Raw genomic sequence first — 72,089 nt, 5'->3', positions numbered from 1 at the left:
CAATACATCTTCCTCCAGACGACATGTCTCCAAGGGAATATTGCTGCCTCGGGAACCATATGGTCCGTCTCCTGTGAAACTTGATTTTCGAATCCGACGCAAAACAGATGGTTAATTGTAAAGCTCATGGCCTCCTAATGACGATGGAACACTCAAATTGCGTCGAGATTCAATACATCGTCCTCCAGCAGACTTGTCTCCAAGGGGATATTGCTGCCTCGGGCACCTTATGGTCGTTCTCCTGTGACTCTAGAAATTCGAATCCGACGCAAAACTGATAGATAATTGTAAAGTTCATGGCCTCCTAATGACGATGGAACACTCAAATTGCGTCGAGATTCAATACATCGTCCTCCAGCCGACTTGTCTCCAAGGGGATATTGCTGCCACGGGCACTCCTGTGAGTCTAGATTTTCGTATCCGACACGAAACTGATAGTTAATTGTAACGTTCAGGACCTCCTAATGACGATGGAACACTCAAATTGCTTCGAGATTCAATACATCGTCGTCCAGCCGACATGTCTCCAACCTTCTATTGCTGACTCGGGCACGTCATGGTCGTTCTCCTGTGAGTCTGGATTATCGAATCCGACGCATAACTGATATTTAATTGTAACGTTTAGGGCCTACGAATGTCGATGGAACATTCAAATTGCGTCGCGATTCAATACATCGTCCTCCAGCCGACTTGTCTCCGAGGGCCTATTGCTGCCTCGGGCACCTATTGTCGTTCTCCTGTGAGTCTAGATTTTCGAGTCCGACGCAAAACTGATAGTTTATTGTAACGTTCAGGGCCTCCTAATGACGATGGATCACTCAAATTGCGTCGAGATTCAATACATCGTCCTTCAGCCGACTCGTCTCCAAGGGTCTATTGCTGCCTCGAGCACCTTATGGTCGTTCTCCTGTGACTCTAGATTCTCGAGTCCGACGCAAAACAGTTAGTTAATTAAAACGTCAGGTCCTCCTAATGACGATGGAACTCTCAAATTGCGTCGAGATTCAATACATCGTCCTCCAGCCGACTTGTCTCCAAGGGGATATTGCTGCCTCGGGCACCATATGGTCCGTCTCCTGTGAGTCTAGATTATCGAATCCGACGCAAAATTGATAGTTAATTGTAACGTTCAGGGCCTCCTAATGACGATGGAACACTCAAATTGCGTCGAGATTCAATACATCGTCCTCCAGCCGACTTGTCTCCAAGGGGATATTGCTGCCACGGGCACAATATGGTCCGTCTCCTGTGAGTCTAGATTTTCGTATCCGACGCGAAACTGATAGTTAATTGTAACGTTCAGGACCTCCTCATGACGATGGAACACTCAAATTGCGTCGAGATTCAATACATCGTCGTCCAGCCGACTTGTCTCCAAGGTTCTATTGCTGTCTCTGGCACCTCATGGTCGTTCTCCTGTGAGTCTAGATTATCGAATCCGACGCATAACTGATACTTAATTGTAACGTTTAGGGCCCACGAATGACGATGGAACATTCAAATTGAGTCGGGATTCAATACATCGTCCTCCAGCCGACTTGTCTCCGAGGGTCTATTGCTGCCTCGGGCACCTATTGTCGTTCTCCTGTGAGTCTAGATTTTCGAGTCCGACGCAAAACTGATAGTTAATTGTAACGTTCAGGGCCTCCTAATGACGATGGAACACTCAAATTACTTCGAGATTCAATACATCGTCCTCCAGCCGACTTGTCTCCAAGGGGATATTGCTGCCTCGGGCACCATATGGTCAGTCTCCTGTTAGTCTAGATTTTCGTATCCGAAGCGAAACTGATAATTAATTGTAACGTTCAGGGTCTCCTAATGACGATGGAACACTCAAATTGCGTCGAGATTCAATACTTCGTCCTTCAGCCGACATGTCTCCAAGGGTCTATTGTTGCCTCGGGCGCTTTCTGATCGTTATACTTTGGGTCTAGATTATCGATTCCGACGCAAAATTGATAGTTAATTGTAACGATCAGGGCCTCCTAATGACGATGGAACACTCAAATTGCGTCGAGATTCAATACATCGTCCTTCAGCCTACTAGTCTCCAAGGGTCTATTGCTGCCTCGAGCACGTTATGGTCGTTCTCCTGTGACTCTAGATTCGCGAGTCCGACGCAATACTGTTAGTTAATTAAAACGTTCAGGGCCTTCTAATGACGATGGAACTCTCAAATTGCGTCGAGATTCAATACATCGTCCTCCAGCAGACATGTCTCCAAGGGGATATTGCTGCCTCTAGCACCATATGGTCCGTCTCCTGTGAGTCTAGATTTTCGTATCCGACGCGAAACTGATAGTTAATTGTAACCTTCAGGGCCTCCTAATGACGATGGAACACTCAAATTGCGTCGAGATTCAATACATCGTCCTCCAGCCGACTTGTCTCCAAGTGTCTATTACTGCCTCGGGCACCTTATGGTCGTTATACTGTGTGTTTAGATTATGGAATCCGACGCAAAACTGATAGTTAATTGTAACGTTCGCGCACCTTATTGTCGTTCTCCTGTGTGTCTAGATTGTCGAATCCAATGCCAAACTGATAGTTAATTGTAACGTCAGGGCCTCCTAATGACGATGGAACACTCAAATTGCGGCGAGATTCAATACATTGTCGTTTAGCCGACTTGTCTCCAAGGGTCTATTGCTGCCACGGGCACCTTATGGTCGTTCTCCTGTGACTCTAGATTTTCGAATCCGACGCAAAACTGATAGTTAATTTAAAGGTTCAAGTCCTCCTAATGACGATGGAACACTCAAATTGCTTCGAGATTCAATACATCTTCCTCCAGCCAACTTGTCTCCTAGGCAATATTGCTGCCTCGGGCAGCATATGGTCCGTTTCCTCTGAGTCGAATCCGACGCAAATCAGATTGTTAATTGGAACGTTCATGGCCTCCTAATGACGATGGAACACTCAAATTGCGTCGAGATTCAATACATCGTCCTCCAGCCGACTTGTCTCCAAGAGGATATCGCAGTCTCGGGCACCTTATGGTATTTTTCCTGTGAGTCTAGATTTTCGAATCTGACGCGAAACTGATAGTTAATTGTAACGATCAGGGCGTCCTAATGACGATGGAACACTCAAATTGCGTCGAGATTCAATACTTCGGCCTCCAGCCGACTTTTCTCCAAGGGTCTATTGCTGCCTCGGGCACCTTGTGGTATTTTCGAATCCGACGCATAACTGATAGTTAATTACGATCAGGGCCTCCTAATGACGGTGGAACACTCAAATTGCTTCAAGATTCAACACACCGTCCTCCAGCCGACTAGTCTCCAAGGGGATATTGCTGCCTCGGGCACCTTATAGTCGTTCTCCTGAAGGTCTAGATATTCGAATACGACGCAAAACTGATAGTTAATTGTAACGTTCAAAGCCTCCTTATGACGATGGAACACTCCAATTGCGTCGAGATTCAATACATCGTTCTCCAGACGACTTGCCTCCAAGGGGATATTGCTGCCTCGGGCACCTTATGGTCGTTCTCCTGTGAGTCTAGATATTCGAATCCGACGCAAAACTGATGGTTAATTGTAACTATCAGGGCCTCCTAAAGACTATGGAACACTCAAATTGCGTCGAGATTGAATACATCGTCCTCAAGCCGACTTGTCTCCAAGGGGATATTGCTGCCTCGGCCACCTTATGGTCGTTCTCCTGTGACTTTAGATTTTCGAATCCGACGCTAAACTGATATTTAATTGTAACGTTCAGGGCCTCCTAATGACGGTGGAACTCTCAAATTGCTTCGAGATTCAATACATCGTCCTCCAGCCGACTTGTCTCCAAGGGGATATTGCTGTCTCGGGCACCATATGGTCAATCTCCTGTTAGTCTAGATTTTCGTATCCGAAGCGAAACTGACAGTTAATTGTAACGTTCAGGGCCTCCTAATGACGATGGAACACTCAAATTGCGTCGAGATTCAATACATCGTCCTTCAGGCGGCTTGTCTCCAAGGTTCTATTGCTGCCTCGGGCACCTTGTGGTCGTTCTCCTGTGAGTCTAGATTTTCGAATGCGACGCATAACTGATAGGTATTTACGCACAGGGCCTCCTAATGGCGATGGAACACTCAAATAGCGTCAAGATTCAATACATCGTCCTCCAGCCGACTTGTCTCCAAGGGGAAATTGCTGCCTCGGGCTCCTTATGGTCGTTCTCCTGTGAGACTAGATTTTCGAATCCGACGCAAAACTGATAGTTAATTGTACGTTCAAGGCCTCCCAATGACGATGGAAAACTCAAATTGCGTCGAGATTCAATTCATCGACCTCCAGCCGACTTGTCTCCAAGGGGATATTGCTGCCTCGGGCACAATATCGTCCGTCTCCTGTGAGTCTAGCTCTCGTATCCGACGCGAAACTGATAGTTAATTGTAACGTTCAGGGCCTCTTAATGACGATGGAACACTCAAATTGCGTCGAGATTCAATACATCGTCCTTCAGCCGACTTGTCTCCGAAGGTCAATTGCTGCCACGGGCACCTTATGGTCGTTCTCCTGTGAGTCTACATTTTCGAGTCCGACGCAAAACTGATAGTTAATTGTAACGTTAAGAGCCTCCAATTGACGTTGGAACACTCACATTGCGTCGATATTCAATAGATCGTCGTCCAGCCGACTTGTCTCCAAGGTTCTTTTTCTCCTTCGTGCACCTCATGGTCGTTCACCTGTGAGTCTAGATTATCGTATCCGACGAGAAACTGATAGTTAATTGTAACGTTCAGGGCCTCCTAATGACGATGGAACATTCAAATTGCGTCGAGATTCAATACATCGTCCTCCAGCCGACTTGTCTCCAAGAGTCTATTGCTGCCTCGGGCACCTTACGGTCGTTATCCTGTGAGTTTAGATTATGGAATCCGACGCAAAACTGATAGTTAATTGTAACGTTCAGGGCCTCCTAATGACGATGGAACACTCAAATTGCGTCGAGACACAATACATCGTCCTCCAGCCGACTTGTCTCCAAGGGTCTATTGCTGCCTCGGGAACCTTATTGTCGTTCTCCTGTGAGTCTAGATTGTTGAATCCGACGCCAAACTGATAGTTAATTGTAACGTCAGGGCCTCCTAATGACGATGGAACACTCAAATTGCGTCGAGATTCAATACATTGTCCTTCAGCCGACTTGTCTCCAACTGTCTATTGCTGCCTCGGGCACCTTATGGTCGTTCTCCTGTGACTCTAGATTTTTGAATCCGACGCAAAACTGATAGTTAATTGTAACGTTCAAGTCCTCCTAATGACGATAGAACACTCAAATTGCTTCGAGATTCAATACATCTTCCTCCAGCCGACTTGTCTCCAAGGCAATATTGCTGCCTCGGGCACCATATGGTCCGTTTCCTGTGAGTCTTGATTTTCGATTCCGACGCAAAACAGATGGTTAATTGTAACGTTCATGGCCACCTAATGACGATGGAACACTCAAATTGCGTCGAGATACAATACATCGCCCTCTAGCCGAATTGTCTCCAGGGGGATATTGCTGCCTCGGGCACCATATGGTCCGTCTCCTGTGAGACTAGATTATCGAATCCGACGCAAAACTGATAGTTACTTTTAACGATCAGGGCCTCCTAATGACGATGGAACACTCAAACTGCGTCGAGATTCAATACTTCGGCCTCCAGCCGACTTTTCTCCAAGGGTCTATTGCTGTCTCGGGCACCTTGTGGTATTTTCGAATCCGACGCATAACTGATAGTTAATTACGATCAGGGCCTCCTAATGATGATGGAACACTCAAATTTTGTCAAGATTCAATACATCGTCCTCCAGCCGACTTGTCTCCAAGGGGATATTGCTGCCTCGGGCACCTTATGGTCGTTCTCCTGTGAGTCTAGATATTCGAATACGACGCAAAACTGATAGTTAATTGTCACGTTCAAAGCCTCCTTTTGACGATGGAACACTCCAATTCTGTCGAGATTGAATACATCGTCCTCAAGCCGACTTGTCTCCCAGGGGATATTGCTGCCTCGGGCACCTTATGGTCGTTCTCTTGTGACTTTAGATTTTCGAATCCGACGCTAAACTGATATTTAATTGTAACGTTCAGGGCATCCTAATGACGATGGAACACTCAAATTGCTTCGAGTTTCAATACATCGCCCTCCAGCCGACTTGTCTCCAAGGGGATATTGCTGCCTCGGGCACCATATGGTCAATCTCCTGTTAGTCTAGATTTTCGTATCCGAAGCAAAAACTAATAGTTAATTGTAACGTTCAGGGCCTCCTAATGACGATGGAACACTCAAATTGCGTCGAGATTCAATACATCGTCCTTCAGCCGACTTGTCTCCAAGGGTCTATTGCTGTCTCGTGCACCTTATGGTCGCTCTTTTGTTAGTCTAGATTTTCGAATTCGACGCAAACCTGATAGTTAATCGTAACGTTCAGGGCCTTCTAAAGCCGATGGAACGCTCAAATTCCGTCGCAATTCAATACATAGTCCTCCAGCCGACTTGTCTCCAAGGGTCTATTGTTGTATCGGGCGCCTTTTGATCGTTATACTTTGAGACTAGATTATCGAATTCGACGCAAAATTAATAGTTAATTGTAACGTTCAGGGCCTCCTAATGACGATGGAACACTCAAATTGCGTCGAGATTCAATACATCGTCCTTCAGCCGACTTGTCTCCTAGGGAAAATTGCTGCCTCGGGCACCTATTGTCGCTCTCCTGTGAGTCTAGATTTTCGAGTCCGACGCAAAACTGATAATTAATTGTAACGTTCAGGGCCTCCTAATGACGATGGTACACTCACATTGCGTCGAGATTCAATACATCGTCGACCAGCAGACTTGTCTCCAAGGTTCTATTGCTGCCTCGGCCACCTCATGGTCGTACTCCTGTGAGTCTAGATTATCGAATCCGACGCAAAACTGATAGTTAATTGTAACGATCAGGGCCTCCTGATGACAATGGAACACTCATATTGCGTCGAGATTCAATACTTCGGCCTCCAGCCGACTTTTCTCCAAGGGTCTATTGCTGCCTCGGGCACCTTGTGTTCGTTCTCCTGTGAGTCTAGATTTTCGAATGCAACGCATAACTGATAGGTATTTACGTTCAGGGCCTATTAATGACGATGGAACACTCAAATTGTGTCAAGATTCAATACATCGTCCTCCAGCCGACTTGTCTCCAAGGGGAAATTGCTGCCTCGGGCACCTTATGGTCGTTCTCCTGTGAGTCTAGATTTTCGAATCCAACACAAAACTGATAGTTAATTGTAACGTTCAAGGCCTCCCAATGACGATGGAACACTAAAATTGCGTCGAGATTCAATTCATCGTCCTCCAGCAGACTTGTCTCCAAGGGGATAAGGGGATATTGCTGCCTCGGGAACCTTATGGTCGATCTCCTGTGACTCTAGATTTTCGAATCCGACGCGAAACTTATAGTTAATTGTAACGATTAGGGCCTACGAATGACGATGGAACATTCAAATTGCGTCGCGATTCAATACATCGCCAGCAAGCCGACTTGTGTCCAAGGTTCTATTGTTGCCTCGGGCGCCTTTTGATCGTTATACTTTGAGTCTAGATTATCGAATCCGACGCCAAATTGGTTGTTAATTGTAACGTTCAGGGCCTCCTAATGACGATGGAACACTCAAATTGCGTCGAGATTCAATACATCGTCCTTCAGCCGACTTGTCTCCAAGGGTCTATTGCTGTCTCGAGCACCTTATGGTCGTTCTCCTGTGACTCTAGATTCTCGAATCCGACGCAAAACTGTTAGTTAATTAAAACGTTCAGGTCCTCCTAACGACGATGGAACTCTCAAATTGCGTCGAGATTCATACATCTTCCTCCAGACGACTTGCCTCCAAGGGGATATTGCTGCCTCGGGCACCATATGGTCCGTTTCCTGTGAGTCTAGATTTTCGTATCCGACGCGAAACTGATAGTTAATTGTAACGTTTAGTGCCTCCTAATGACGATGGAACACTCAATTTGCGTCGAGATACAATACATCGTCCTCCAGCAGACTTGTCTCCATGGGTCTATTGCTGTCTCGGGCACCTTTTTGTCGTTCTCCTGTGAGTCTAGATTGTCGAATCCGACGCAAAACAGATAGTTAATTGTAACGTCAGGGCCTCCTAATGACGATGGAACACTCAAATTGCGTCGAGATTCAATATATTGTCCTTCAGCCTACTTGTCTCCAAGGGTCTATTGCTGCCTCGGGCACCCTATGTTCGTTCTCCTGTGACTCTAGATTTTCGAATCCGACGCAAAACTGATAGTTAATTGTAACGTTCAAGTCCTCCTAATGAAGATGGAACACTCAAATTGCTTCGAGATTCAATACATCACCCTCCAGACGACATGTCTCCAAGGGAATATTGCTGCCTCGGGAACCATATGGTCCGTCTCCTGTGAGACTTGATTTTCGAATCCGGCGAAAAACAGATGGTTAATTGTAAAGTTCATGGCCTCCAAATGACGATGGAACACTCAAATTGCGTCGAGATTCAATACATCGTCCTCTTGCCGAATTGTCTCCAGGGGGATATTGCTGCCTCGGGCACCATATGGTCCGTCTCCTGTGAGTCTAGATTTTCGAATCCGACGCAAAACTGATAGTTAATTGTAACGATCAGGGCCTCCTAATGACCATGGAACACTAAAATTGCGTCGAGATTCAATACTTCGTCCTCCAGGCGACTTTTCTCCAAGGGTCTATTGCTGCCTCGGGCACCTTGTGGTCGTTCTCCTGTGAGTCTAGATTTTCGAATCCGACGCATAACTGATAGTTAATTACGTTCAGGGCCTCCTAATGACGATGGAACACTCAAATTGCGACAAGATTCAATACATCGTCCTCCAGCCGACTTGTCTCCAAGGGGATATTGCTGCCTAGGGCACCTTATGGTCGTTCTCCTGTGAGTCTAGATTTTTGAATCCGACGGAAAACTGACGGTTAATTGTAACGTTCATGGCCTCCTAATTACGATGGTACACTCAAATTGCATCGAAATTGAATACATCGTCCTCCAGCCGACTTGTCTCCAAGGGGATATTGCGGCCTCGGGCACCTTATGGTCGTTCACCTGTGACTCTAGATTTTCGAATCCGACGCAAAACTGATAATTATTTGTAACGTTCTGGGCCTCCTGATGACGATGGACTCTCAACTTGCGTCGAGATTCAATACACCGTCCTCCAGCCGACTTGTCTCCAAGGGGATATTGCTGCCACGGGCACCTTATGTTCGTTCTCCAGTGAGTCTAGTTTTTCGAGTCCGACGCAAAACTGATAGTTAATTGTAAAGTTCAGGACCTCCTAATGACGATGGAACACTCAGATTGCCACGAGATTCAATACATCGTCCTCCAGCCGATTGTCTCCAAGGGTCTGTTGTTGCCTCGGGCGCCTTTTGGTCGTTGTACTGTAAGTCTAGATTATGGAATCCGACGCAAAACTGATAGTTAATTGTAACGTTCAGGGCCTCCTAATGACGATGGAACACTCAAATAGCGTCGAGATTCAATACATCGTCCTCCAGCCGACTTGTCTCCAAGGGTCTATTGCTGCCACGGGCACCTTATTGTCATACCCCTGTGAGTGTAGATTGTCGAATCCGACGCAAAACTGATAGTTAATTGTAACGTTCAGGACCTCCTAATGACGATGGAACACATTAAAATTGCGTCGGGATTCAATACATTGTCCTTCAGCCGACTTGTCTCCAAGGGTTTACTGCTACCTCGGGTACCTTATGGTCCGTCTCCTGTGAGTCTAGATTTTCGAATCCGTAGCAAAACTTATAGTTAATTGTAACGTTCAGGGCCTCCTAATGTCGATGGAACACTCAAATTGCGTCGAGATCCAATACGTCGTCCTCCAACCGACTTGCCTCCAAGGGTGTATTGTTGCTTCGGGCGCCTTTTGGTCGTCCTCCTGTGAGTATAGATTTTCGAAACCGACGCTTAAATTATAGTTAATTGTAACTTTCATTGGTTCCTAATGACGATGGAACACTCAAATTGCGTCGAGATTCTATACATCGTCCTCCAGCCGACTTGTCTCCAAGGGTCTATTGCTGCCTCGGGCACCTTATGGTCGTTCTCCTGTGAGTCTAGATTTTCGAATCCGACGCAAAACTGATGGTTAATTGTAACGTTCATGGCCTCCTAATGACGATGGAACACCCAAATTGCGTCGAGATTCAATACATCAACCTCCAGCCGACTTGTCTCCAAGGGTCTATTGCTGCCTCGGGCACCTTATTGTCGTTCTCCTGCGAGTCTAGATTGTCGAATCCGTCGCAAAACTGATAGTTAATTGTAGCGTTCAGGACCTCATAATGACGATGGAACACTCAAATTGCGTCGAGATTCAATACATTGTCCTTCACCCGACTTGTCTCCAAGGGTCTACTGCTGTCTCGGGCACCTTATGGTCCGCCTCCTGTGAGTCTAGATTTTCGAATCCGTAGCAAAACTGATGGTTAATTGTAATGTTCAGGGCCTCCTAATGACGATGGAACATTCAAATTGCGTCGCGATTCAATACATCGTCCTCTAGCCGCTTTGTCTCCAAGGGTCTATTGCAGCCTGTGGCACCTAATAGTCGTTCTCCTGTGAGTCTAGATTTTCGAATCCGACGCAAAACTGATAGTTAATTGTAACGATCAGGGCCTCCTAATGACGATGGAACACTAAAATTGCGTCGAGATTCAATACATCGTCCTCCTGCCGACTTGTCTCTAAGGGGATATTGCTGCCTCGGGCACCTTATGATCGTTCTCCTGTGAGTCTAGATTTTTGAATCCGACGGAAAACTCTTGGTTAATGGTAACGTTCATGGCCTCCTAATGACGATGGAACACTCCATTTGCATCGAAACTGAATACATCGTCATCCAGCCGACTTGTCTCCAAGGGGATAATGCTCCCTCGGGCACCTTATGGTCGTTCTCCTGTGACTGTAGATTTTCGAATCCGACGCAAAACTGATAATTATTTGTAACGTTCAGGGCCTCTTAATGACGATGGACTCTCAACTTGCGTCGAGATTCAATACACCGTCCTCCAGCCGACTTGTCTCCAAGGGTCTACTGCTGCCTCGGGCACCTTATGGTCCGTCTCCTGTGGGTCTAGATTTTCGATTCCGTAGCAAAACTGATAGTTAATTGTAACGTTCATGGCCTCCTAATGACGATGGAACACTCAAATTGCGTCGAGATTCAATACATCGTCCTCCAGCCGACTTGTCTCCAAGGGTCTATTGCTGCCTCGGGCACGTTATTGTCGTTCTCCTGTGAGTCTAGATTGTCGAATCCGACGCTAAACTGATAGTTAATTGTAACGTTCAGGACCTCCTAATGACGATGGAACACTCAAATTGCGTCGAGATTCTATACATTGTCCTTCAGCCGACTTGTCTCCAAGGGTCTACTGCTGCCTCGGGCACCTTATGGTCCGTCTCCTGTGAGTCTAGATTTTCGGATCATTAGCAAAATTGATGGTTAATTGTAATGTTCAGCGCCTCCTAATGACGATGGAACACTCAAATTGCGTCGCGATTCAATGCATCGTCCTCTAGCCGCTTTGTCTCCAAGGGTCTATTGCTGCCTGAGGCACCTAATAGTCGTTCTCCTGTGAGTCTAGATTTTCGAATCCGACGCAAAACTGATACTTAATTGTAACGATCAGGGCCTCCTAATGATGATGGAACACTAAAATTGCGTCGAGATTCAATACTTCGTCCTCCAGCCGACTTTTCTCCAAGGGTCTATTGCTGCCTCGGGCACCTTGTGGTCGTTCTCCTGTGAGTCTAGATTTTCGAATCCGACGCATAACTGATAGTTAATTACGTTCAGGGCCTCCTAATGAGGATGGAACACTCAAATTGCATCGAAATTGAATACATCGTCCTCCAGCCGACTTGTCTCTAAGGGGATATTGCTGCTTCGGGCACCTTATGGTCGTTCACCTGTGACTCTAGATTTTCGAATCCGACGCAAAACTGATAATTATTTGTAACGTTCTGGGCCTCCTGATGACGATTCAATACACCGTCCTCCAGCCGACTTGTCTCCAAGGGGATATTGTTGCCACGGGCACCTTATGGTCGTTCTCCTGTGAGTCTAGATTTTCGAGTCCGACGCAAAACTGATAGTTAATTGTAAAGTTCAGGACCTCCTAATGACGATGGAACACTCAGATTGCGTCGAGATTCAATACATTGTCGTCCAGCCGACTTGTCTCCAAGGGTCTATTGCTGCCTCGGGCACCACATGGTCGTTTTCCTGTGAGTCTAGACTATCGAATCCGACGCAAAACTGATATATAATTGTCACGTTTAGGGCCTACGAATGACGATGGAACATTCAAATTGCCTCACGATCCAATACATCGTCCTCCAGCCGACTTTTCTCCAAGGGTCTATTGCTGCCACGGGCACCTTGTGGTCGTTCTCCTGTGAGTCTAGATTTTCGAATCCGACGCACAACTGATAGTTAATTACGTTCAGGGTATCCTAATGACGATGGAACACTCAAATATCGACGAGATTCAATACATCGTCCTCCAGCCGACATGTCTCCAAGGGGATATTGCTGCGTCGGGCACCATATGGTCCGTCTCCTGTGAGTCTACATTTTCGAATCCGACGCAAAACCGATAGTTAATTGTAACTTTCAGGACTTCCTAATGACGATGGAGCACTGAAATTGCGTCCTCCAGCCGACTTGTCTCCAAGGGTCTATTGCTGCCTCGGGCACCTTATTGTCATACTCCTGTGAGTGTAGATTGTCGAATCCGACGCAAAACTGATAGTTAATTGTAACGTTCAGGACCTTCTAATGACGATGCAACACATTAAACTTGCGTAGGGATTCAATACATTGTCCTTCAGCCGACTTGTCTCCAAGGGTTTACTGCTGCCTCGGGCACCTTATGGTCCGTCTCCTGTGAGTCTAGATTTTCGAATCCGTAGCAAAACTGATAGTTAATTGGAACGTTCAGGGCCTCCTAATGACGATGGAACACTCAAATTGCGTCGAGATCCAATACATCGTCCTCCAACCGACTTGCCTCCAAGGGTGTATTGTTGCTTCGGGCGCCTTTTGGTCGTCCTCCTGTGAGTCTAGATTTTCGAATCCGACGCTTAAATGATAGTTAATTGTAACTTTCAATGGTTCCTAATGACGATGGAACACTCAAATTGCGTCGAGATTTAATACATCGTCGTCCAGCCGACTTGTCTCCAAGGGTCTATTGCTGCCTCGAGTACCTTATGGTCGTTCTCCTGTGAGTCTAGATTTTCGAATCCGAAGCAAAACTGATGGTTAATTTAACGTTCATGGCCTCCTAATGACGATGGAACACCCAAATTGCGTCGAGGTTCAATACATCGTCCTCCAGCCGACTTGTCTCCAAGGGTCTATTGCTGCCTCGGGCACCTTATTGTCGTTCTCCTGTGAGTCTAGATTGTCGAATCCGACGCAAAACTGATAGTTAATTGTAGCGTTCAGGACCTCCTAATGACGATGGAACACTCAAATTGCGTCGAGATTCAGTACATTGTCCTTCAGCCGACTTGTCTCCAAGGGTCTACTGCTGCCTCGGGCACCTTATGGTCCGTCTCCTGTGACTCTAGATTTTCGAATCCGTAGCAAAACTAATGGTTAATTGTAATGTTCAGGGCCTCCTAATGACGATGGAACACTAAAATTGCGTCGAGATTCAATACATCGTCCTCCTGCCGACTTGTCTCTAAGGGGATATTGCTGCCTCGGGCACCTTATGGTCGTTCTCTTGTGAGTCTAGATTTTTGAATCCGACGCATAACTGATAGTTAATTACGTTCAGGGCCTCCTAATGACGATGGAACACTCAAATTGCGTCAAGATTCAATACATCGTCCTCCTGCCGACTTGTCTCTAAGGGGATATTGCTGCCTCGGGCACCTTATGGTCGTTCTCCTGTGAGTCTAGATTTTTGAATGCGACGGAAAACTGATGGTTAATGGTAACGTTCATGGACACCTAATGACGATGGAACACTCCAATCGCATCGAAACTGAATACATCGTCCTTCAGCCGACTTGTCTCCAAGGGGATATTGCACCCTCGGGCACCTTTTGGTCGTTCGCCCGTGACTCTAGATTTTCGAATCCGACGCAAAACTGATAATTATTTGTAACGTTCAGGGCCTCTTAATGACGATGGAGTCTCAACTTTCGTCGAGATTCAATACACCGTCCTCCAGCCCACTTGTCTCCAAGAGTCTACTGCTGCCTCGGGCACCTTATGGTCCGTCTCCTGTGGGTCTAGATTTTCGAATCCGTAGCAAAACTGATAGTTAATTGTAACGTTCAGGGCCTCCTAATGACGATGGAACACTCAAATTGCTTCGAGATTCAATTCATCGTCCTCCAACCGATATGTCTCCACGTCGATATTGCTACCTCGGGCACGATATAGTCCGGCTCCTGTGAGTCTAGATTTTCCTATGCGACGCGAAACTGATAGTTAATTGTAACGTTCAAGGCCTCCAAATGTCGTTGGAACACTCAAATTGCGTCGCGATTCAATACATCGTCCTCTAGCCGACTTGTCTCCAAGGGGATATTGCTGCCTCGGGCACCATATGGTCCGTCTCCTGTGAGTCTAGATTTTCGAATCCGACGCAAAACCGATAGTTAATTGTAACGTTCAGGACTTTCTAATGACGATGGAGCACTCAAATTGCGTCCTCCAGCCGAGTTGTCTCCAAGGGTCTATTGCTGCCTCGGGCACCTTATTGTCATACTCCTGTGAGTGTAGATTGTCGAATCCGTAGCAAAACTGATAGTTAATTGTAACGTTCAGGGCCTCCTAATGACGATGGAACACTCAAATATCGTCGAGATTCAATACATTGTCCTTCAGCCGACTTATCTCCAAGGGTCTACTGCTGCCTCGGGCACCTTATGGTCCGTCTCCTGTGAGTCTAGATTTTCGAATCCGTAGCAAAACTGGTAGTTAATTGTAACGTTCAGGGCCTCCTAATGACGATGGAACACTCAAATTGCGTCGAGATCCAATACATCGTCCTCCAACCGACTTGCCTCCAAGGGTGTATTGTTGCTTCGGGCGCCTTTTGGTCGTCCTCCTGTGGGTATAGATTTTCGAATCCGACGCTTAAATGATAGTTAATTGTAACTTTCAGGGCTTCCTAATGACGATGGAACACTCAAATTGCGTCGAGATTCAATACATCGTCCTCCAGCCGACTTGTCTCCAAGGGTCTATTGCTGCCTCGGGCACCTTATGGTCGTCCTCCTGTGAGTCTAGATTTTCGAATCCGACGCAAAACTGATGGTTAATTGTAACGTTCATGGCCTCCTAATGACGATGGAACACCCAAATAGCGTCGAGATTCAATACATCGTCCTCCAGCCGACTTGTCACCAAGGGTCTACTGCTGCCTCGGGCACCTTATGGTCTGTCTCCTGTGAGTCTAGATTTTCGAATCCGACGCATAACTGATAGTTAATTACGTTCAGGGCCTCCTAATGGCGATGGAACACTCAAATTGCGTCAAGATTCAATACATCGTCCTCCTGCCGACTTGTCTCTAAGGGATATTGCTGCCTCGGGCACCTTATGGTCGTTCCCCTGTGAGTCTAGATTTTTGAATCCGACGGAAAACTGATGGTTATTGGTAACGTTCATGGCCTCCTAATGACGATGGAACACTCCAATTGCATCGAAACTGAATATATCGTCCTCCAGCGGACTTGTCTCCAAGGGGATATTGCTCCCTCGGGCACCTTATGGTCGTTCTCCTGTGACTCTAGATTTTCGAATCCGACGCAAAACTGATAATTATTTGTAACGTTCAGGGCCTCTTAATGACGATGGACTCTCAACTTGCGTCGAGATTCAATACACCGTCCTCCAGCCGACTTGTCTCCAAGGGGATATTGTTGCCTCGGGCACCTTATGGTCGTTCTCCTGTGACTCTAGATTTTTGAATCCGACGGAAAACTGATGGTTAATTGTAACGTTCATGGCCTCCTAATGACGATGGAACACTCAAATTGCATCGAAATTGAATACATCATCCTCCAGCCGACTTGTCTCCAAGGGGATATTGCTGACTCGGCACCTTATGGTCGTTCTCCTGTGACTCTAGATTTTCGAATCCACGCAAAACTGATAATTATTTGTAACGTTCAGGGCCTCCTAATGACGATGGACTCTCAACTTGCGTCGAGATTCAATACACCGTCCTCCAGCCGACTTGTCTCCTAGGGGATATTGCTGCCACGGGCACCTTATTGTCGTTCTCCTGTGAGTCTAGATTGTCGAATCCGACGCTAAACTGACACTTAATTGTATCGTTCAGGGCCTCCTAATGACGATGGAACACTCAAATTGCGTCCAGATTCAATCCATTGTCCTTCAGCCGACTTGTCTCCAAGGGTCTATTGCTGCCTCGGGCACCTTATGGTCGCTCTCCTGTGACTCTAGATTTTCGAATCCGACGCAAAAGTGATAGTTAATTGTAACGTTCAGGGTCTCCTAATGACGATGGAACACTCAAATTGCCCCGCGATTCAATACATCGTCCTCCAGCCGATTGTCTCCAAGGGTCTGCTGTTGCCTCGGGCGCCTTTTGGTCGCTCTACTGTGAGTCTAGATTTTGGAATCCGACGCAAAACTGATAGTCAATTGTAACGTTCTGGGCCTCCAAATGACGATGGAATACTCAAATTGCGTCGAGATTCAATACATCGTCCTCCAGCCGACTTGCCTCCAAGGGGATATTGCTGCCTCGGGCACCATATGGTCCGTCTCGTGTGAGTCTAGAATTTCGAATCCGCCGCAAAACCGATAGTTAATTGTAACGTTCAGGACTTCCTAATGACGATGGAGCACTCAAATTGCGTCTTCCAGTAGACTTGTCTCCAAGGGTCTATTGCTGCCTCGGGCACCTGATTGTCATACTCCTGTGAGTGTAGTTTGTCGAACCCGACGCAAAGCTGACACTTAATTGTATCGTTCAGGGCCTCCTAATGAGGAAGGAACACTGAAATTGCGTCGAGATTCAATACATTGTCCTTCAGCCGACTTGTCTCCAAGGGGATATTGCTGCCTCGGGCACCTTATGTTCGTTCTCCTGTGAGTCTAGATTTTCGAATCCGACGCAAAACTGATAGTTAATTGTAACGTTCAGGGCCTCCTAATGACGATGGATCACTCAAATTGAGCCGCGATTCAATTCATCGTCCTCCAGCCGATTGTCTCCAAGGGTCTGTTGTTGCCTCGGGCGCCTTTTGGTCGTTCTACTGTGAGTCTAGATTATGGAATCCGACGCAAAACTGATAGTTAACTGTAACGTTCAAGGCCTCCAAATGACGATGGAACACTCAAATTGCGTCGAGATTCAATACATCGTCCTCCAGGCGACTTGCCTCCAAGGGGATATTGCTGCCTCAGGCACCACATGGTCCGTCTCGTGTGAGTCTAGAATTTCGAATCCGCCGCAAAACCGATAGTTAATTGTAACGTTCAGGACTTCCTAATGACGATGGAGCACTCAAATTGCGTCCTCCAGCCGACTTGTCTCCAAGTGCCTCGGGCACCTAATTGTCATACTCCTGTGAGTGTAGATTGTCGAATCCGACGCAAAACTGATGGTCAATTGTAACGTTCAGGACCTCCTAATGACAATGGAACACTCAAATTGCGTCGAGATTCAATACATTGTCCTTCTGAAGACTTGTCTCCAAGGGTCTACTGCTGCCTCGGCCACCTTATGGTCCGTCTCCTGTGAGTCTAGATTTTCGAATCCGTAGCAAAACTGATGGTTAATTGTAATGTTCAGGGCCTCTTAATGACGATGGAACACCCAAATTGCGTCGCGATTCAATACATCGTCCTCTAGCCGATTTGTCTCCAAGGGTCTATTGCTGCCTGTGGCACCTAATAGTCGCTCTCCTGTGAGTCTAGATTTTCGAATCCGACGCAAAACTAATAGTTAATTGTGACGTTCAGGCCCTTCTAATGACGATGGAACACTCAAATTGCGTCGAGATTCAATACATCGTCCTCTAGCCGAATTGTCTCCAGGGGGATATTGCTGGCTCGGGCACCATATGGTCCGTCTCCTGTGAGTCTAGATTTACGAATCCGACGCAAAACTGATAGTTAATTGTAACAATCAGGGCCTCCTAATGACGATGGAACACTAAAATTGCGTCGAGATTCAATACTTCGACCTCCAGCCGACTTTTCTCCAAGGGTCTATCGCTGTCTCAGGCTCCTTGTGGTCGTTCTCCTGTGAGTCTAGATTTTCGAATCCGACGCATAACTGACAGTTAATTACGTTCAGGGCCTCCTAATGACGATGGAACACTCAAATTGCGTCAAGATTCAATACATCGTCCTCCAGCCGACTTGTCTCCAAGGGCATATTGCTGCCTCAGGCACCTTATGGTCGTTCTCCTGTGAGTCTAGATTTTTGAATCCGACGGAAAACTGATGGTTAATTGTAACGTTCATGGCCTCCTAATGACGATGGAACACTCAAATTGCATCGAAATTGAATACATCGTCCTCCAGCCGACTTGTCTCCAAGGGGATATTGCTGCCCCAGGCACATTATGGTCGTCCTCCTGTTATTCTAGATTTTCGAATCCGACGCTAAACTGATAGTTATCTGTAACGTTCACGGCATCCTTATGAGGATGGACTCTCAACTTGCGTCGAGATTCAATACACCGTCCTCCAGCGGAATTGTCTCCAAGGGGATAGTGCTGCCACGGGCACCTTATGGTCGTTCTCCTGTGAGTCTAGATTTTCGAGTCCGACGCAAAACTGATACTTATTTGTAACGTTTAGGGCCTACGAATGACGATGGAACATACAAATTGCGTCGCGATTCAATACATCGTCCTCCAGCCGACTTGTCTCCAAGGGGATATTGCTGCCTCGGCGACCATATAATCCGGCTCCTGTGAGTCTAGATTTTCGAGTCCGACGCAAAACTGATACTTAATTGTAACGTTCAGGGCCTCCTAATGACGATGGAACACTCAAATTGGCCCGCGATTCAATACATCGTCATCCAGCCGATTGTCTCCAAGGGTCTGTTGTTGCCTCGGGCGCCTTTTGGTCGTTCTACTGTGAGTCTAGATTATGGAATCCGACGCAAACCTGATACTTAATAGTATCGTTCAGGGCCTCCTAATGACGATGGAATACTCAAATTGCGTCGAGATTCAATACATCGTCCTCCAGCCGACTTGCCTCCAAGGGGATATTGCTGCCTCGGGCACCATATGGTCCGTCTCCTGTGGGTCTAGAATTTCGAACCCGACGCAAAACCAATAGTTAATTGTAACGTTCAGGACTTCCTAATGACGATGGAGCACTCAAATTGCGTCCTCCAGCCGACTTGTCTCCGAGGGTCTATTGCTGCCTCGGGCACCTTATTGTCATACTCCTGTGAGTGTAGATTGTCGAATACGACGCACAACTGATAGTTAATTGTAACGTTCAGGACCTCCTAATGACGATGGACCACTCAAATTGCGTCGAGATGCAATACATTGTCCTTCAGCCGACTTGTCTCCAAGGGCCTACTGCTGCCTCGGGCACCTTATGGTCCGTCTCCTGTGAGTCTAGATTTTCGAATCCGTAGCAAAACTGATAGTTAATAGTAGCGTTCAGGGCCTCCTAATGACGATGGAACACTCAAATTGCGTTGAGATTCAATACATTGTCCTTCAGCCGATTGTTTTCAAGGGTCTGTTGTTGCCTCGGGCGCCTTTTGTTCGTTCTACTGTGAATCTAGATTATGGAATCCGACGCAATACTGATAGTTAATTGTAACGTTCAGGGCCTCCTAATGACGATGGAACACTAAAATTGCGTCGAGATTCAATACTTCGGCCTCCAGCCGACTTGTCTCCAAGGGTACATAGCTGCCTCGGGCACCTTATGGTCCGTCTCCTGTGAGTCTAGATTTTCGAATCCAACGCAAAACAGATGGTTAATTGTATCGTTCATGGCCTCCTAATGACGATGGAACACTCAAATTGCGTCGAGATTCAATACATCGTCCTTCAGCCGACTTGTCTCCAAGCGGATATTGCTGCGTCGGGCACCTTATGGTCGTTATCCTGTGAGTTTAGATTATGGAATCCGACGCAAAACTGATAGTTAATTGTAACGTTCAGGGCCTCCTAATGTCGATGGTACACTCAAATTGCGTCGAGATTCAATACATCGGCCTCCAGCCGTCTTGTCTCCAAGGGTGTATTGCTGCCTAGGGCACCTTATTGTCGTTCTCCTGTGAGTCTAGATTGTCGAATCCGACGCAAAACTGACACTTAATTGTATCGTTCAGGGCCTCCTAATGACGATGGAACACTCAAATTGCGTCGAGATTCAATACATTGTCCTTCAGCCGATTGTTTTCAAGGGTCTGTTGTTGCCTCGGGCGCCTTTTGTTCGTTCTACTGTGAATCTAGATTATGGAATCCGACAAAATACTGATAGTTAATTGTAACGTTCAGGGCCTCCTAATGACGATGGAACACTCAAATTGCGTCGAGATTCAATACATCGTCCTCCAGCCGACTTGTGTCCAAGGGGATATTGCTGTCTCGGGCACCATATGGTCGTTCTCCTGTGAGTCTAGATTTTCGAATCCGACGCATAACTGATAGTTATATACGTTCAGGGCCTCCTAATGACGATGGAACTCTCATATTGCGTCGAGATTCAATACACCGTCCTCCAATCGACTTGTCTCCAAGGGTCTATTGCTGCCTCTGGCACCTTATTGTCGTGCACCTGTGAGTCTAGATCTTCGAATCCGACACGAAACAGATGGTTAATTGCAATGTTCAGGGCCTCATAATGACGATGGAACACTCAAATTGCGTCGAGATTCAATACATCGTCCTCCAGCCGACTTGTCTCCAAGGGGATATTGCTGCCTCGGGCATCTTATTGTCCGTCTCCTGTGAGTATAGGTTTTGGAATCCGACGCAAAACTGATGGTTAAATGTAATGTTCAGGGCCTCCTAATGACGATGGAACACTCAAATTGCGTCGAGATTCAATACATTGTCCTTCAGCCGATTGTTTTCAAGGGTCTGTTGTTGCCTCGGGCGCCTTTTGTTCGTTCTACTGTGAATCTAGATTATGGAATCCGACAAAATACTGATAGTTAATTGTAACGTTCAGGGCCTCCTAATGACGATGGAACACTCAAATTGCGTCAAGATTCAATACATCGTCCTCCAGCCCACTTGTCTCCAATGGGATATTGCTGCCTCAGGCACCTTATGGTCGTTCTCCTGTGAGTCTAGATTTTTGAATCCGACGGAAAACTGATGGTTAATTGTAACGTTCATGGCCTCCTAATGACGATGGAACACTCAAATTGCATCGAAATTGAATACATCGTCCTCCAGCCGACTTGTCTCCAAGGGGATATTGCTGCCCCAGGCACATTATGGTCGTCCTCCTGTTATTCTAGATTTTCGAATCCGACGCTAAACTGATAGTTATCTGTAACGTTCACGGCATCCTTATGAGGATGGACTCTCAACTTGCGTCGAGATTCAATACACCGTCCTCCAGCGGACTTGTCTCCAAGGGGATAGTGCTGCCACGGGCACCTTATGGTCGTTCTCCTGTGAGTCTAGATTTTCGAGTCCGACGCAAAACTGATACTTATTTGTAACGTTTAGGGCCTACGAATGACGATGGAACATACAAATTGCGTCGCGATTCAATACATCGTCCTCCAGCCGACTTGTCTCCAAGGGGATATTGCTGCCTCGGCGACCATATAATCCGGCTCCTGTGAGTCTAGATTTTCGAGTCCGACGCAAAACTGATACTTAATTGTAACGTTCAGGGCCTCCTAATGACGATGGAACACTCAAATTGGCCCGCGATTCAATACATCGTCATCCAGCCGATTGTCTCCAAGGGTCTGTTGTTGCCTCGGGCGCCTTTTGGTCGTTCTACTGTGAGTCTAGATTATGGAATCCGACGCAAACCTGATACTTAATAGTATCGTTCAGGGCCTCCTAATGACGATGGAATACTCAAATTGCGTCGAGATTCAATACATCGTCCTCCAGCCGACTTGCCTCCAAGGGGATATTGCTGCCTCGGGCACCATATGGTCCGTCTCCTGTGGGTCTAGAATTTCGAACCCGACGCAAAACCAATAGTTAATTGTAACGTTCAGGACTTCCTAATGACGATGGAGCACTCAAATTGCGTCCTCCAGCCGACTTGTCTCCGAGGGTCTATTGCTGCCTCGGGCACCTTATTGTCATACTCCTGTGAGTGTAGATTGTCGAATACGACGCACAACTGATAGTTAATTGTAACGTTCAGGACCTCCTAATGACGATGGACCACTCAAATTGCGTCGAGATGCAATACATTGTCCTTCAGCCGACTTGTCTCCAAGGGCCTACTGCTGCCTCGGGCACCTTATGGTCCGTCTCCTGTGAGTCTAGATTTTCGAATCCGTAGCAAAACTGATAGTTAATAGTAGCGTTCAGGGCCTCCTAATGACGATGGAACACTCAAATTGCGTTGAGATTCAATACATTGTCCTTCAGCCGATTGTTTTCAAGGGTCTGTTGTTGCCTCGGGCGCCTTTTGTTCGTTCTACTGTGAATCTAGATTATGGAATCCGACGCAATACTGATAGTTAATTGTAACGTTCAGGGCCTCCTAATGACGATGGAACACTAAAATTGCGTCGAGATTCAATACTTCGGCCTCCAGCCGACTTGTCTCCAAGGGTACATAGCTGCCTCGGGCACCTTATGGTCCGTCTCCTGTGAGTCTAGATTTTCGAATCCAACGCAAAACAGATGGTTAATTGTATCGTTCATGGCCTCCTAATGACGATGGAACACTCAAATTGCGTCGAGATTCAATACATCGTCCTTCAGCCGACTTGTCTCCAAGCGGATATTGCTGCGTCGGGCACCTTATGGTCGTTATCCTGTGAGTTTAGATTATGGAATCCGACGCAAAACTGATAGTTAATTGTAACGTTCAGGGCCTCCTAATGTCGATGGTACACTCAAATTGCGTCGAGATTCAATACATCGGCCTCCAGCCGTCTTGTCTCCAAGGGTCTATTGCTGCCTAGGGCACCTTATTGTCGTTCTCCTGTGAGTCTAGATTGTCGAATCCGACGCAAAACTGACACTTAATTGTATCGTTCAGGGCCTCCTAATGACGATGGAACACTCAAATTGCGTCGAGATTCAATACATTGTCCTTCAGCCGATTGTTTTCAAGGGTCTGTTGTTGCCTCGGGCGCCTTTTGTTCGTTCTACTGTGAATCTAGATTATGGAATCCGACAAAATACTGATAGTTAATTGTAACGTTCAGGGCCTCCTAATCACGATGGAACACTCAAATTGCGTCGAGATTCAATACATCGTCCTCCAGCCGACTTGTGTCCAAGGGGATATTGCTGTCTCGGGCACCATATGGTCGTTCTCCTGTGAGTCTAGATTTTCGAATCCGACGCATAACTGATAGTTATATACGTTCAGGGCCTCCTAATGACGATGGAACTCTCATATTGCGTCGAGATTCAATACACCGTCCTCCAATCGACTTGTCTCCAAGGGTCTATTGCTGCCTCTGGCACCTTATTGTCGTGCACCTGTGAGTCTAGATCTTCGAATCCGACACGAAACAGATGGTTAATTGCAATGTTCAGGGCCTCATAATGACGATGGAACACTCAAATTGCGTCGAGATTCAATACATCGTCCTCCAGCCGACTTGTCTCCAAGGGGATATTGCTGCCTCGGGCATCTTATTGTCCGTCTCCTGTGAGTATAGGTTTTGGAATCCGACGCAAAACTGATGGTTAAATGTAATGTTCAGGGCCTCCTAATGACGATGGAACACTCAAATTGCGTCGAGATTCAATACATTGTCCTTCAGCCGATTGTTTTCAAGGGTCTGTTGTTGCCTCGGGCGCCTTTTGTTCGTTCTACTGTGAATCTAGATTATGGAATCCGACAAAATACTGATAGTTAATTGTAACGTTCAGGGCCTCCTAATGACGATGGAACACTCAAATTGCGTCAAGATTCAATACATCGTCCTCCAGCCGACTTGTCTCCAATGGGATATTGCTGCCTCAGGCACCTTATGGTCGTTCTCCTGTGAGTCTAGATTTTTGAATCCGACGGAAAACTGATGGTTAATTGTAACGTTCATGGCCTCCTAATGACGATGGAACACTCAAATTGCATCGAAATTGAATACATCGTCCTCCAGCCGACTTGTCTCCAAGGGGATATTGCTGCCCCAGGCACATTATGGTCGTCCTCCTGTTATTCTAGATTTTCGAATCCGACGCTAAACTGATAGTTATCTGTAACGTTCACGGCATCCTTATGAGGATGGACTCTCAACTTGCGTCGAGATTCAATACACCGTCCTCCAGCGGACTTGTCTCCAAGGGGATAGTGCTGCCACGGGCACCTTATGGTCGTTCTTCTGTGAGTCTAGATTTTCGAGTCCGACGCAAAACTGATACTTATTTGTAACGTTTAGGGCCTACGAATGACGATGGAACATACAAATTGCGTCGCGATTCAATACATCGTCCTCCAGCCGACTTGTCTCCAAGGGGATATTGCTGCCTCGGCGACCATATAATCCGGCTCCTGTGAGTCTAGATTTTCGAGTCCGACGCAAAACTGATACTTAATTGTAACGTTCAGGGCCTCCCAATGACGATGGAACACTCAAATTGGCCCGCGATTCAATACATCGTCATCCAGCCGATTGTCTCCAAGGGTCTGTTGTTGCCTCGGGCGCCTTTTGGTCGTTCTACTGTGAGTCTAGATTATGGAATCCGACGCAAACCTGATAGTTAATAGTATCGTTCAGGGCCTCCTAATGACGATGGAATACTCAAATTGCGTCGAGATTCAATACATCGTCCTCCAGCCGACTTGCCTCCAAGGGGATATTGCTGCCTCGGGCACCATATGGTCCGTCTCCTGTGAGTCTAGAATTTCGAACCCGACGCAAAACCAATAGTTAATTGTAACGTTCAGGACTTCCTAATGACGATGGAGCACTCAAATTGCGTCCTCCAGCCGACTTGTCTCCGAGGGTCTATTGCTGCCTCGGGCACCTTATTGTCATACTCCTGTGAGTGTAGATTGTCGAATACGACGCACAACTGATAGTTAATTGTAACGTTCAGGACCTCCTAATGACGATGGACCACTCAAATTGCGTCGAGATGCAATACATTGTCCTTCAGCCGACTTGTCTCCAAGGGCCTACTGCTAACTCGGGCACCTTATGGTCCGTCTCCTGTGAGTCTAGATTTTCGAATCCGTAGCAAAACTGATAGTTAATAGTAGCGTTCAGGGCCTCCTAATGACGATGGAACACTCAAATTGCGTTGAGATTCAATACATTGTCCTTCAGCCGATTGTTTTCAAGGGTCTGTTGTTGCCTCGGGCGCCTTTTGTTCGTTCTACTGTGAATCTAGATTATGGAATCCGACGCAATACTGATAGTTAATTGTAACGTTCAGGGCCTCCTAATGACGATGGAACACTAAAATTGCGTCGAGATTCAATACTTCGGCCTCCAGCCGACTTGTCTCCAAGGGTACATAGCTGCCTCGGGCACCTTATAGTCCGTCTCCTGTGAGTCTAGATTTTCGAATCCAACGCAAAACAGATGGTTAATTGTATCGTTCATGGCCTCCTAATGACGATGGAACAATCAAATTGCATCGAGATTCAATACATCGTCCTCCAGCCGACTTGTCTCTAAGGGGATATTACTACCTTGGGCACCATATCTTCCGGCTCCCGTGAGTCTAGATTTTCGATTCCGACGGGAAACTGATGGTTATTTGTAACGATCATGGCCTCCTAATGACGACGGAACACTCAAATTGCGTCGAAATTCAATACATCGTCCTTCAGCCGACTTGTCTCCAAGGGTCTATTTCTGCCTCGGGCACCTTACGGTCGTTCTCCTGTTAGTCTAGATTATCGAATCCGATGCAAAACTGATAGTTAATTGTAACGTTCAGGGCCTCCTATTGACGATGGAACCTTAAAATTGCGTCGAGATTCAATACATCGTCCTCCAGCCGACTTGTCTCCAAGGGGATATTGCTGCCTCGGGCGCATTATGGTCGTTTTCCTGTGAGTCTAGATTTTCGAATATGATGCAAAACTAATTGTTAATTGTAACGTTCAGGGCCTCCCAATGACGATGGAACACTCAAATTGCGTCGAGATTCAATACAACGTCCTCCAGCCGACTTGTCTCCAAGGGTCTATTGCTGCCTCTGGCACCTTATTGTCGTGCACCTGTGAGTCTAGATCTTCGAATCCGACACGAAACAGATGGTTAATTGCAATGTTCAGGGCCTCCTAATGACGATGGAACACTCAAATTGCGTCGAGATTCAATACATCGTCCTCCAGCCGACTTGTCTCCAAGGGGATATTGCTGCCTCGGGCATCCTATTGTCCGTCTCCTGTGAGTATAGGTTTTGGAATCCGACGCAAAACTGATGGTTAAATGTAATGTTCAGGGCCTCCTAATGACGATGGAACACTCAAATTGCGTCGCAATTCAATACATCGTCCTCCAGCCGATTTGTCTCCAAGGGTCTATTGCTGCCTGTGAGTCTAGATTTTCGAATCCGACGCAAAACTGATAGTTAATTGTGACGTTCAGAGCCTCCTAATGACGATGGAACACTCATATTTCGTCGAGATTCAATACATCGTCCTCCAGCCGACTTGCCTCCAAGGGGATATTGCTGCCTTGGGCACCTTATGGTCCGACTCCTGTGAGTGTAGATTTTCGAATCCGACGCAAAACGGATGGTTAATTGTAATGCTCAGGGCCTCCTAATGACGACGGAACACTCAAATTGTGTCGCCATTCAATACATCGACCTCCAGCCGATTTGTCTCCAAGGATCCATTGCTGCCTGTGGCACCTAATGGTCGTTTTCCTGTGAGTCTAGATTTTTGAATCCGACGGAAAACTGATGGTTAATTGTAACGTTCATGGCCTCCTAATGACGATGGAACACTCAAATTGCATCGAAATTGAATACATCGTCCTCCAGCCGACTTGTCTCCAAGGGGATATTGCTGCCCCAGGCACATTATGGTCGTCCTCCTGTTATTCTAGATTTTCGAATCCGACGCTAAACTGATAGTTATCTGTAACGTTCACGGCATCCTTATGAGGATGGACTCTCAACTTGCGTCGAGATTCAATACACCGTCCTCCAGCGGACTTGTCTCCAAGGGGATAGTGCTGCCACGGGCACCTTATGGTCGTTCTCCTGTGAGTCTAGATTTTCGAGTCCGACGCAAAACTGATACTTATTTGTAACGTTTAGGGCCTACGAATGACGATGGAGCATACAAATTGCGTCGCGATTCAATACATCGTCCTCCAGCCGACTTGTCTCCAAGGGGATATTGCTGCCTCGGCGACCATATAATCCGGCTCCTGTGAGTCTAGATTTTCGAGTCCGACGCAAAACTGATACTTAATTGTAACGTTCAGGGCCTCCCAATGACGATGGAACACTCAAATTGGCCCGCGATTCAATACATCGTCATCCAGCCGATTGTCTCCAAGGGTCTGTTGTTGCCTCGGGCGCCTTTTGGTCGTTCTACTGTGAGTCTAGATTATGGAATCCGACGCAAACCTGATAGTTAATAGTATCGTTCAGGGCCTCCTAATGACGATGGAATACTCAAATTGCGTCGAGATTCAATACATCGTCCTCCAGCCGACTTGCCTCCAAGGGGATATTGCTGCCTCGGGCACCATATGGTCCGTCTCCTGTGAGTCTAGAATTTCGAACCCGACGCAAAACCAATAGTTAATTGTAACGTTCAGGACTTCCTAATGACGATGGAGCACTCAAATTGCGTCCTCCAGCCGACTTGTCTCCGAGGGTCTATTGCTGCCTCGGGCACCTTATTGTCATACTCCTGTGAGTGTAGATTGTCGAATACGACGCACAACTGATAGTTAATTGTAACGTTCAGGACCTCCTAATGACGATGGACCACTCAAATTGCGTCGAGATGCAATACATTGTCCTTCAGCCGACTTGTCTCCAAGGGCCTACTGCTGCCTCGGGCACCTTATGGTCCGTCTCCTGTGAGTCTAGATTTTCGAATCCGTAGCAAAACTGATAGTTAATAGTAGCGTTCAGGGCCTCCTAATGACGATGGAACACTCAAATTGCGTTGAGATTCAATACATTGTCCTTCAGCCGATTGTTTTCAAGGGTCTGTTGTTGCCTCGGGCGCCTTTTGTTCGTTCTACTGTGAATCTAGATTATGGAATCCGACGCAATACTGATAGTTAATTGTAACGTTCAGGGCCTCCTAATGACGATGGAACACTAAAATTGCGTCGAGATTCAATACTTCGGCCTCCAGCCGACTTGTCTCCAAGGGTACATAGCTGCCTCGGGCACCTTATGGTCCGTCTCCTGTGAGTCTAGATTTTCGAATCCAACGCAAAACAGATGGTTAATTGTATCGTTCATGGCCTCCTAATGACGATGGAACAATCAAATTGCATCGAGATTCAATACATCGTCCTCCAGCCGACTTGTCTCTAAGGGGATATTACTACCTTGGGCACCATATCTTCCGGCTCCCGTGAGTCTAGATTTTCGATTCCGACGGGAAACTGATGGTTATTTGTAACGATCATGGCCTCCTAATGACGACGGAACACTCAAATTGCGTCGAAATTCAATACATCGTCCTTCAGCCGACTTGTCTCCAAGGGTCTATTTCTGCCTCGGGCACCTTACGGTCGTTCTCCTGTTAGTCTAGATTATCGAATCCGATGCAAAACTGATAGTTAATTGTAACGTTCAGGGCCTCCTATTGACGATGGAACCTTAAAATTGCGTCGAGATTCAATACATCGTCCTCCAGCCGACTTGTCTCCAAGGGGATATTGCTGCCTCGGGCGCATTATGGTCGTTTTCCTGTGAGTCTAGATTTTCGAATATGATGCAAAACTAATTGTTAATTGTAACGTTCAGGGCCTCCCAATGACGATGGAACACTCAAATTGCGTCGAGATTCAATACAACGTCCTCCAGCCGACTTGTCTCCAAGGGTCTATTGCTGCCTCTGGCACCTTATTGTCGTGCACCTGTGAGTCTAGATCTTCGAATCCGACACGAAACAGATGGTTAATTGCAATGTTCAGGGCCTCCTAATGACGATGGAACACTCAAATTGCGTCGAGATTCAATACATCGTCCTCCAGCCGACTTGTCTCCAAGGGGATATTGCTGCCTCGGGCATCCTATTGTCCGTCTCCTGTGAGTATAGGTTTTGGAATCCGACGCAAAACTGATGGTTAAATGTAATGTTCAGGGCCTCCTAATGACGATGGAACACTCAAATTGCGTCGCAATTCAATACATCGTCCTCCAGCCGATTTGTCTCCAAGGGTCTATTGCTGCCTGTGAGTCTAGATTTTCGAATCCGACGCAAAACTGATAGTTAATTGTGACGTTCAGAGCCTCCTAATGACGATGGAACACTCATATTTCGTCGAGATTCAATACATCGTCCTCCAGCCGACTTGCCTCCAAGGGGATATTGCTGCCTTGGGCACCTTATGGTCCGACTCCTGTGAGTGTAGATTTTCGAATCCGACGCAAAACGGATGGTTAATTGTAATGCTCAGGGCCTCCTAATGACGACGGAACACTCAAATTGTGTCGCCATTCAATACATCGACCTCCAGCCGATTTGTCTCCAAGGATCCATTGCTGCCTGTGGCACCTAATGGTCGTTTTCCTGTGAGTCTAGATTTTCGAATCCGACCCAAAACTGATAGTTAATTGTAAAGTTCAGGGCCTCCTAATGACGATGGATCACTCAAATTGCGTCGAGATTCAATACATTGTCCTCCAGCCGACCTGTTTCCAAGGGTCTATTGCTGCCTCGGGCACCTTATTGTCGTTCTCCTGTGAGTGTAGACTGTCGAATCCGACGCAAAACTGATAGTTAATTGTAACGTTCAGAGCCTCCTAATGACGATGGAACACTCAAATTGCTTCGAGATTCAATACATCGTCCTTCAGCCGACTTGTCTCCAAGGGTCTATTGCTGCCTGTGAGTCTAGATTTTCGAATCCGACGCAAAACTGATAGTTAATTGTAACGTTCAGGGCCTCCTAATGACGATGTATCACTCAAATTGCTTCGAGATTCAATACATCGTCCTCCATCCGACTTGTCTCCAAGGGGATATTGCTGCCTCGGGCACCATTTGGTAAGTCTCCTGTGAGTCTAGATTTTCGAATCCGACGCAAAACTCATAGTTAATTGTAACGTTCAGGGCCTCCTAATGACGATGGAACACTCAAATTGCTTCGAAATTCAATACATCGTCCTCCAGTCGACTTGTCTCCAAGGGGATATTGCTGCCTCGGGCACCTTATGGTCCGACTCCTATGAGTCTAGATTTTCGAATCCGACGCAAAACGGATGGTTAATTGTAATGCTCAGGACCTCCTAATGACGATGGAACACTCAAATTGTGTCGCCAATCAATACATCGTCCTCCAGCCGATTTGTCTCCAAGGGTCAATTGCGGCCTGGGGCACCTAATGGTCGTTTTCCTGTGAGGCTAGATTTTCGAATCCGACGCAAAACTGATAGTTAATTGAGACGTTCAGGGCCTCCTAATGACGATGGAACACTCAAATTGCGACGAGATTCAATACATCGTCCTCCAGTCGACTTGTCTCCAATGGAATATTGCTGCCTCGGGCACCATATGGTCCGTCTCCTGTGAGTCTAGATTTTCGAATCCGACGCAAAACAGATAGTTAATTGTAACGTTCAGGGCCTCTTAATGACGATGGATCACACAAATTGCTTCGAGATTCAATACATCGTCCTCCAGCCGACTTGTCTCCAAGGGGATATTATTGCCTCGGGCACCTTATGGTCCGACTCTTGTGAGTCTAGATTTTCGAATCCGACGCAAACCTCATAGTTAATTGTAACGTTCAGGGCCTCCTAATGACGATGGAACACTCAAATTGCTTCGAGATTCAATACATCGTCCTCCAGCCTACTTGTCTCCAAGGGGATATTGCTGCCTCGGGTACCAAATGCTCCGTCTCCTTTGAGTCTAGATTTTAGTATCCGACGCGAAACTGATAGTTAATTGTAACGTTCAGGGCCTCCAAATGACGATGGAACACTTAAATAGCGTCGAGATTCAATACATCGTCCTTCAGCCGACTTGTCTCCAAGGGTATATTGATGCCTCGGGCACCCTATCGTCGTTCTCCTGTGAGTCTAGATTTTCGAATCCGACGCAAACCTGATAGTTAATTGTAACGTTCAGGGCCCCCTAATGACGATGGAACATTAAAATTGCGTCGACATTCAATACATCGGCCTCCAGCCGACTTGTCTCCAATGGTCTATTGCTGCACCGGGCACCTTATGGTCGTTCTCCTGGGACTCTAGATTTTCGAATCCAACGCAAAACTGATAGTTAATTGTAACGTTCAGGGCCTCCTATTGACGATGGAACACTCAAATTGCGTCGAGATTCCATACATCGTCCTCCAGCCGACTTGTCTCCAGGGGGATATTGCTGCCTCGCGCACCATATAGTCCGTCTTCTGTGAGTCTAGACTTTCGAATCCGACGCATAACTGATAGTTAATTACGTTCAGGGCCTCCTAATGACGATGAAACACTCAAATGGCGTCAAGATTCAATACATCGTCCTCCAGTCGACATGTCTCCAAGGGGATATTGCTGCCTCGCGCACCATATGGTCCGTCTTCTGTGATTCTAGATTTTCGAATCCGACGCAAAACTGTTAGTTAATTGTAACGATCAGTGACTCCTAATGACGGTGGAACATTAAAATTGTGTCGAGATTCAATACATCGGCCACCAGCCGATTTGTCTCCAAGTGTATATTGCTGCCTGCGAGTCTAGATTTTCGAATCCGACGCAAAACTGATAGTTAATTGTGACGTTCAGGACCTCCTAATGACGATGGAACACTCAAATTGCGTCGAGATTCAATACATCGTCCTTTAGCCGACTTGTCTTCAAGGCTCTATTGCTGCGTCGGGCACCTTATGGTCGTTCTCCTGTGAGTCTAGATAGTCGAATCCGACGCAAATCTGATAGTTAATTGTAGCGTTCACGGCTCGTAATGACGACGGAACACTCAAATTGCGTCGAGATTCAATACATCGTCCTCCAGCCGACTTGTCTCCAAGGGTCTATTGCTCGCTCGCGCACCATATGGTCCGTCTCCTGTGAGTCCAGAATTTTGATTCCGACGCAAAACTGTTAGTTAATTGTAACGTTCAGCACTTCCAAATGACGAAGGAACACTCAAATTGCGCCGAGATTCAATACATCGTCCTCCAGCCGACTTGTCTCCAAGGTGATATTTTTGCCTCGGGCACCTTATTTTCCGTCTCCTGTGAGTCTAGATTTCCGAATCCGACGCCAAACTGATGGTTAATTGTAATTCTCAGGGCCTACTAATGACGATGGAACACTCAAATTGCGTCGCCATTCAATACATCGTCCTCCAGCCGATTTGTCTCCAAGGGGATATTACTGCCTCGGGCACCTTATGGTCCGTCTCTTGTGAGTCTAGATTTTCGAATCCGCCGCAAAACTGATAGTTAATTGAGACGTTCAGGGCCTCCTAATGACGATGGAACACTCAAATTGCGACGAGATTCAATACATCGTCCTCCAGTCGACTTGTCTCCAATGGAATATTGCTGCCTCGGGCACCATATGGTCCGTCTCCTGTGAGTCTAGATTTTCGGATCCGACGCAAAACTGATAGTTAATTGTAACGTTCAGGGCCTCCTAATGACGATGGATCACTCAAATTGCTTCGAGATTCAATACATCGTCCTCCAGCCGACTTGTCTCCAAGGGGATATTACTGCCTCGGGCACCTTATGGTCCGTCTCTTGTGAGTCTAGATTTTCGAATCCGACGCAAACCTCATAGTTATTGTAACGTTTAGGGCCTCCCAATGACGATGGAACACTCAAATTGCTTCGAGATTCAATACATCATCCTCCAGCCTACTTGTCTCCAAGGGGATATTGCTGCCTCGGGTACCAAATGCTCCGTCTCCTGTGAGTCTAGATTTTAGTATCCGACGCGAAACCGATAGTTAATTGTAACGTTCAGGGCCTCCAAATGACGATGGAACACTTAAATAGCGTCGAGATTCAATACATCGTCCTTCAGCCGACTTGTCTCCAAGGGTATATTGATGCCTCGGGCACCCTATGGTCGTTCTCCTGTTAGTATAGATTTTCGAATCCGACGAAAAACTGATAGTTAATTGTAACGTTCAGGGCCCCCTAATGACGATGGAACTTTATAATTGCGTCGACATTCAATACATCGGCCTCCAGCCGACTTGTCTCCAATGGTCTATTGCTGCACTGGGCACCTCATGGTCGTTCTCCTGTGACTCTAGATTTTCGAATCCAACGCAAAACTGATAGTTAATTGTAACGTTCAGGGCCTCCTATTGACGATGGAACACTCAAATTGCGTCGAGATTCCATACATCGTCCTCCAGCCGACTTGTCTCCAGGGGGATATTGCTGCCTCGCGCACCATATAGTCCGTCTTCTGTGAGTCTAGATTATCGAATCCGACGCAAAACTGATAGTTAATTGTAACGATCAGTGCCTCCTTATGACGATGGAACATTAAAATTGCGTCGAGATTCAATACATCGGCCTCCAGCCGACTTGTCTCCAATGGTCTATTGCTGCAACGGGCACCTTATGGTCGTTCTCCTGTGAGTCTAGAATTTCGAATCCGACGCATAACTGATAGTTAATTACGTTAAGGGCCTCCTAATGACGATGGAACACTCAAATGGCGTCAAGATTCAATACATCGTCCTCCAGTCGACATGTCTCCAAGGGGATATAGCTGCCTCGGGCACCTTATGGTCGGACTCCTGTGAGTCTAGAATTTCGAAACCCACGCAAAACTAATAGTTAATTGTAACGTTCAGGACTTTCATATTACGATGGGACACACAAATTGCGCCGAGATTCAATTCATCCTCCTACAGCCGACTTGTCTCCAAGGGGATATTGCTGCCTCGGGCACCTTATTGTCCGTCTCCTGTGAGACTAGATTTTCGAATCCGACGCAGAACTGATGGTTAATTGTAATGCTCAGGGCCTCCTAAGGACGATGGAACACTCAAATTGCGTCGCGATTCAATACATCGTCCTCCAGCCGATTTGTCTCCAAGGGTCTATTGCTGCCTGTGGCACCTAATGGTCGTTCTCCTCTGAGTCTAGATTTTCGAATCCGACGCAAAACTGATAGTTAATTGTAACGTTCAGGGCCTCCTAATGACGATGGATCACTCAAATTGCGTCGAGATTCATTACATAGTCCTCCAGCCGACTTGTCTCCAAGGGGATAATGCTGCCTCGTGCACCATATGCTCCGTCTCCTGTGAGTCTAGATTTTCGAATCCGACGCAAAACTGATGGTTAATTGTAATGTTCAGGGCCTCCTAATGACGATGGAACTATCAAATTGCGTCGAGATTCAATACATCGTCCACCAGCCGACTTGTTTCCAAGGATCTATTGCAGCCTGTGTCAACTAATGGTCGTTCTCCTGTGAGTCTAGATTTTCGAATCCGACGCAAAACTGATAGTTAATTGTAACGTTCAGGGCCTCCTAATGACGATGGAACACTCAAATTGCGTCGAGATTCAATAAATCGTCCTCCAGCCGACTTGTCTCCAAGGGTCTATTGCTGTCTCGGGCACCTTATGGACGTTCTCCTGTGACTCTAGATTTTCGAATCCGACGCAAAACTGATAGTTAATTGTAACGTTCAGCGCCTCCTATTGACGATGGAACACTCAAATTGCGTCGAGATTCAATACATCGTCCTCCAGCCGACTTGTCTCTAGGGGGATATTGCTGCCTCGCGCACCATATGGTCCGTCTTCTGTGATTCTAGATTTTCGAATCCGACGCAAAACTGTTAGTTAATTGTAACGATCAGTGACTCCTAATGACGGTGGAACATTAAAATTGTGTCGTGATTCAATACATCGGCCACCAGCCGATTTGTCTCCAAGTGTATATTGCTGCCTGCGAGTCTAGATTTTCGAATCCGACGCTAAACTGATAGTTAATTGTGACGTTCAGGACCTCCTAATGACGATGGAACACTCAAATTGCGTCGAGATTCAATACATCGTCCTTTAGCCGACTTGTCTTCAAGGCTCTATTGCTGCGTCGGGCACCTTATGGTCGTTCTCCTGTGAGTCTAGATAGTCGAATCCGACGCAAATCTGATAGTTAATTGTAGCGTTCACGGCTCGTAATGACGACGGAACACTCAAATTGCGTCGAGATTCAATACATCGTCCTCCAGCCGACTTGTCTCCAAGGGTCTATTGCTCGCTCGCGCACCATATGGTCCGTCTCCTGTGAGTCCAGAATTTTGATTCCGACGCAAAACTGTTAGTTAATTGTAACGTTCAGCACTTCCAAATGACGAAGGAACACTCAAATTGCGCCGAGATTCAATACATCGTCCTCCAGCCGACTTGTCTCCAAGGTGGTATTTTTGCCTCGGGCACCTTATTTTCCGTCTCCTGTGAGTCTAGATTTCCGAATCCGACGCCAAACTGATGGTTAATTGTAATTCTCAGGGCCTCCTAATGACGATGGAACACTCAAATTGCGTCGCCATTCAATACATCGTCCTCCAGCCGATTTGTCTCCAAGGGGATATTACTGCCTCGGGCACCTTATGGTCCGTCTCTTGTGAGTCTAGATTTTCGAATCCGACGCAAAACTGATAGTTAATTGAGACGTTCAGGGCCTCCTAATGACGATGGAACACTCAAATTGGGACGAGATTCAATACATCGTCCTCCAGTCGACTTGTCTCCAATGGAATATTGCTGCCTCGGGCACCATATGGTCCGTCTCCTGTGAGTCTAGATTTTCGAATCCGACGCAAAACTGATAGTTAATTGTAACGTTCAGGGCCTCCTAATGACGATGGATCACTCAAATTGCTTCGAGATTCAATACATCGTCCTCCAGCCGACTTGTCTCCAAGGGGATATTACTGCCTCGGGCGCCTTATGGTCCGTCTCTTGTGAGTCTAGATTTTCGAATCCGACGCAAACCTCATAGTTATTGTAACGTTCAGGGCCTCCCAATGACGATGGAACACTCAAATTGCTTCGAGATTCAATACATCGTCCTCCAGCCTACTTGTCTCCAAGGGGATATTGCTGCCTCGGGTACCAAATGCTCCGTCTCCTGTGAGTCTAGATTTTAGTATCCGACGCGAAACCGATAGTTAATTGTAACGTTCAGGGCCTCCAAATGACGATGGAACACTTAAATAGCGTCGAGATTCAATACATCGTCCTTCAGCCGACTTGTCTCCAAGGGTATATTGATGCCTCGGGCACCCTATGGTCGTTCTCCTGTTAGTCTAGATTTTCGAATCCGACGAAAAACTGATAGTTAATTGTAACGTTCAGGGCCCCCTAACGACGATGGAACATTATAATTGCGTCGACATTCAATACATCGGCCTCCAGCCGACTTGTCTCCAATGGTCTATTGCTGCACTGGGCACCTTATGGTCGTTCTCCTGTGACTCTAGATTTTCGAATCCAACGCAAAACTGATAGTTAATTGTAACGTTCAGGGCCTCCTATTGACGATGGAACACTCAAATTGCGTCGAGATTCCATACGTCGTCCTCCAGCCGACTTGTCTCCAGGGGGATATTGCTGCCTCGCGCACCATATAGTCCGTCTTCTGTGAGTCTAGATTATCGAATCCGACGCAAAACTGATAGTTAATTGTAACGATCAGTGCCTCCTTATGACGATGGAACATTAAAATTGCGTCGAGATTCAATACATCGGCCTCCAGCCGACTTGTCTCCAATGGTCTATTGCTGCACCGGGCACCTTATGGTCGTTCTCCTGTGAGTCTAGAATTTCGAATCCGACGCATAACTGATAGTTAATTACGTTAAGGGCCTCCTAATGACGATGGAACACTCAAATGGCGTCAAGATTCAATACATCGTCCTCCAGTCGACATGTCTCCAAGGGGATATAGCTGCCTCGGGCACCTTATGGTCGGTCTCCTGTGAGTCTAGAATTTCGAAACCCACGCAAAACTAATAGTTAATTGTAACGTTCAGGACTTTCATATTACGATGGAACACACAAATTGCGCCGAGATTCAATTCATCCTCCTCCAGCCGACTTGTGTCCAAGGGGATATTGCTGCCTCGGGCACCTTATTGTCCGTCTCCTGTGAGACTAGATTTTCGAATCCGACGCAGAACTGATGGTTAATTGTAATGCTCAGGGCCTCCTAAGGACGATGGAACACTCAAATTGCGTCGCGATTCAATACATCGTCCTCCAGCCGATTTGTCTCCAAGGGTCTATTGCTGCCTGTGGCACCTAATGGTCGTTCTCCTCTGAGTCTAGATTTTCGAATCCGACGCAAAACTGATAGTTAATTGTAACGTTCAGGGCCTCCTAATGACGATGGAACACTCAAATTGCGTCGAGATTCATTACATCGTCCTCCAGCCGACTTGTCTTCAAGGGGATAATGCTGCCTCGGGCACCATATGGTCCATCTCCTGTGAGTCTAGATTTTCGAATCCGACGCAAAACTGATGGTGAATTGTAATGTTCAGGGCCTCCTAATGACGATGGAACTATCAAATTGCGTCGAGATTCAATACATCGTCCACCAGCCGACTTGTTTCCAAGGATCTATTGCTGCCTGTGTCAACTAATGGTCGTTCTCCTGTGAGTCTAGATTTTCGAATCTGACGCATAACTGATAGTCAATTGTGACGTTCAGGACCTCCTAATGACGATGGAACACTCAAATTGCGTCGAGATTCAATACATCGTCCTTTAGCCGACTTGTGTTCAAGGCTCTATTGCTGCCTCGGGCACATTATGGTCGTTCTCCTGTGAGTCTAGATTTTCGAATCTGACGCATAACTGATAGTTAATTACGTCCAGGGCCTCCTAATAACGATGGAACACTCAAATTGCGTCAAGATTCAATACATCGTCCTCCAGCCGACTTGTCTCCAAGGGTCTAATGCTGCCTCGGGCACCTTATTGTCGTTCTCCTGTGAGTCTAGATTGTCGAATCCGACGCAAAACTGATAGTCAATTGCAACGTTAGGGGCCTCCTAATGACGATGGAACACTCAGATTGCGTCGAGTTTCTATACATTGTCCTTCAGCCGACTTGTTTCCTAGGGTCTATTGCTGCCTCGGGCACCTTATTGTCGTTCTCTTGTGAGTCTAGATTGTCGAATCCGACGCAAAACTGATAGTTAATTGTAACGTTCACGGCCTCCTAATGACGATGGAACACTCAAATTGCGACAAGATTCAATACATCGTCCTCCAGACGACTTGTCTCCAAGGGGATATTGCTCCCTCGGGCACCTTATGGTAGTTCTCCTGTGAGTCTAGATTTTCGAATCCGACGCAAAACTGATAGTTAATTTTAACTTTCAGGGCCTCCTAATGACGATGGAACACTCAAATTGCGTCGAGGTTCAATACATCGTCCTCCAGCCGACTTGTCTATAAGGGTCTATTGCTGCCTCGGGCACCTCATAGTCGTTCTCCTGTGAGTCTTGATTTTGGAATCCAACGCATAACTGATAGTTAATTGTAATGTTCAGGGCCTCCTAATGACGATGGAACACTCAAATTGCGTCGAGATTCAACACATCGCCCTCCAGCCCACTTGTCTCCAAGGGTCTATTGCTGCCTGTGGCACCTAATGGTCGTTCCCCTGTGATTCTAGATTTTCGAATCCGACGCAAAATTGATAGTTAATTGTAACGTTCAGGGCCTGATAATGACGATGGAACACTCAAATTGCGTCGAGATTCAATACATCGTCCTCAAGCCGACTTGTCTCCAAGGGTCTATTGCTGCATCGGGCACCTTATTGTCGTTCTCCTGTGAGTCTAGGTTGTCGAATCCGACGCAAAACTGATAGTTAATTGTAACGTTCAGGGCCTCCCAATGACGATGGAACACTCAGATTGCGTCGAGATTCAATACATTATCCTTCAGCCGACTTGTCTCCTAGGGTCTATTGCTGCCTCGGGCACCTTATGGACGTTCTCCTGTGACTCTAGATTTTCGAATCCGACGCAAAACTGATAGTTAATTGTAACGTTCAGGTCCTCCTATTAACGATGGAACACTCAAATTGCGTCGAGATTCAATACATCGTCCTCCAGCCGACTTGTCTCGAGGGGGATATTGCTGCCTCGGGCACCATATGGTCCGTCTCCTGTGAGTCTAGATTCTCGAATCCGATGCAAAACTGATAGTTAATTGTTACGATCAGTGCCTCCTAATGACAATGGAACATTCAAATTGCGGCAACATTCATTACATCGTCCTCCAGCCGACTTGTCTCCAAGGGGATATTGCTGCCTCGGCCACCTTATGGTCGTTTTCCTGTGAGTCTAGATTTTCGAATCCGACGCAAAACTGATAGTTAATTGTATCGTTCAGGGCCTCCTAATGACGATGGAACACTCAAATTGCGTCGAGGTTCAATACATCGTCCTGCAGCCGACTTGTCTCCAAGGGTCTACTGTTGCCTCGGGCACCTTATAGTCGTTCTCCTGTGAGTCTAGATTTTCGAATCCGACGCATAACTGATAGTTAATTACGTTCAGGGCCTCCTAATGACGATGGAACACTCAAATTGCAGCAAGATTCAATACATCGTAGTCCAGCCGACTTTTCTCCAAGGGGATATTGCTGCCTCGTGCACCTTATGGTCGTTCTCCTGTGAGTCTAGATTTTCGAATCCGACGCAAAACTGATGGTTAATTGTAACGTTCATGGCCTCCTAATGACGATGGAACACTCAAATTGCGCCGAGATTCAATACAACGTCCTCCAGCCGACTTGTCTCCAAGGGTCTATTGCTGCCTCAGTCACCTTATGGTCGTGCACCTGTGAGTCTAGACTTTCGAATCCGACGCGAACCTGATGGTTAATTGTAATGTTCAGGGCCTCCTAATGACGATGGAACACTCTAATTGCGTCGAGATTCAACACATCGTCCTCCAGCCGACTTGTCTCCAAGGGGCTATTGCTGCCTCGGGCATCTTATGGTCCGTCTCCTGTGAGTATAGATTTTCGAATCCGACGCAAAACTGATGTTTAATTGTAATGTTCAGGGCCTCGTAATGACGATGGAACACTCAAATTGCGTCGCAATTCAATACATCGTCCTCCAGCCGATTTGTCTCCAAGGGTCTATTGCTGCCTGTGAGTCTAGATTTTCGAATCCGACGCTAAACTGATAGTTAATTGTGACGTTCAGGGCCTCCTAATGACGATGGAACAGTCGAATTGCGTCGAGATTCAATACATCGTCCTCCAGCCGACTTGTCTCCAAGGGGATATTGCTGCCTCGCGCTCCATATGGTCCGTCTCCTGTAGGTCTAGAATTTCGAATCCGATACAAAACTGATAGTTAATTGTAGCGTTCAGGACTTCCAAATGACGATGGAACACACAAATTGCGCCGAGATTCAATACATCGTCCTCCAGCCGGCTTGTCTCCATGGGGATATTGCTGCCTCGGGCACCTTATTGTCCGTCTCCTGTGAGACTATATTGTCGAATCCGACGCAAAACTGATGGTTAATTGTAACGCTCAGGGCCTCCTAAGGACGATGTAACACTCAAATTGCGTCGCGATTCAATACATCGTCCTCCAGCGGATTTGTCTCCAAGGGTCCATTGCTGCCTGTGGCACCTAATGGTCGTTCCCCTGTGAGTCTAGATTTTCGAATCCGACGCAAAATTGATAGTTAATTGTAACGTTCAGGGCCTCCTAATGACGATGGAACACTCAAATTGCGTCGAGATTCAATACATCGTCTTCCAGCCGACTTGTCTCCAAGGGTCTATTGCTGCCTCGGGCACCTTATAGTCGTTCTCCTGTGAGTCTAGGTTGTCGAATCCGACGCAAAACTGAAAGTTAATTGCAACGTTCAGGGCCTCCTAATGACGATGGAACACTCAAATTGCATCGAGGTTCAATACATCGTCCTGCAGCCGTTTTGTCTCCAAGGGTCTATTGCTGCCTCGGGCACTTTATGGACGTTCTCCTGTGACTCTAGATTTTCGAATCCGACGCAAAACTGATAGTTAATTGTAAAGTTCAGGGCCTCCTATTGACGATGGAACACTCAAATTGCGTCGAGATTCAATACATCGTCCTCCAGCCGACTTGTCTCCAGGGGGATATTGCTGCCTCGGGCACCATATGGTCCGTCTCCTGTGAGTCTAGATTCTCGAATCCGACGCAAAACTGATAGTTAATTGTTACGATCAGTGCCTCCTAATGACGATGGAACACTCAAATTGCGTCGAGGTTCAATACATCGTCCTGCAGCCGACTTGTCTCCAAGGGTCTATTGCTGCCTCGGGCACCTTATAGTCGTTCTCCTGTGAGTCTAGATTTTCGAATCCGACGCATAAAAGATAGTTAATTACGTTCAGGGCCTCCTAATGACGATGGAACACTCAAATTGCGTCAAGATTCAATACATCGTAGTCCAGCCGACTTGTCTCCAAGGGGATATTGCTGCCTCGTGAACCTTATGGTCGTTCTCCTGTGAGTCTAGATTTTCGAATCCGACGCAAAACTGATGGTTAATTGCAACGTTCATGGCCTCCTAATGACGATGGAACACTGAAATTGCTTCGTGATTCAATACAACGTCCTCCAGCCGACTTGTCTCCAAGGGTCTATTGCTGCCTCTGTCACCTTATGGTCGTGCACCTGTGAGTCTAGACTTTCGAATCCGACGCGAAACTGATGGTTCATTGTAATGTTCACTGCCTCCTAATGACGATGGAACCCTCTAATTGCGTCGAGATTCAACACATCGTCCTCCAGCCGACTTGTCTCCAAGGGTCTATTGCTGCTTCGGGCACCTTATTGTCGTTCTCCTGTGAGTCTAGGTTGTCGAATCCGACGCAAAACTGATTGTCAATTGCAACGTTTAGGGCCTCCTAATGACGATGGATCACTCAGATTGCGTCGAGTTTCAATACATTGTCCTTCAGCCGACTTGTCTCGTAGGGTCTATTGCTGCCTCGGGCACCTTATGGACGTTCTCCTGTGTCTCTATATTTTTGAATCCGACGCAAAACTGATAGTTAATTGTAACGTTCAGGGCCTCCTATTGATGATGGAACACTCAAATTGCGTCGAGATTCAATACATCGTCCACCAGCCGACTTGTCTCCAGGGGGATATTGCTGCCTCGGGCACCATATGGTCCGTCTCCTGTGAGTCTAGATTTTCGAAAACGATGCAAAACTGATAGTTAATTGTTACGATCAGTACCTCCTTATGACGATGGAACATTAAAATTGCGTCGAGATTTCATACATCGGCCTCCAGCCGACTTGTCTCCAAGGGTCTATTGCTACCTCGGGCGCCTTATAGTTGTTTTCCTGTGAATCTAGATTTTCGAATCCGACGCAAAACTGATAGATAATTGTAACACTCAGGGCCTCTTATTGACGATGGAACACTCAAATTGCGTCGAGGTTCAATACATCGTCCTGCAGCCGACTTGTCTCCAAGGGTCTATTGCTGCCTCGGGCACCTTAGAGTCGTTCTCCTGTGAGTCTAGATTTTCGAATCCGACGCATAACTGATAGTTAATTACGTTTAGGGCCTAATAATGACGATGGATCACTCAAATTGCGTCAAGATTCAATACATCGTCCTCCAGCCAACTTGTCTCCAAGGGTCTATTGCTGCCTCGGGCAGCTTGTGGTCGTTCTACTGTAAGTCTAGATTTTCGAATGCGACGCATAACTGATAGTTAATTACGTTCAGGGCCTCCTAATGACGATGGAACACTCAAATTGCGTCAAGATTCAATACATCGTCCTCCAGCCGACTTGTCTCTAAGGGGATATTGCTGCCACAGGCACCTTATGATCGTTCACCTGTGAGTCTACATTTTGGAATCCGACGCAAAACTGATAGTTAAATGAAACGTTTAGGGCCTCCTAATGACGATGGAACACTCAAATTGTGTCGAGATTCAATACATCGTCCTCCAGACGACTTGTCTCCAAGGGGATATTGCTGCCTCGGGGACCTTACGGTCCGTCTCCCTGTTAGTATAGATTTTCGAATCCGACGCAAAACTGATGGTTAATTATAACGTTCAGAGTCTCCTAATGACGATGGAACACTCAAATTGAGTCGCAATTCAATACATCGTCTTCCAGCCGAATTGTCTCCAAGGGTCTATTGCTGCCTGTGAGTCTAGATTTTCGAATCCGACGCAAAACTGATAGTTAATTGTGACGTTCAAGGCCTCCTAATGACGATGGGGCACTCAAATTGCGTCGAGATTCAATACATCGTCCTCCAGCCGACTTGTCTCCAAGGGGATATTGCTCCCTCGGGCACCTTATGGTCCGTCTCCCTGTTAGTATAGATTTTCGAATCAGACGCAAAACTGATAGATAATTGTAACGTTCAGGACTTACTGATGACAATGGATCACTCAAATTGCGTCGAGATTCAATACATCGTCCAACAGCCGACTTGTCTCCAAGGGGATATTGCTGCCTCGGGCTCCTTATGGTCGTTCTCCTGTGAGTCTAGATTTTCGAATCCGACGCAAAATTGATAGTTAATTAAGACTTTCGGGGCCTCCTAATGACGATCGAAGACTCAAATTGCGTCGAGATTCAATACATCGTGCTCCAGCCGACTTGTCTCCATGTGGATATTGCTGCCTCGGGCACCTTATGGTCCGACTCCTGTGAGTCTAGATTTTCGAATCCGACGCAAAACTGATAGTTAATTGTAACGTTCAGGGCCTCCTATTGACGATGGAACACTCAAACTGCGACAAGATTCAATACATCGTCCTCCAGACGACTTGTCTCCAAGGGGATATTGCTCCCTCGGGCACCTTATGGTAGTTCTCCTGTGAGTCTAGATTTTCGAATCCGACGCAAAACTGATAGTTAATTTTAACTTTCAGGGCCTCCTAATGACGATGGAACACTCAAATTGCGTCGAGGTTCAATACATCGTCCTCCAGCCGACTTGTCTATAAGGGTCTATTGCTGCCTCGGGCACCTCATAGTCGTTCTCCTGTGTCTTGATTTTGGAATCCAACGCATAACTGATAGTTAATTGTAATGTTCAAGGCCTCCTAATGACGATGGAACACTCAAATTGCGTCGAGATTCAACACATCCCCCTCCAGCCCACTTGTCTCCAAGGGGATATTGCTGCCTCGGGCATCTTATGGTCCGTCTCCTGTGAGTATAGATTTTCGAATCCGACGCAATACTGATGGTTAATTGTATTGTTCAGGGCCTCCTAATGACGATGGAACACTCAAATTGCGTCGCAATTCAATACATCGTCGTCCAGCCGATTTGTCTCCAAGGGTCTATTGCTGCCTGTGGCACCTAATGGTCGTTCCCCTGTGAATCTAGATTTTCGAATCCGACGCAAAATTGATAGTTAATTGTAACGTTCAGGGCCTCCTAATGACGATGGAACACTCAAATTGCGTTGAGATTCAACACATCGTCCTCCAGCCGACTTGTCTCCAAGGGGATATTGCTGCCTCGGGCATCTTATGGTCCGTCTCCTGTGAGTCTAGATTTTCGAATCCGACGCAAAACTGATAGTTAATTGTAATGTTCAGGGCCTCCTAATGACGATGGAACACTCAAAATGCGTCGAGATTCAATACATCGTCCTCCAGCCGGATTGTCTCCATGGGGATATTGCTGCCTCGGGCACCTTATTGTCCGTCTCCTGTGAGACTATATTTTCGAATCCGACGCAAAACTGATGGTTAATTGTAACGCTCAGGGCCTCCTAAGGACGATGGAACACTCAAATTGCGTCGCGATTCAATACATCGTCCTCCAGCGGATTTGTCTCCAAGGGTCCATTGCTGCCTGTGGCACCTAATGGTCGTTCCCCTGTGAGTCTAGATTTTCGAATCCGACGCAAAATTGATAGTTAATTGTAACGTTCAGGGCCTCCTAATGACGATGGAACACTCAAATTGCGTCGAGATTCAATACATCGTCTTCCAGCCGACTTGTCTCCAAGGGTCTATTGCTGCCTCGGGCACCTTATAGTCGTTCTCCTGTGAGTCTAGGTTGTCGAATCCGACGCAAAACTGAAAGTTAATTGCAACGTTCAGGGCCTCCTAATGACGATGGAACACTCGAATTGCATCGAGGTTCAATACATCGTCCTGCAGCCGTTTTGTCTCCAAGGGTCTATTGCTGCCTCGGGCACTTTATGGACGTTCTCCTGTGACTCTAGATTTTCGAATCCGACGCAAAACTGATAGTTAATTGTAAAGTTTAGGGCCTCCTATTGACGATGGAACACTCAAATTGCGTCGAGATTCAATACATCGTCCTCCAGCCGACTTGTCTCCAGGGGGATATTGCTGCCTCGGGCACCATATGGTCCGTCTCCTGTGAGTCTAGATTCTCGAATCCGACGCAAAACTGATAGTTAATTGTTACGATCAGTGCCTCCTAATGACGATGGAACACTCAAATTGCGTCGAGGTTCAATACAACGTCCTGCAGCCGACTTGTCTTCAAGGGTCAATTGCTGCCTCGGGCACCTTATAGTCGTTCTCCTGTGAGTCTAGATTTTCGAATCCGACGCATAAATGATAGTTAATTACGTTCAGGGCCTCCTAATGACGATGGAACACTCAAATTGCGTCAAGATTCAATACATCGTAGTCCAGCCGACTTGTCTCCAAGGGGATATTGCTGCCTCGTGAACCTTATGGTCGTTCTCCTGTGAGTCTAGATTTTCGAATCCGACGCAAAACTGATGGTTAATTGCAACGTTCATGGCCTCCTAATGACGATGGAACACTGAAATTGCGTCGTGATTCAATACAACGTCCTCCAGCCGACTTGTCTCCAAGGGTCTATTGCTGCCTCTGTCACCTTATGGTCGTGCACCTGTGAGTCTAGACTTTCGAATCCGACGCGAAACTGATGGTTCATTGTAATGTTCACTGCCTCCTAATGACGATGGAACACTCAAATTGCGTCGAGATTCAACACATCGTCCTCCAGCCGACTTGTCTCCAAGGGTCTATTGCTGATTCGGGCACCTTATTGTCGTTCTCCTGTGAGTCTAGGTTGTCGAATCCGACGCAAAACTGATAGTCAATTGCAACGTTTAGGGCCTCCTAATGACGATGGATCACTCAGATTGCGTCGAGTTTCAATACATTGTCCTTCAGCCGACTTGTCTCGTAGGGTCTATTGCTGCCTCGGGCACCTTATGGACGTTCTCCTGTGTCTCTAGATTTTTGAATCCGACGCAAAACTGATAGTTAATTGTAACGTTCAGGGCCTCCTATTGATGATGGAACACTCAAATTGCGTCGAGATTCAATACATCGTCCACCAGCCGACTTGTCTCCAGGGGGATATTGCTGCCTCGGGCACCATATGGTCCGTCTCCTGTGAGTCTAGATTTTCGAATACGAAGCAAAACTGATAGTTAATTGTTACGATCAGTACCTCCTTATGACGATGGAACATTAAAATTGCGTCGAGATTTCATACATCGGCCTCCAGCCGACTTGTCTCCAAGGGTCTATTGCTACCTCGGGCGCCTTATAGTTGTTTTCCTGTGAATCTAGATTTTCGAATCCGACGCATAACTGATAGTTAATTACGTTTGGGGCCTAATAATGACGATGGATCACTCAAATTGCGTCAAGATTCAATACATCGTCCTCCAGCCGACTTGTCTCCAAGGGTCTATTGCTGCCTCGGGCACCTTATAGTCGTTCTCCTGTGAGTCTAGATTTTCGAATCCGACGCATAAATGATAGTTAATTACGTTCAGGGCCTCCTAATGACGATGGAACACTCAAATTGTGTCGAGATTCAATACATCGTCCTCCAGACGACTTGTCTCCAAGGGGATATTGCTGCCTCGGGGACCTTACGGTCCGTCCCCCTGTTAGTATAGATTTTCGAATCCGACGCAAAACTGATGGTTAATTATAACGTTCAGAGCCTCCTAATGACGATGGAACACTCAAATTGAGTCGCAGTTCAATACATCGTCTTCCAGCCGAATTGTCTCCAAGGGTCTATTGCTGCCTGTGAGTCTAGATTTTCGAATCCGACGCAAAACTGATAGTTAATTGTGACGTTCAAGGCCTCCTAATGACGATGGGGCACTCAAATTGCGTCGAGATTCAATACATCGTCCTCCAGCCGACTTGTTTCCAAGGGGATACTGCTGCCTCGGCCACCATATGGACCGCCTCCTGTAAGTCTAGATTCTCGAATTCGACGCAAACCTGATAGTTAATTGTTACGATCAGTGCCTCCTAATGACGATGGAACATTAAAATTGCGTCGAGATTCAATACATCAGCCTCCAGCCGACTTGTCACCAAGGGTATATTGCTGCCTCGGGCTCCTTATGGACGTTCTCCTGTGACTCTAGATTTTCGAATCCGACGCAAAACTGATAGTTAATTGTAACGTTCAGGGCCTCCTAATGACTATGGAACACTCAAATTGCGTCAAGATTCAATACATCGTCTTCCAGCCGAATTGTCTCCAAGGGTCTATTGCTGCCTGTGAGTCTAGATTTTCGAATCCGACGTATAACTGATAGTTAATTGTTACGTTCAGGGCCTCCTAATGACGATGGAACACTCAAATTGCGTCAAGATTCAATACATCGTCCTCCAGCCGACTTGTCTCCAAGGGGATATTGCTCCCTCGGGCACCTTATGGTCCGTCTCCCTGTTAGTATAGATTTTCGAATCAGACGCAAAACTGATAGATAATTGTAACGTTCAGGACTTACTGATGACAATGGAACACTCAAATTGCGTCGAGATTCAATACATCGTCCAACAGCCGACTTGTCTCCAAGGGGATATTGCTGCCTCGGGCTCCTTATGGTCGTTCTCCTGTGAGTCTAGATTTTCGAATCCGACGCAAAATTGATAGTTAAATAAGACTTTCGGGGCCTCCTAATGACGATCGAACACTCAAATTGCGTCGAGATTCAATACATCGTGCTCCAGCCGACTTGTCTCCATGTGGATATTGCTGCCTCGGGCACCTTATGGTCCGACTCCTGTGAGTCTAGATTTTCGAATCCGACGCAAAACTGATAGTTAATTGTAACGTTCAGGGCCTCCTATTGACGATGGAACACTCAATTTGCGTCGAGATTCAATACATCGTCCTCCAGCCGACTTGTTTCCAAGGGTCTATTGCTGCCTCGGGCAGCTTATGGTCGTTCTCCTGTGAGTCTAGATTATCGAGCCCAACGCATAACTGATAGTTAAATGTAACGTTCAGGGCTTCCTAATGACGATGGAACACTCAAATTCCGTCGAGATTCAATACATCGTCCTCCAGCCGACTTGCCTCCATTCGGATATTGCTGTCTCGGGCACTTTATGGTCCGTCTCCTGTGGGTCTAGATCTTCGAATCAGACGCAAAATAGATGGTTAATTGAAACGTTCATTGCCTCCTAATGACGTTGGAACACTTAAATTGCTTCGAGATTTAATACATCGTCCTCCAGCCGACTTGTCTCCAAGGGGATATTGTGGCCTCGGGCACCATATAGTCCGTCTCCTGTGAGTCTCGATTTTCGAATCCGACGTAAAGCACATAGTTAATTGTAACGTTCAGGGCCTCCAAATGACGATGGAACACTCAAATTGCTTCGAAATTTAATACATCGTCCTCCAGCCGACTTGTCTCCAAGGGGATATTGCTGCCTCGGGCACTATATGCTCCGTCTCCTGTGAGTCTAGATTTTCGTATCCGACGCAAAACTGATAGTTAATTGTAACGTTCAGGGCCTCCTAATGACGATGGAACACTCAATTTGCGTCGAGATTCAATACATCGTCCTTCCGCCGACTTGTCTCCAAGGGTCTATTGATGCCTCGCGTACCCTATGGTCGTAAACCTAAGAGTCTAGATTTTCGAATCCGACGCAAAACAGATGGTTAATTGTAACGTTCGTGGTCTCCTAATGACGATGGAACACTCAAATTGCGTCGAGATTCAATACATCGTCCTCCAGCTGACTTGTCTCCAAGGGTCTATTGCTGCCTCTGGCACCTTATGGTCGTGCACCAGTGAGTCTAGATTTTCGAATCCGACGCGAATCTGATGGTTAATTGTAATGCTCAAGGCCTCCTAATGACGATGGAACACTCAAATTGCGTCGCGATTCAATACATCGTCTTCCAGCCGAATTGTCTCCAAGGGTCTATTGCTGCCTGTGAGTCTAGATTTTCGAATCCGACGCAAAACTGATAGTTAATTGTGACGTTCAGGGCCTCCCATTGACTATGGAACACTAAAATTGCGTCGAGATTTAATACATCGTCCTCCAGCCGACTTGTCTCCAAGGGTCTGTTGCTGCCTCGGGCACCTTATGGTCGTTCTCGTGTGAGTCTAGATTTTCGAATCCGACGTATAACTGATAGTTAATTGTAACGTTCAGGGCCTCCTAATGACGATGGAACACTCAAATTGCGTCAAGATTCAATACATCGTCCTCCAGCCGACTTGTCTCCGAGGAGATATTGCTGCCTCAGGCACCTTATGGTCCGTCTCCCTGCTAGTATAGATTTTCGAATCAGACGCAAAACTGATAGATTATTGTAACGTTCAGGACTTCCTGATGACAATGGAACACTCAAATTGCGTCGAGATTCAATACATCGTCCAACAGCCGACTTGTCTCCAAGGGGATATTGCTGCCTCGGGCTCCTTATGGTCGTTCTCCTGTGAGTCTATATTTTCGAATCCGACGCAAAATTGATAGTTAATTAAGACTTTCGGGGCCTCCTAATGACGATCGAACACTCAAATTGCGTCGAGATTCAATACATCGTGCTCCAGCCGACTTGTCTCCATGTGGATATTGATGATTCGGGCACCTTATGGTCCGACTCCTGTGAGTCTAGATTTTCGAATCCGACGCAGAACTGATAGTTCATTGTAACGTTCAGGGCCTCCTATTGACGATGGAACACTCAATTTGCGTCGAGATTTAATACATCGTCCTCCAGCCGACTTGTCTCCAAGGGGATATTGCTGCCTCGGGCACTATATGCTCCGTCTCCTGTGAGACTAGATTTTCGTATCCGTCGCAAAACTGATAGTTAATTGTAACGTCCAGGGCCTCCTAATGACGACGGAACACTCAATTTGCGTCGAGATTCAATACATCGTCAATCAGCCGACTTGTCTCCAAGGGTCTATTGATGCCTCGGGCACCCTATGGTCCGTCTCCCTGTTAGTATAGATTTTCGAATCAGACGCAAAACTGATAGATAATTGTGACGTTCAGGACTTCCTGGTGACAATGGAACACTCAAATTGCGTTGAGATTCAATACATCGTCCAACAGCCGACTTGTCTCCAAGGGGATATTGCTGCCTCGGGCTCCTTATGGTCGTTCTCCTGTGAGTCTTGACTGTCGAATCCGACGCAAAACTGATAGTTAATTGTAACGTTCAGGGCCTCCTAATGACGATGGAACACTCAAATTGCGTCGAGATTCAATACATCGTCCTCCAGCCGACTTGTCTCCAAGGAGATATTGCTGCCTCGGGCACATTATGGTCCGACTCCTGTGAGTCTAGATTTTCGAATCCGACGCAAAACTCATGGTTAATTGTAATGCTCAGGGCCTCCTAATGACGATGGAACACTCAAATTGTGTCGCGATTCAATACATCGTCCTCCAGCCGACTTGTCTCCAAGGGGATATTGCTGCCGCGGGCACCTTATTGTCGTTCTCCTGTGAGTCTAGATATTCGAATCCGACGCAAAACTGATGGTTAACTGTAACGTTCATGGCCTCCAATTGAGAATGGAACACTCAAATTCCGTCGAGATTCAATACAACATACTCCAGCCGACTTGTCTCCAAGCGGATATTGCTGCCTGGGCACCTTATGGTCGTTCTCCTTTGACTCTAGATTTTCGAATCCGACGCAAAACTGATAGTTAATTGTAACGTTCAAGGCCTCCTAATGACGATGGAACACTAAAATTGTTTCGAGATTCAATACATCGGCCACCAGCCGACTTGTCTCCAAGGGTCTATTGCTGCCTCGGGCACGTTAAGCTCATTCTCCTGTGAGTCTAGATTTTCGAATCCGACGCATAACTGATAGTTAATTACGTTCAGGGCCTCCTAATGACGATGGAACACTCTAATTGCGTCAAGATTCAATACATCGTCCTCCAGCCGACTTGTCTCCCAGGGGATATTGCTGCCTCGGGCACCTTATTGTCGTTCTCCTGTGAGTCCAGATTTTCGAATCCAACGCAAAACTGATAGTTAATTGTAACGTTCAGGGGCTCCTAATGACGATGGATCACTCAAATTGGGTCGCGATTCAATACATCGCCCTCCAGCCGACTTGTCTCCAAGGGGATATTGCTGCCTCGGGCACCATATGGTCCGTCCCCTGTGAGTCTAGATTTTCGAATCCGACGTAAAGCACATAGTTAATTGTAACGTTCAGGGCCTCCTAATGTTTATGGACCACTCAAATTGCTTCGAAATTTAATACATCGTCCTCCAGCCGACTTGTCTCCAAGGGGATATTGCTGCCTCGGGCACCATATGCTCCGTCTCCTGTGGGTCTAGATTTTCGTATCCGACGCAAAACTGATAGTTAACTGTAACGTTCAGGACCTGCTAATGACGATGGAACACTCAATTTGCGTCGAGATTCAATACATCGTCCTCCAGCCGACTTGTCTCCAAGGGGATATTGCTGCCTCGGGCACATTATGGTCCGACTCCTATGAGTATAGATTTTCGAATCCGACGCAAAACTGATAGTTAATTGAGACGTTCAGGGCCACTAATGACGAAGGAACATTCAAATTGCGTCGACATTCAATACATCGTCCTCCAGTCGACTTGTCTCCAAGGGAATATTGCTGCCTCGGGCACCATATTATCCGTCTCCTGTGAGTCTAGATTTTCGAATCCGACGCAAAACTAATAGTTAATTGTAACGTTCAGGACCTCCTAATGACGATGGAACACTCAAATTGCTACGAGATTTAATACATCGTACTCCAGCCGACTTCTCTCCAATAGGATATTGCGGCCTCGGGCACCATATGCTCCGTCTCCTGTGAGTCTAGATTTTCGTATCCGACGCGAAACAGATAGTTAATTGTAACGTTCAGGAGCTCCTAATGACGATGGAACACTCAATTTGCGTCGAGATTCAATACATCGTCCTTCAGTCGATTGTCTCCAAGGGTCTATTGCTGCCTCGGGCACCTTATTGTCGTTCTCCTGTGAGCCTAGATTTTCGAATCCGACGCAAAACTGATAGTTAATTGAGACGTTCAGAGCCTCCTAATGACGATGGAATATTCAAAATGCGTCGCGATTCAATACGTCGCCCTCCAACCGACTTGTCTCCAAGGGTCTATTGTTGCTTCGGGCGCCTTTTGGTCGTCCTCCTGTGAGTCTAGATTTCCGAATCCGACGCATTACTGATAGTTAATTGTAACGTTCAGGGCTCCCTAATGACGATGGAACCCTCAAATTGCGTCGAGATTCAATACATCGTCCTCCAGCCGACTTGTCTCCAAGGGGATATTGTTGCCTCGGGCACCTTATGGTCATTCTCCTGTGAGTCTAGATTATCGAGACCGACGCATAACTGATAGTTAATTGTAGCGTTCAGGGCTTCCTAATGACGATAGAACACTCAAATTGCGTCGAGATTCAATACAACGTCCTCCAGCCGACTTGTCTCCAAGGGTCTATTGCTGCCTCGGGCACCTTATTGTCGATCTCCTGTGAGCCTAGACTGTCGAATCCGCCGCAAAACTGATAGTTAGTTGTAACGTTCACGGCCTCCTAATGACGATAGAACACTCAAATTGCGTCGAGATTCAATACATCGTCCTCCAGCCGACTTGTCTCCAAGGGGATATTGCTGCCGCGGGCAATTTATTGTCGTTCTCCTGTGAGTCTACATTTTCGAATCCGACGCAAAACTGATGGTTAACTCTAACGTTCATGGCCTCCAATTGAGAATGGAACACTCAAATTCCGTCGAGATTCAATACAACCTCCTCCAGCCGACTTGTCTCCAAGCGGATATTGCTGCCTCGGGCACGTTATGGTCGTTCTCCTTTGACTCTAGATTTTTGAATCCGACGCAAATCTGATAGCTAATTGTAACGATCAGTGCCTCCTAATGACGATGGAACACTGACATTGCGTCGAGATTCAATACATCGTCCTCCAGGCCACTTGTCTCCAAGGGTCTATTGCTGCCTCGGGCACCTTATGGTCGTTCCCCTGTGAGTCTAGATTTTCGAATCCGACGCAAAACTGATAGTTAATTGTAACGTTCAGGGCCTCCTAATGACGATGGAACACTCAATTTGCGTCGAGATTCAATACATCGTCCTCCAGCCGACTTGTCTCCAAGGGTCTATTGCTGCCTCGGGCACCTTATGGTCGTTCTCCTGTGAGCCTAGATTTTCGAATCCGACGCAAAACTGATAGTTAATTGAGACGTTCAGAGCCTCCTAGTGACGATGGAAAATTCAAATTGCGTCGCGATTGAATACGTCGTCCTCCAACCGACTAGTCTCCTAGTGTCTATTGTTGCTTCGGGCGCCTTTTGGTCGTCCTCCTGTGAGTCTAGATTTCCGAATCCGACGCATTACTGATAGTTAATTGTAACGTTCCGGGCTCCCTAATGACGATTGAACACACAAATTGCGTCGAGATTCAATACATCGTCCTCCAGCCGACTTGTCTCCAAGGGTCGGGCACCTTATTGTCGATCTCCTGTGAGCCTAGCCTGTCGAATGCGCCGCAAAACTGATACTTAGTTGTAACGTTCACGGCCTCCTAATGACGATGGAACACTCAAATTGCGTCGAGATTCAATACATCGTCCTCCAGCCGACTTGTCTCCAAGGGTCTATTGCTGCCTCCGGCACCTTATGGTCGTTCTCCTTTGACTCTAGATTTTCGAATCCGACGCAAATCTGATAGATAATTGTAACGTTCAGTGCCTCCTAATGACGATGGAACACTGACATTGAGTCGAGATTCAATACATCGTCCTCCAGGCCACTTGTCTACAAGGGTCTATTGCTGCCTCGGGCACCTTATGGTCGTTCTCCTAAGAGTCTAGATTATCGAGCCCGACGCATAACTGATAGTTAATTGTAACGTTCATGGCTTCCTAATGACGATAGAACACTCAAATTGCGTCGAGATTCAATACATCGTCCTCCAGCCGACTTGTCTCCAAGCGGATATTGCTGCCTCGGGCACCTTATGGTCGTTCTCCTTTGACTCTAGATTTTCGAATCCGACGCAAAACTGATTGTTAATTGTAACCTTCAAAGCCTCCTAATGACGATGGAACACTCAAATTGTTTCGAGATTCAATACATCTTCCTCCAGCCGACTTGTCTCCAAGGGTCTATTGCTGCCTCGGGCACGTTAAGCTCGTTCTCCTGTGAGGCTAGATTTTCGAATCCGACGCATAACTGATAGTTAATTACGTTCAGTGCCTCCTAATGACGATGGAACACTCTAATTGCGTCAAGATTCAATACATCGTCCTCCAGCCGACTTGTCTCCAAGGGGATATTGCTGCCTCGGGCACCTTATGGTCGTTCTCCTTTGACTCTAGATTTTCGATTCCGACGCAAAACTGATAGCTAATTGTAACGTTCAAGGCCTCCTAATGACGATGGAACACTCAAATTGCGTCGAGATTCAATACATCGTCCTCCAGCCGACTTGTCTCCAAGTGGATATTGCTGCCTCGGGCACCTTATGGTCCGACTCCTGTGAGTCTAGATTTTCGAATCCGACGCAAAACTGATAGTTCATTGTAACGTTCAGGGCCTCCTAATGACGATGGAACACTCAATTTGCGTCGAGATTCAATACATCGTCCTCCAGCCGACTTGTCTCCATGGGTCTATTGCTGCCTCGGGCACCTTATGGTCGTTCTCCTGTGAGTCTAGATTATCGAGCCCAACGCATAACTGATAGTTAATTGTAACGTTCAGGGCTTCCTAATGACGATGGAACACCCAAATTGCGTCGAGATTCAATACATCGTCCTCCAGCCGACTTGTCTCCAAGGGGATATTGCTGCCACGGGCACCTTATGTTCGTTCTCCTGAGAGTCTAGATTTTCGAATCCGACGCAATACTGATAGTTAATTGAGACGATCAGGGCCTCCTAATGACGATGGATCACTCAAATTGCGTCGAGATTCAATACATCGTCCTAAAGCCGACTAGTGTCCAAGGGGATATTGTTGCCTCGGGCACCTTATGGTCCGTCTAATGTGAGTCTTGAATTTCGAATCCGACGCAAAACAGATGGTTAATTGTAACGTTCGTGGTCTCCTAATGACGATGGAACACTCAAATTGCGTCGAGATTCGATACATCGTCCTCCAGCCGACTTGTCTCCAAGGGGATATTGCTGCCTCCGTCACATTATGGTCCGACTCCTGTGAGTCTAGATTTTCGAATCCGACGCAAAACTGTTGGTTAATTGTAATGCTCAGGGCCTCCTAATGACGATGGAACACTCAAATTGTGTCGCGAATCAATACATCGTCCTCCAGCCGATTTGTCTCCAAGGGTCTATATTAGCGCAACGATGTATGGAGGTTAACCAGCCAGTATATGTGTGCTTCCTGGATTATAATAAAGCATTTGACAAAGTTCGTCATGATCATCTCATAGAATTGTTGGAAAAGAAAACACTTGATAAGAAAGACATCCGCATTATATATAACCTCTACTACAATCAAACCGCAACCGTGAAGGTAGAAAATGAGTTATCGAATGATATAGAAATAAAGAGGGGTGTGAGACAAGGTTGCGTTCTTTCACCCTTATTGTTTAATATGTATTCAGAAGACATAATCCAGGCAGCTCTATCAGATGAAATAGCTGGCATTAAAGTGAATGGGCTAAACATTAACAATGTTAGGTTTGCTGATGACACTGCACTACTAGCTGGAAACCTCAAAGATCTACAATTACTTCTTGACAAAGTCGCAGAAAAAAGTGAAGAATTTGGCTTGACTCTTAACGTAAGCAAGACTAAGTTCATGGTGATATCTAAAACACACCAACAAGAAAATCTTACAATCAATAGGGAAAGAGTCGATCAAGTACGTAAATTTAAATATCTCGGAACAATTGTAAATGAGGAGATTGAAAGCTCAGAAGAAATTAAATCGAGAATAGGACAGGCCAGAAGTATCTTTAATAAGATGAAAAATGCATTCTGTTCGAGAGACATTTGTTTAAACACAATAATGAGGTTGCTAAGATGCTATGTATTCTCAAAATTATTATACGGAATGGAAGCGTGGACATTGAAAAAGAAGGACATGAACAGTTTAGAAGCTTTTGAAATGTGGGCATATAGAAGAATACTTAGAATTAGTTGGGTGTCGAGGATTACTAATCAAGATGTCCTAAGAAGAATGGGAAATGAAAAAGAATTAATTAAAACTATTAATGTAAGGAAGCTACAATATTTAGGCCATGTTATTAGGGGAGTAAATTACAAAATATTGCAAATAATACTAGAAGGGAAAATTTGTGGGAAGAGAACGAGGGGTAGAAGACGGACATCCTGCATTGACAATTTAAAAAATTGGTACAACTGTTCAACGTCAGATCTCCTTAGATCAGCCAAATCAAGATCAGAAATTACCATGATGACAGCCAACCTTCTTAGAAGAGACGGCACATGAAGAAGAAGAAGGTCTATTGCTGCCTGTGGCACCTAATGGTCGTTCTCCTGTGAGTCCAGATTTTCGAATCCGACGCAAAACTGATAGTAAATTGTAATGTTCAAGGCCTCCTAATGACGATGGAACACTCAAATTGCGTCAAGATTCAATACATCGTCCTCCAGCCGACTTGTCTCCAAGGGGATATTGCTGCCTCGGGCACCTTATGGTCCGTCTCCCTGTTAGTATAGATTTTCGAATCAGACGCAAAACTGATAGATAATTGTAACGTTCAGGACTTACTGATGACAATGGAACACTCAAATTGCGTCGAGATTCAATACATCGTCCAACAGCCGACTTGTCTCCAAGGGGATATTGCTGCCTCGGGCTCCTTATGGTCGTTCTCCTGTGAGTCTAGATTTTCGAATCCGACGCAAAATTGATAGTTAATTAAGACTTTCGGGGCCTCCTAATGACGATCGAACACTCAAATTGCGTCGAGATTCAATACATCGTGCTCCAGCCGACTTGTCTCCATGTGGATATTGCTGCCTCGGGCACCTTATGGTCCGACTCCTGTATGTCTAGATTTTCGAATCCGACACAAAACTGATAGTTAATTGTAACGATCAGGGCCTCCTATTGACGATGGAACACTCAATTTGCGTCGAGATTCAATACATCGTCCTCCAGCCGACTTGTTTCGAAGGGTCTATTGCTGCCTCGGGCAGCTTATGGTCGTTCTCCTGTGAGTCTAGATTATCGAGCCCAACGCATAACTGACAGTTAAATGTAACGTTCAGGGCTTCCTAATGACGATGGAACACTCAAATTCCTTCGAGATTCAATACATCGTCCTCCAGCCGACTTGTCTCCATTCGGATATTGCTGTCTCGGGCACTTTATGGTCCGTCTCCTGTGGGTCTAGATCTCCGAATCAGACGCAAAATAGATGGTTAATTGTAACGTTCATTGCCTCCTAATGAAGTTGGAACACTTAAATTGCTTCGAGATTTAATACATCGTCCTCCAGCGGACTTGTCTCCAAGGGGATATTGTGGCCTCGGGCACCATATAGTCCGTCTCCTGTGAGTCTAAATTTTCGAATCCGACGTAAAGCACATAATTAATTGTAACGTTCAGGGCCTCCAAATGACGATGGAACACTCAAATTGCTTCGAAATTTAATACATCGTCCTCCAGTCGACTTGTCTCCAAGGGTCTATTGCTGCCTCTGGCAGCTTATGGTCGTGCACCAGTGAGTCTCGATTTTCGAATCCGACGCGAATCTGATGGTTAATTGTAATGCTCAGGGCCTCCTAATGACGATGGAACACTCAAATTGCGTCGCGATTCAATACATCGTCCTCCAGCCGACTTGTATCCAAGGGGATACTGCTGCCTCGGCCACCATATGGACCGCCTCCTGTAAGTCTAGATTCTCGAATTCGACGCAAACCTGATAGTTAATTGATACGATCAGTGCCTCCTAATGACGATGGAACATTAAAATTGCGTCGAGATTCAATACATCAGCCTGCAGCCGACTTGTCACCAAGGGTATATTGCTGCCTCGGGCTAATTATGGACGTTCTCCTGTGACTCTAGATTTTCGAATCCGACGCAAAACTGGTAGTTAATTGTAACGTTCAGGGCCTCCTAATGACGATGGAACACTCAAATTGCGTCAAGATTCAATACATCGTCTTCCAGCCGAATTGTCTCCGAGTGTCTATTGCTGCCTGTGAGTCTAGATTTTCGAATCCGACGCAAAACTGATAGTTAATTGTGACGTTCAGGGCCTCCTATTGACGATGGAACACTAAAATTGCGTCGAGATTTAATACATCGTCCTCCAGCCGACTTGTCTCCAGGGGGAGATTGCAGCCTCGGGCACCATATGGTCCGTCTCCTGTGAGTCAAGATTTTCGAATCCGACGCAAAACTGATAGTTAATTGTTACGATCAGTGCCTCCTAATGACGATGGAACATTAAAATTGCGTCGAGATTCAATGCATCGGCCTCCAGCTGACTTGTCTCCTAGGGGTCTATTGCTGCCTCGGGCACCTTATGGTCGTTCTCGTGTGAGTCTAGATTTTCGAATCCGATGTATAACTGATAGTTAATTGTAACGTTCAGGGCCTCCTAATGACGATGGAACACTCAAATTGCGTCAAGATTCAATACATCGTACTCCAGCCGACTTGTCTCCAAGGGGATATTGCTGCCTCAGGCACCTTATGGTCCGTCTCCCTGTTAGTATAGATTTTCGAATCAGACGCAAAACTGATAGATAATTGTAACGTTCAGGACTTCCTGATGACAATGGAACACTCAAATTGCGTCGAGATTCAATACATCGTCCAACAGCCGACTTGTCTCCAAGGGGATATTGCTGCCTCGGGCACCTTATGGTCGTTCTCCTGTGAGTCTAGACTGTCGAATCCGACGCAAAACTGATAGTTAATTGTAACGTTCAGGGCCTCCTAATGACGATGGCACACTCAAATTGCGTCGAGATTCAATACATCGTCCTCCAGCCGACTTGTCTCCAAGGGGATATTGCTGCCTCGGGCATATTATGGTCCGACTCCTGTGAGTCAAGATTTTCGAATCCGACGCAAAACTGATGGTTAATTGTAATGCTCAGGGCCTCCTAATGACGATGGAACAGTCGAATTGTGTCGCCATTCAATACATCGTCCTCCAGCCGATTTGTCTCGAAGGGTCTATTGCAGCCTGTAACACCTAATGGTCGTTTTCCTGTGAGTCCAGATTTTCGAATCCGACGCAAAACTGATACTTAATTGTAATGTTCAGGGCCTCCTAATGACGATGGAACACTCAAATTGCGTCGAGATTCAATACACTGTCCTCCAGCCGACTTGTCTCCAAGGGTCTATTGCTGCCTCTGGCACCTTATTGTCGTTCTCCTGTGAGCCTAGATTTTCGAATCCGACGCAAAACTGATAGTTAATTGAGACGTTCAGGGCCCCTAATGACGATGGAACATTCAAATTGCGTCCAGATTTAATACATCGTCCTCCAGGCGACTTGTCTCCAAGGGAATATTGCTGCCTCGGGCACCATATGGTCCGTCTCCTGTGAGTCTAGATTTTCGAATCCGACGCAAAACTGATAGTTAATTGTAACGTTCAGGGGCTCCTAATGACGATGGAACACTCAATTTGCGTCGAGATTCAATACATCGTCCTCCAGCTGACTTGTCACCAAGGGTCCATTGCTGCCTCTGGCACCTTATGGTCGTGCACCAGTGAGTCTAGATTTTCGAATCCGAAGCGAATCTGATGGTTAATTGTAATGCTCAAGGCCTCCTAATGACGATGGAACACTCAAATTGCGTCGCGATTCAATACATCGTCTTCCAGCCGACTTGTCTCCGAGGAGATATTGCTGCCTCAGGCACCTTATGGTCCGTCTCCCTGTTAGTATAGATTTTCGAATCAGACGCAAAACTGATAGATAATTGTAACGTTCAGGACTTCCTGATGACTATGGAACACTCAAATTGCGTCGAGATTCAATACATCGTCCAACAGCCGACTTGTCTCCAAGGGGATATTGCTGCCTCGGGCTCCTTATGGTCGTTCTCCTGTGAGTCTAGATTTTCGAATCCGACGCAAAATTGATAGTTAATTAAGACTTTCGGGGCCTCCTAATGACGATCGAACACTCAAATTGCGTCGAGATTCAATACATCGTGCTCCAGCCGACTTGTCTCCATGTGGATATTGATGATTCGGGCACCTTATGGTCCGACTCCTGTGAGTCTAGATTTTCGAATCCGACGCAAAACTGATAGTTCATTGTAACGTTCAGGGCCTCCTATTGACGATGGAACACTCAATTTGCGTCGAGATTCAATACATCGTCCTCCAGCCGACTTGTCTCCAAGGGGATATTGCTGCCTCGGGCACATTATGGTCTGACTCCTGTGAGTCTAGATTTTTGAATCCGACGCAAAACTGATGGATAATTGTAATGCTCAGGGCCTCCTAATGACGATGGAACACTCAAATTGTGTCTCGATTCAATACATCGTCCTCCAGCCGACTTGTCTCCAAGGGGATATTGCTGCCTCGGGCACCATATGCTCCGTCTCCTGTGGGTCTAGATTTTCGTATCCGACGCAAAACTGATAGTTAACTGTAACGTTCAGGACCTGCTAATGACGATGGAACACTCAATTTGCGTCGAGATTCAATACATCGTCCTCCAGCCGACTTGTCTCCAAGGGGATATTGCTGCCTCGGGCACATTATGGTCCGACTCCTATGAGTATAGATTTTCGAATCCGACGCAAAACTGATAGTTAATTGAGACGTTCAGGGCCACTAATGACGAAGGAACATTCAAATTGCGTCGACATTCAATACATCGTCCTCCAGTCGACTTGTCTCCAAGGGAATATTGCTGCCTCGGGCACCATATTATCCGTCTCCTGTGAGTCTAGATTTTCGAATCCGACGCAAAACTAATAGTTAATTGTAACGTTCAGGACCTCCTAATGACGATGGAACACTCAAATTGCTACGAGATTTAATACATCGTACTCCAGCCGACTTCTCTCCAATAGGATATTGCGGCCTCGGGCACCATATGCTCCGTCTCCTGTGAGTCTAGATTTTCGTATCCGACGCGAAACAGATAGTTAATTGTAACGTTCAGGAGCTCCTAATGACGATGGAACACTCAATTTGCGTCGAGATTCAATACATCGTCCTTCAGTCGACTTGTCTCCAAGGGTCTATTGCTGCCTCGGGCACCTTATTGTCGTTCTCCTGTGAGCCTAGATTTTCGAATCCGACGCAAAACTGATAGTTAATTGAGACGTTCAGAGCCTCCTAATGACGATGGAATATTCAAAATGCGTCGCGATTCAATACGTCGCCCTCCAACCGACTTGTCTCCAAGGGTCTATTGTTGCTTCGGGCGCCTTTTGGTCGTCCTCCTGTGAGTCTAGATTTCCGAATCCGACGCATTACTGATAGTTAATTGTAACGTTCAGGGCTCCCTAATGACGATGGAACCCTCAAATTGCGTCGAGATTCAATACATCGTCCTCCAGCCGACTTGTCTCCAAGGGGATATTGTTGCCTCGGGCACCTTATGGTCATTCTCCTGTGAGTCTAGATTATCGAGACCGACGCATAACTGATAGTTAATTGTAGCGTTCAGGGCTTCCTAATGACGATAGAACACTCAAATTGCGTCGAGATTCAATACAACGTCCTCCAGCCGACTTGTCTCCAAGGGTCTATTGCTGCCTCGGGCACCTTATTGTCGATCTCCTGTGAGCCTAGACTGTCGAATCCGCCGCAAAACTGATAGTTAGTTGTAACGTTCACGGCCTCCTAATGACGATAGAACACTCAAATTGCGTCGAGATTCAATACATCGTCCTCCAGCCGACTTGTCTCCAAGGGGATATTGCTGCCGCGGGCAATTTATTGTCGTTCTCCTGTGAGTCTACATTTTCGAATCCGACGCAAAACTGATGGTTAACTCTAACGTTCATGGCCTCCAATTGAGAATGGAACACTCAAATTCCGTCGAGATTCAATACAACCTCCTCCAGCCGACTTGTCTCCAAGCGGATATTGCTGCCTCGGGCACGTTATGGTCGTTCTCCTTTGACTCTAGATTTTTGAATCCGACGCAAATCTGATAGCTAATTGTAACGATCAGTGCCTCCTAATGACGATGGAACACTGACATTGCGTCGAGATTCAATACATCGTCCTCCAGGCCACTTGTCTCCAAGGGTCTATTGCTGCCTCGGGCACCTTATGGTCGTTCCCCTGTGAGTCTAGATTTTCGAATCCGACGCAAAACTGATAGTTAATTGTAACGTTCAGGGCCTCCTAATGACGATGGAACACTCAATTTGCGTCGAGATTCAATACATCGTCCTCCAGCCGACTTGTCTCCAAGGGTCTATTGCTGCCTCGGGCACCTTATGGTCGTTCTCCTGTGAGCCTAGATTTTCGAATCCGACGCAAAACTGATAGTTAATTGAGACGTTCAGAGCCTCCTAGTGACGATGGAAAATTCAAATTGCGTCGCGATTGAATACGTCGTCCTCCAACCGACTAGTCTCCTAGTGTCTATTGTTGCTTCGGGCGCCTTTTGGTCGTCCTCCTGTGAGTCTAGATTTCCGAATCCGACGCATTACTGATAGTTAATTGTAACGTTCCGGGCTCCCTAATGACGATTGAACACACAAATTGCGTCGAGATTCAATACATCGTCCTCCAGCCGACTTGTCTCCAAGGGTCGGGCACCTTATTGTCGATCTCCTGTGAGCCTAGCCTGTCGAATGCGCCGCAAAACTGATACTTAGTTGTAACGTTCACGGCCTCCTAATGACGATGGAACACTCAAATTGCGTCGAGATTCAATACATCGTCCTCCAGCCGACTTGTCTCCAAGGGTCTATTGCTGCCTCCGGCACCTTATGGTCGTTCTCCTTTGACTCTAGATTTTCGAATCCGACGCAAATCTGATAGATAATTGTAACGTTCAGTGCCTCCTAATGACGATGGAACACTGACATTGAGTCGAGATTCAATACATCGTCCTCCAGGCCACTTGTCTACAAGGGTCTATTGCTGCCTCGGGCACCTTATGGTCGTTCTCCTAAGAGTCTAGATTATCGAGCCCGACGCATAACTGATAGTTAATTGTAACGTTCATGGCTTCCTAATGACGATAGAACACTCAAATTGCGTCGAGATTCAATACATCGTCCTCCAGCCGACTTGTCTCCAAGCGGATATTGCTGCCTCGGGCACCTTATGGTCGTTCTCCTTTGACTCTAGATTTTCGAATCCGACGCAAAACTGATTGTTAATTGTAACCTTCAAAGCCTCCTAATGACGATGGAACACTCAAATTGTTTCGAGATTCAATACATCTTCCTCCAGCCGACTTGTCTCCAAGGGTCTATTGCTGCCTCGGGCACGTTAAGCTCGTTCTCCTGTGAGGCTAGATTTTCGAATCCGACGCATAACTGATAGTTAATTACGTTCAGTGCCTCCTAATGACGATGGAACACTCTAATTGCGTCAAGATTCAATACATCGTCCTCCAGCCGACTTGTCTCCAAGGGGATATTGCTGCCTCGGGCACCTTATGGTCGTTCTCCTTTGACTCTAGATTTTCGATTCCGACGCAAAACTGATAGCTAATTGTAACGTTCAAGGCCTCCTAATGACGATGGAACACTCAAATTGCGTCGAGATTCAATACATCGTCCTCCAGCCGACTTGTCTCCAAGTGGATATTGCTGCCTCGGGCACCTTATGGTCCGACTCCTGTGAGTCTAGATTTTCGAATCCGACGCAAAACTGATAGTTCATTGTAACGTTCAGGGCCTCCTAATGACGATGGAACACTCAATTTGCGTCGAGATTCAATACATCGTCCTCCAGCCGACTTGTCTCCATGGGTCTATTGCTGCCTCGGGCACCTTATGGTCGTTCTCCTGTGAGTCTAGATTATCGAGCCCAACGCATAACTGATAGTTAATTGTAACGTTCAGGGCTTCCTAATGACGATGGAACACCCAAATTGCGTCGAGATTCAATACATCGTCCTCCAGCCGACTTGTCTCCAAGGGGATATTGCTGCCACGGGCACCTTATGTTCGTTCTCCTGAGAGTCTAGATTTTCGAATCCGACGCAATACTGATAGTTAATTGAGACGATCAGGGCCTCCTAATGACGATGGATCACTCAAATTGCGTCGAGATTCAATACATCGTCCTAAAGCCGACTAGTGTCCAAGGGGATATTGTTGCCTCGGGCACCTTATGGTCCGTCTAATGTGAGTCTTGAATTTCGAATCCGACGCAAAACAGATGGTTAATTGTAACGTTCGTGGTCTCCTAATGACGATGGAACACTCAAATTGCGTCGAGATTCGATACATCGTCCTCCAGCCGACTTGTCTCCAAGGGGATATTGCTGCCTCCGTCACATTATGGTCCGACTCCTGTGAGTCTAGATTTTCGAATCCGACGCAAAACTGTTGGTTAATTGTAATGCTCAGGGCCTCCTAATGACGATGGAACACTCAAATTGTGTCGCGAATCAATACATCGTCCTCCAGCCGATTTGTCTCCAAGGGTCTATATTAGCGCAACGATGTATGGAGGTTAACCAGCCAGTATATGTGTGCTTCCTGGATTATAATAAAGCATTTGACAAAGTTCGTCATGATCATCTCATAGAATTGTTGGAAAAGAAAACACTTGATAAGAAAGACATCCGCATTATATATAACCTCTACTACAATCAAACCGCAACCGTGAAGGTAGAAAATGAGTTATCGAATGATATAGAAATAAAGAGGGGTGTGAGACAAGGTTGCGTTCTTTCACCCTTATTGTTTAATATGTATTCAGAAGACATAATCCAGGCAGCTCTATCAGATGAAATAGCTGGCATTAAAGTGAATGGGCTAAACATTAACAATGTTAGGTTTGCTGATGACACTGCACTACTAGCTGGAAACCTCAAAGATCTACAATTACTTCTTGACAAAGTCGCAGAAAAAAGTGAAGAATTTGGCTTGACTCTTAACGTAAGCAAGACTAAGTTCATGGTGATATCTAAAACACACCAACAAGAAAATCTTACAATCAATAGGGAAAGAGTCGATCAAGTACGTAAATTTAAATATCTCGGAACAATTGTAAATGAGGAGATTGAAAGCTCAGAAGAAATTAAATCGAGAATAGGACAGGCCAGAAGTATCTTTAATAAGATGAAAAATGCATTCTGTTCGAGAGACATTTGTTTAAACACAATAATGAGGTTGCTAAGATGCTATGTATTCTCAAAATTATTATACGGAATGGAAGCGTGGACATTGAAAAAGAAGGACATGAACAGTTTAGAAGCTTTTGAAATGTGGGCATATAGAAGAATACTTAGAATTAGTTGGGTGTCGAGGATTACTAATCAAGATGTCCTAAGAAGAATGGGAAATGAAAAAGAATTAATTAAAACTATTAATGTAAGGAAGCTACAATATTTAGGCCATGTTATTAGGGGAGTAAATTACAAAATATTGCAAATAATACTAGAAGGGAAAATTTGTGGGAAGAGAACGAGGGGTAGAAGACGGACATCCTGCATTGACAATTTAAAAAATTGGTACAACTGTTCAACGTCAGATCTCCTTAGATCAGCCAAATCAAGATCAGAAATTACCATGATGACAGCCAACCTTCTTAGAAGAGACGGCACATGAAGAAGAAGAAGGTCTATTGCTGCCTGTGGCACCTAATGGTCGTTCTCCTGTGAGTCCAGATTTTCGAATCCGACGCAAAACTGATAGTAAATTGTAATGTTCAAGGCCTCCTAATGACGATGGAACACTCAAATTGCGTCAAGATTCAATACATCGTCCTCCAGCCGACTTGTCTCCAAGGGGATATTGCTGCCTCGGGCACCTTATGGTCCGTCTCCCTGTTAGTATAGATTTTCGAATCAGACGCAAAACTGATAGATAATTGTAACGTTCAGGACTTACTGATGACAATGGAACACTCAAATTGCGTCGAGATTCAATACATCGTCCAACAGCCGACTTGTCTCCAAGGGGATATTGCTGCCTCGGGCTCCTTATGGTCGTTCTCCTGTGAGTCTAGATTTTCGAATCCGACGCAAAATTGATAGTTAATTAAGACTTTCGGGGCCTCCTAATGACGATCGAACACTCAAATTGCGTCGAGATTCAATACATCGTGCTCCAGCCGACTTGTCTCCATGTGGATATTGCTGCCTCGGGCACCTTATGGTCCGACTCCTGTATGTCTAGATTTTCGAATCCGACACAAAACTGATAGTTAATTGTAACGATCAGGGCCTCCTATTGACGATGGAACACTCAATTTGCGTCGAGATTCAATACATCGTCCTCCAGCCGACTTGTTTCGAAGGGTCTATTGCTGCCTCGGGCAGCTTATGGTCGTTCTCCTGTGAGTCTAGATTATCGAGCCCAACGCATAACTGACAGTTAAATGTAACGTTCAGGGCTTCCTAATGACGATGGAACACTCAAATTCCTTCGAGATTCAATACATCGTCCTCCAGCCGACTTGTCTCCATTCGGATATTGCTGTCTCGGGCACTTTATGGTCCGTCTCCTGTGGGTCTAGATCTCCGAATCAGACGCAAAATAGATGGTTAATTGTAACGTTCATTGCCTCCTAATGAAGTTGGAACACTTAAATTGCTTCGAGATTTAATACATCGTCCTCCAGCGGACTTGTCTCCAAGGGGATATTGTGGCCTCGGGCACCATATAGTCCGTCTCCTGTGAGTCTAAATTTTCGAATCCGACGTAAAGCACATAATTAATTGTAACGTTCAGGGCCTCCAAATGACGATGGAACACTCAAATTGCTTCGAAATTTAATACATCGTCCTCCAGTCGACTTGTCTCCAAGGGTCTATTGCTGCCTCTGGCAGCTTATGGTCGTGCACCAGTGAGTCTCGATTTTCGAATCCGACGCGAATCTGATGGTTAATTGTAATGCTCAGGGCCTCCTAATGACGATGGAACACTCAAATTGCGTCGCGATTCAATACATCGTCCTCCAGCCGACTTGTATCCAAGGGGATACTGCTGCCTCGGCCACCATATGGACCGCCTCCTGTAAGTCTAGATTCTCGAATTCGACGCAAACCTGATAGTTAATTGATACGATCAGTGCCTCCTAATGACGATGGAACATTAAAATTGCGTCGAGATTCAATACATCAGCCTGCAGCCGACTTGTCACCAAGGGTATATTGCTGCCTCGGGCTAAATATGGACGTTCTCCTGTGACTCTAGATTTTCGAATCCGACGCAAAACTGGTAGTTAATTGTAACGTTCAGGGCCTCCTAATGACGATGGAACACTCAAATTGCGTCAAGATTCAATACATCGTCTTCCAGCCGAATTGTCTCCGAGTGTCTATTGCTGCCTGTGAGTCTAGATTTTCGAATCCGACGCAAAACTGATAGTTAATTGTGACGTTCAGGGCCTCCTATTGACGATGGAACACTAAAATTGCGTCGAGATTTAATACATCGTCCTCCAGCCGACTTGTCTCCAGGGGGAGATTGCAGCCTCGGGCACCATATGGTCCGTCTCCTGTGAGTCAAGATTTTCGAATCCGACGCAAAACTGATAGTTAATTGTTACGATCAGTGCCTCCTAATGACGATGGAACATTAAAATTGCGTCGAGATTCAATGCATCGGCCTCCAGCTGACTTGTCTCCTAGGGGTCTATTGCTGCCTCGGGCACCTTATGGTCGTTCTCGTGTGAGTCTAGATTTTCGAATCCGATGTATAACTGATAGTTAATTGTAACGTTCAGGGCCTCCTAATGACGATGGAACACTCAAATTGCGTCAAGATTCAATACATCGTACTCCAGCCGACTTGTCTCCAAGGGGATATTGCTGCCTCAGGCACCTTATGGTCCGTCTCCCTGTTAGTATAGATTTTCGAATCAGACGCAAAACTGATAGATAATTGTAACGTTCAGGACTTCCTGATGACAATGGAACACTCAAATTGCGTCGAGATTCAATACATCGTCCAACAGCCGACTTGTCTCCAAGGGGATATTGCTGCCTCGGGCACCTTATGGTCGTTCTCCTGTGAGTCTAGACTGTCGAATCCGACGCAAAACTGATAGTTAATTGTAACGTTCAGGGCCTCCTAATGACGATGGCACACTCAAATTGCGTCGAGATTCAATACATCGTCCTCCAGCCGACTTGTCTCCAAGGGGATATTGCTGCCTCGGGCATATTATGGTCCGACTCCTGTGAGTCAAGATTTTCGAATCCGACGCAAAACTGATGGTTAATTGTAATGCTCAGGGCCTCCTAATGACGATGGAACAGTCGAATTGTGTCGCCATTCAATACATCGTCCTCCAGCCGATTTGTCTCGAAGGGTCTATTGCAGCCTGTAACACCTAATGGTCGTTTTCCTGTGAGTCCAGATTTTCGAATCCGACGCAAAACTGATACTTAATTGTAATGTTCAGGGCCTCCTAATGACGATGGAACACTCAAATTGCGTCGAGATTCAATACACTGTCCTCCAGCCGACTTGTCTCCAAGGGTCTATTGCTGCCTCTGGCACCTTATTGTCGTTCTCCTGTGAGCCTAGATTTTCGAATCCGACGCAAAACTGATAGTTAATTGAGACGTTCAGGGCCCCTAATGACGATGGAACATTCAAATTGCGTCCAGATTTAATACATCGTCCTCCAGGCGACTTGTCTCCAAGGGAATATTGCTGCCTCGGGCACCATATGGTCCGTCTCCTGTGAGTCTAGATTTTCGAATCCGACGCAAAACTGATAGTTAATTGTAACGTTCAGGGGCTCCTAATGACGATGGAACACTCAATTTGCGTCGAGATTCAATACATCGTCCTCCAGCTGACTTGTCACCAAGGGTCCATTGCTGCCTCTGGCACCTTATGGTCGTGCACCAGTGAGTCTAGATTTTCGAATCCGAAGCGAATCTGATGGTTAATTGTAATGCTCAAGGCCTCCTAATGACGATGGAACACTCAAATTGCGTCGCGATTCAATACATCGTCTTCCAGCCGACTTGTCTCCGAGGAGATATTGCTGCCTCAGGCACCTTATGGTCCGTCTCCCTGTTAGTATAGATTTTCGAATCAGACGCAAAACTGATAGATAATTGTAACGTTCAGGACTTCCTGATGACTATGGAACACTCAAATTGCGTCGAGATTCAATACATCGTCCAACAGCCGACTTGTCTCCAAGGGGATATTGCTGCCTCGGGCTCCTTATGGTCGTTCTCCTGTGAGTCTAGATTTTCGAATCCGACGCAAAATTGATAGTTAATTAAGACTTTCGGGGCCTCCTAATGACGATCGAACACTCAAATTGCGTCGAGATTCAATACATCGTGCTCCAGCCGACTTGTCTCCATGTGGATATTGATGATTCGGGCACCTTATGGTCCGACTCCTGTGAGTCTAGATTTTCGAATCCGACGCAAAACTGATAGTTCATTGTAACGTTCAGGGCCTCCTATTGACGATGGAACACTCAATTTGCGTCGAGATTCAATACATCGTCCTCCAGCCGACTTGTCTCCAAGGGGATATTGCTGCCTCGGGCACTATATGCTCCGTCTCCTGTGAGACTAGATTTTCGTATCCGTCGCAAAACTGATAGTTAATTGTAACGTTCAGGGCCTCCTAATGACGATGGAACACTCAATTTGCGTCGAGATTCAATACATCGTCCTTCAGCCGACTTGTCTCCAAGGGTCTATTGATGCCTCGGGCACCCTATGGTCCGTCTCCCTGTTAGTATAGATTTTCGAATCAGACGCAAAACTGATAGATAATCGTAACGTTCGGACTTCCTGGTGACAATGGAACACTCAAATTGCGTCGAGATTCAATACATCGTCCTCCAGCCGACTTGTCTCCAAGGGGATATTGCTGCCTCGGGCACATTATGGTCTGACTCCTGTGAGTCTAGATTTTTGAATCCGACGCAAAACTGATGGATAATTGTAATGCTCAGGGCCTCCTAATGACGATGGAACACTCAAATTGTGTCTCGATTCAATACATCGTCCTCCAGCCGACTTGTCTCCAAGGGGATATTGCTGCCGCGGGCACCTTATTGTCGTTCTCTTGTGAGTCTAGATTTTCGAATCCGACGCAAAACTGATGGTTAACTGTAACGTTCATGGCCTCCAATTGAGAATGGAACACTCAAATTCCGTCGAGATTCAATACAACGTCCTCCAGCCGACTTGTCTCCAAGCGGATATTGCTGCCTGGGCACCTTATGGTCGTTCTCCTTTGACTCTAGATTTTCCAATCCGACGCAAAACTGATAGTTAATTGTAACGTTCAAGGCCTCCTAATGACGATGGAACACTAAAATTGTTTCGAGATTCAATACATCGGCCACCAGCCGACTTGTCTCCAATGGTCTATTGCTGCCTCGGGCACGTTAAGCTCATTCTCCTGTGAGTCTAGATTTTCGAATCCGACGCATAACTGATAGTTAATTACGTTCAGGGCCTCCTAATGACGATGGAACACTCTAATTGCGTCAAGATTCAATACATCGTCCTCCAGCCGACTTGTCTCCAAGGGGATATTGCTGCCTCTGGCACCTTATTGTCGTTTTCCTGTGAGTCCAAATTTTCGAATCCAACGCAAAACTGATAGTTAATTGTAACGTTCAGGGGCTCCTAATGACGATGGATCACTCATATTGCGTCGCGATTCAATACATCGCCCTCCAGCCGACTTGTCTCCAAGGGGATATTGCTGCCTCGGGCACATTATGGTCCGACTCCTGTGAGTATAGATTTTCGAATCCGACGCAAAAATGATAGTTAATTGAGACGTTCAGGGCCACTAATGACGATGGAACATTCAAATTGCGTCGACATTCAATACATCGTCCTCCAGTCGACTTGTCTCCAAGGGAACATTGCTGCCTCGGGCACCATATTGTCCGTCTCCTGTGAGTCTAGATTTTCGAATCCGACGCAAAACTAATAGTTAATTGTAACGTTCAGGACCTCCTAATGACGATGGAACACTCAAAATGCTTCGAGATTTAATACATCGTACTCCAGCCGACTTTTCTCCAATAGGATATTGCGGCCTCGGGCACCATATGCTCCGTCTCCTGTGAGTCTAGATTTTCGTATCCGACGCGAAACAGATAGTTAATTGTAACGTTCAGGAGCTCCTAATGACGATGGAACACTCAATTTGCGTCGAGATTCAATACATCGTCCTTCAGGCGACTTGTCTCCAAGGGTCTATTGCTGCCTCGGGCACCTTATTGTCGTTCTCCTGTGAGCCTAGATTTTCGAATCCGACGCAAAACTGATAGTTAATTGAGACGTTCAGAGCCTCCTAATGACGATGGAACATTCAAATTGCGTCGCGATTCAATACGTC

This window comes from Schistocerca serialis, unplaced genomic scaffold, assembly GCF_023864345.2.
Source record: "Schistocerca serialis cubense isolate TAMUIC-IGC-003099 unplaced genomic scaffold, iqSchSeri2.2 HiC_scaffold_1393, whole genome shotgun sequence".
Taxonomy (NCBI): Eukaryota; Metazoa; Arthropoda; class Insecta; order Orthoptera; family Acrididae; genus Schistocerca; species Schistocerca serialis.
Note: the sequence above shows the minus strand (reverse complement) of the source record.